General features: G+C 47.0%; 2 protein-coding genes across 2 annotated transcripts in view; one reads left to right on the top strand and one right to left on the bottom strand.

Annotated features, from left to right (window-relative positions):
* The window catches only part of LOC144480274 (catechol O-methyltransferase domain-containing protein 1-like), a 26302-nt gene extending 4866 nt beyond the window's left edge, over nt 1-21436 (top strand). The window contains exons 2-7 of the mRNA XM_078199609.1: nt 2500-2636; nt 4787-4892; nt 9685-9803; nt 13881-13935; nt 19792-19925; nt 20778-21436. Of these exons, the coding sequence (XP_078055735.1) occupies nt 2500-2636; nt 4787-4892; nt 9685-9803; nt 13881-13935; nt 19792-19925; nt 20778-20927 (701 nt within the window). The 3' untranslated portion in view covers nt 20928-21436. The remainder of the gene's footprint in view (nt 1-2499; nt 2637-4786; nt 4893-9684; nt 9804-13880; nt 13936-19791; nt 19926-20777) is intronic.
* A 22945-nt stretch (nt 21437-44381) lies between these two features.
* Nucleotides 44382-51417, bottom strand: LOC144480133 (uncharacterized). The gene is made up of 3 exons (XM_078199278.1): nt 50332-51417; nt 50136-50260; nt 44382-46083 (listed from the first exon to the last, which is right to left on the bottom strand). The coding sequence occupies exons 1-3, from the start codon at nt 51388-51390 to the stop codon at nt 44382-44384; spliced, it is 2886 nt and encodes a 961-aa protein (XP_078055404.1). The 5' UTR covers nt 51391-51417.
* Nucleotides 51418-72089: the final 20672 nt, after the last annotated feature.

Genomic DNA, 72089 nt, shown 5'->3' with positions numbered 1-72089 from the left:
CTTCCCCCGAACAATTCAAAAAGGTCATAAAATCTCAGAAAGTGCATTGGACCCCGAGTAAAAATTAGCAAACCCTTATTTATGCAGCAATTAAAGGATATCTGAGCGGTCAGGTCGGTAACAATGAAAAAAATAAAGCTGCTTACAAACTGCAGAGAACATGATCGAAAAATAAAAATTCTTAAAGGCATAGTGCTATCACAATGGCTAATAAATGTGGCCTAGTTAGCGATGCCCACGTCCCATGAAAGAACAATGATATCATTGCCCGCAATCCAGGGGGAACAGCAAGTAGAGCTCCATGAATATTCAAACTCTCTGAGGGAGGCTTGTTGAGTGCCTGGTTGTAGGGAGTGAAGCCTTTCTCACAGTTGGCTTTCTTTGTGTAACTTTGGAGTAGTCCACCATGTGATTTGAGGAGGAATCTTGGTGTCTTTCCATCTTCTACTCCCAGAACTTGGGATCTGTCAGATTCCAAAGAACATTATGAGCCAGAACACAAAGTTAATGTTCAGGAGAAGTCACTCACGTAAAAGAAAACTTGTCTTGTTTTATTCCCAGCTTTCTATTTTTCTCTTCTTTTATCATAGAATCCCACAGTGCAGAAGGAGGCCATTCAGCCCATCGAGTCTGCACCGTCCACAATCCCACCCAGCCCAATCCCCATAACCCCATGCATTTACCTTAGCTAGCCCCCCTCACACTGAGGGACAATTTAGCATGGCCAATCCACCTAACCTGCACACCTTTGGAGTGTGGGAGGAAACCGGAGCACCCGGAGGAAACCCACGCAGACACGGGGAGAACGTGCAGACTTCACACAGACAGTGACCCAAGCTGGGAATCGAACCCGGGTCCCTGGCGCTGTGAGGCAGCAGTGCTAACCACTGTGCCACCATGCCACCCTTATCAGTCAATTCCCATAGAGATTAAGGGATGGGTTCCAGTTTTAATTGCAAAGTTCAGGTAACTCATTTGGATACAGTTCATGGCCATTTCTGAACCAGAGTTTACATTCACTTCATAACATGAGTCAATTAAATCTGGTGAGGAGACAGTTGTTGAGGGACAGGCCTGTTTAGACAGCAGGATTCACAGTATAATTTCTGCAGAAGGACAGAGCTACAGTATATAGTGAGATAGCAAAAAACTGCTGATGCCAGAAATCTGAATATAAAAACAGAAAATGCTGGAAAATCCCAGCGGGTGTGACAGTGTCTGTGGAGAGAGAAACTGAGTTAATGTTTCAAGCCCAGAATGACACCTCTTAAACTCTGTAGAAGAGTTATATTGGACTCCCAAGGGCGGAATCTTGCAGCCATTCACGCCGACGGGATTCTCTGGTTCATTGGTTCATCAGTTCATGAGAAATAGGGGCAGAATTAGGCCATTCGGCCCATCGAGTCCGCTCCTCCATTCGATCATGGCTGATATGCTCCTCATCCCCATTTTCCTGCCTTCTCCCCATAACCCTTCAACCCATTAAAAATCCGTCTAACTCCTCCTTAAATTTACTCACTGTCCCAGCATCCACCGCGCTTTGGGGCAGCGAATTCCACAGATTCACAACCCTTTGGGAGAAGTAGTTTCTCCTCAACTCTGTTTTAAATTTGCTACCCCTTATCCTAAGACCTCTCGTCCTAGAATGCCCCACAAGAGGAAGCATCCGCTCCACGTCTACTTTATCCATGCTTTTTATCATCTTGTATTTGATCTCCCCTCATTCTTCTAAATTCCAGAGAGTATCGGCCCAAACTGTTCAATCTCTCTCCGTACGACAAACACCTCATCTCTGGAATCTATGTTTGGTCTCTCGGATATAGAGGAGACCACACTGGGAGCAGCGAATGCAAACAGATCTAGTGAATCTCCTCTGAACTGCCTCCAATGCCACTATATCTTTCCTCAAATAAGGGGACCAAAACTGTACACAATACACCAGGTGCAGCCTCACCAATGCCTTGTATAGTTGCAACAATACTTCCTTATCTTTATATTCTACTCCTTTAGCTATAAATGCCTGGTCCCGCAGCAGTGAACAGAGATTGGGCTGAGCGCATGAATGACCGGAAAACCCCAGCCCAAACATTAAATCGGTTTCCCTCTCCACGGACGCTGCCAGACCTGCTGGGATTTTCCAGCATTTTCTGTTTTGATTTCTTACCCAGCAGGCTGTGTGTGAAAGCTCGGGTGCGGGCAGATCAATAGTGAGGAATTTGAGATGTATTTTTGAGGCCAGAAGTATTGCAGAGTTGGAGTGGAACTAATTGGAATCTATAAATTAGATAGCTCTTTATGGGAATGGGTCTGTAACAGTGGTTGGAGTTTCCGTGGCAACATGTTCTCTCATTCTGTCCACTCTCAGGTTTATTTTTATCACCCGCATGTTGCTTGCATTAGTGTGCAAATACTCCAGGCGTACCAAGAGGTCGACCTGCTCGACATTCTAACTTTTAGATTTTTTAGGATGTAATATGCAATGTGACTTTTGTTTGCCAGGGAGAAAGTTGTTTTTGCGTCGTCGTTCACTGATCCAAACCTTTAAGAGCCACGGAGGTGCGAAAGGAGACCCTTTAATGGATTACGTCTTGAAGAATTCTCTCCGAGAACACCCAGTCCTGAGGAAATTGAGGATGGTCAGTGATTATTTGTGGGATTTAGTACAATGCACAAAATATAAAGGTTAGCCACCATTAATAATGACAGCTGGATGTAAAAATAAAATCATAGAATGATAGAACAGAATCGTACAGTGCAGGAGGAGGCCATTCAGCCCATCGAGCCTGAACCGACTCTCTGACAGAGTATTAAGTAATGGGAGCTGGATGTAAGACGTGCCCTTAGAGTGTTTTTGGTAAGATCACACCCTTTAGAATTTTTTGATAAGATTGTGCCCTCAGTACTGGTGACTGTGAAACTTTTTCTCTACCAAAGGAATAAACTCTATCTGCATAATTTATAGAAGTTCATTACAAAACCTTTCAGCTTGGAAGTTACAGTAAGTGCAATAGAATTCAACTCCTCTCCACACAGCAGGTTCCACTCTGTGCTGCCTCACTACCATTTCATAGAATCATGGAATCCCTCCAGTGCAGAAGGAGGACATTCGGCCCATCGAGCCTGCACCGACTCCCCCCAACCCCACATATTTACCCTGATAATCCCCCTAACGTACATATCTTTGACACTAAGGGGCAATTGAGCACAGCCAATCCACCAAACCTGCACATCTTTGGACTGTGGGAGGAAACCGGGGGAAACCCGGGGGAGAACGTGCAGACTCTGCACAGACAGTGACCCGAGACCGGGATTGAACCCAGGTCCCCGGCACTGTGAGGCAGCAGTGCTAGCCACTGTGCCACCGTGCCGCCCCATTTCAGTGCTCTTGATATTTTACACTTTGTATTTCTTGTCAGGAATACAGCTCTAAGGCGTTCTACACAGCTTCCAGCCACTATCAGACAATCTGTTCACTAAGGTTGTTTGGGGAGGAAGTCAGCCATGTTTACTCAGTCTGGCCTACATGTGACTCCAGAGCCACAGCAATGTGGTTGACTCTCAACTGCCTTCAGAAATTGCCTCGCAAGCCACTCAGTTGTATCAAACTGCCGCTTTGGATTATCACTTGGGGCGGCACGGTGGCACAGTGGTTAGCACTGCTGCCTCACAGCGCCAGGGACCTGGGTTCGATTCCCGGCTTGGGTCACTGTCGTGCAGAGTCTGCACGTTCTCCCCGTGTCTGCTTGGGTTTCCTCCGGGTGCTCCGGTTTCCTCCGAAAGACGTGCTGGTTAGGGTGCATTGGCCATGCTAAATTCTCCCTCAGTGTTCCCGAACAGGCGCCGGAGTGTGGCGACTAGGGGATTTTCACAGTAACTTCATTGCAGTGTTAATATAAGCATACTTGTGACTAATAAACATGCTTTACTTTACTTTACACTTGTCTGCTTTTATCAGTTGTGCACAGGATATTGGAACTTGTAATTTTGGTTATGTACGCAAAGAATCCTTGTACAATGGGTGAGGGGATTTCTTGTTTGTTGACCTGGCCTGAGGAAGTTTAATTTCCCTTGGGAGCACGCGAATTATTACAGATGCATAAATTGTGCACCTTTGTATCTCCTTTATGACTAAAAAGTTCAAGTCAGTTCCAAACCGTATCATTTAAAGAGGTTTGTAACAGATACAAAAATGATACAAATCTAATGGGTTATGGGGATAGGGCCTGGGGGGATTGTTGCTCGATGGGTCAAATGGCCTCCTTCTCCACTGTAGGGATTCTTTTAAAAAAAAGGGTGGCACAGTGGTTAGCACTGCTGCCTCACAGCGCCAGGGACCCGGGTTCAATTCCGGCTTCGGGTCACTGTCTGTGTGGAGTTTGCACGTTCTCCCCGTGTCTGCGTGGGTTTCCTCCGGGTGCCCCGGTTTCCTCCCACAGTCCAAAGATGTGCGGGTTAGGCTGATTGGCCATGATAAATTGCCGCTTAGTGTTGAGGGGATGTCAGGGGGATTAGTCGGGTGAATATAATCTGCTGTCAGACTCGTGCAGCCCAGTTCCTGAATGAACTGCCCAAACATTTATCAGCTGTAACTTTGAAGTCTCCGTTTTTAATTATTCACTTTTATCTTAAGGTGGGGAAATTATCAAATTTTAAGGAGTTTTATAAATGGTGGCAGTCGGCACCATGAACATCAGGAGCATGGTGTAGCAGCAATGCATCGGCCAAGAATGAGCAAATGTTCAGAAACCCCTCTCCCACTTTGATTCTTTTTCAAATTCCATTTCAGCGCACCCTCCAGGATCGGATGTGCAGGATGTTAGTAGCTTGTGAACAGGCCCAGCTGATGGCCAACTTGGCAAAGCTTATCAAGGCAAAGAATGTGATTGAGATTGGTGAGTAAATCTCCAGCAGAACCAATCCACAAACACGGTTAAAGAGCCACTCCCAATGGGCAGCTACCAAGTTACATGGCGGCGTGGCGGCAGCGTCTGTTTTGGACGGCACGGTGGCACAGTGGTTAGCGCTGCTGCCTCACAGCACCAGGGACCCGGGTTCGATTCCCGGCTTGGGTCACTGTCTGTGTGGAATTTGCACATTCTCCCCATGTCCGTGTGGGTTTCCTCCGGGTGCTCCAGTTTCTTCCCACAGTCCAAAGATGTGCGGGTTGGGTTGATTGGCCGTGCTAAATTGACGCTGGTGTTAGGGGATTAGTAGGGTAAATGTGTGCAGTAAGGGGATAGGACCTGGGTGGGATTGTGGTCGGTGCAGGCTTGATGGGCCAAATGGCCTCTTCCTGCACTGTAGGGATTCTATGATTCTATACATGCTACAATGTAACCAATGGTAACATGTTGTGAGTCAGCTGACCTGGTAGACAATTCAACCAATGGCAAAGTGATGTGGTGGTCAGCTGACCCGGTATAAATAGAGAGCAGATGGGGATTGTGGAGAAACATTTATGGCCCAGGTGGCGATGGAACGAGGTTTCTTTAGTAAACCTTTTCTTTGACTGACTTTGTGAAGTTAGTTCTTTTGTCGCTTGCTATTGGAGTATCCTTACTGCTGGATGAACCATACAGAACAATCAGTACAAGGGGGTTAGTGCAGGTGAGCCACACCTTGGACTGTGTCACCTCGGCCTTTCCAATAACCAACAGAAATACAGCTTTTATCCAAGCAGCGGGAGGGAGTTTTGCCGAGATCTGGGTAGGTGATTCACAGTTTTGTTCAGTGAAAAATTGCTCTTTGTATTTGAACCAGACTAGTGTTTGCAAGGATCATTCTAAACCGGTCCCTGTGATAATTAGATTCAGTACCATCTCTCAGAGCGTTGGTGCGTTTTAATAAAGAAACTTCGCTGACTGTATTGAGGTGGTTCCTACACTCGGGGCAGCTAGTGTTCAGTGCTTTGGAGAGAAGGAACCTCCCAGTGGTTCATGTGAGAGAGAGGGGCGGATGCTGAAGATTTACTGGGAGAATTTGGAGAACTGACTGAAAGCTGGATCATAGATGGATGTGCAAGTCCTTTAAAAGGGTCGGGCAGAGATGGGGAGAAAGAGAGTATTGCATTTATATAGTGCCTTTCACATTCTCAGGAATTTCCCAAAGTGCTTCATAGCTAATTACGTTTGAAGGGTCATCACTGCTGTCATTTAGGAAAATTGGTCAGCAATTTGCACACACAACAATCCACACGCAGGAAGGAGCTAATGCACGGATGAACTGTTGCAGTGATGATGGTTGAGGGATAAATACTGTCCAGGACACCAGGGAGAACTGTGCTGCTTTTCAAACTATCGTGGGAGCTGTGAAGCCAACCTGAGAGTGCTGATGGGGCCTTGGATTACAGTTTTGTCTTAGATTATATTACAGCATAACACTCGCTCAGTACTTCACTGGAGTGTCAGCCGGGGGGTTGTAGGAAGTGTCTGAACTCACAACATTCTGACTCCTGTGGCAAGAGTTCTGGCTCTGAGCCACAGCGAAGATCCCAGTCAGAGAGGCTGAAGTGAGTAGTGTTGGAAAGTGGGGAGTGGGAATGTACAGGATGGTGGAGACAGGGAAGTTTGGAAAGACCCTATAAAGATGAGGAAAGCTCCAGTGGTGGGATGCGTTTGGGCCATGGGGTGATCTGAAGGTGAGGAATATCATTCCCACCTCCTGGGGAATGGAGCCAGTCGAGGTTATTTCTACCACAAGGTCGAGGAGGATCAAAGACTGGTTTAACACGGTGCTGAGAGTATCTTTTCCCGTGGATGTATTAATCAGGGGCAGTTAGAGAAAACGAAACCCTTTTGAGGCCAGATAGAAACCTGTGGACAGACAGAAACATGCGACACAAATCCCATCGTATTTAGTACAAGAGACTCGATCATTGGACCAAACACAATGGTATCTCCCAGCACCTTGTGCAGCTTTCAGAGCCCAAACTCCCTGTTTGACGAAGCAACTGGCAATGATACAAAACTCAATTCAGCTCAATCCAGGTGACTACATTCAGCAATGCCAATTGGAGTCCGTTAGAAGCTCATTCATTAATGTAGTCAGGCTGTCAGCAAAGGTTCATCAGTCCAGAACAATGTCATCTTGTTAGCATTGCCAATGTAATATTCAGTCAAGCAGCACGAGTTCTGATTGGCTTGTTAACTATTATTTACATTTGTGAACTGGTTTAGTTTCAATTTGACCAAATAAGATGAATAAAGTAGCTGGACAGCATTTAATTAACTTTACAAAAAGAAAACTAATGTTAAGGATTTATTGGCGTTGCGATTGTGGTTTGGTTGGTCACATTCTTGTCTTTGAGTCTGAAGGTTGTCGATTCAAGAGCTACTCCAGAGATTTGAGGAAGAAAACTACAGGCCGATGCTCCAGTACAGTGCCGCACTGTCGGCGCAGTGCCGAGGGGGTGCCGCACTGTCGGTGCAGTGCCGAGGGGGTGCCGCACTGTCGGTGCAGTGCTGAGGGGGTGCCGCACTGTCGGTGCAGTGCTGAGGGGGTGCCGCACTGTCGGCGCAGTGCCGAGGGGGTGCCGCACTGTCGGCGCAGTGCCGAGGGGGTGCCGCACTGTCGGTGCAGTGCCGAGGGGGTGCCGCACTGTCGGTGCAGTGCCGAGGGGGTGCCGCACTGTCGGTGCAGTGCTGAGGGGGTGCCGCACTGTCGGTGCAGTGCTGAGGGGGTGCCGCACTGTCGGCGCAGTGCCGAGGGGGTGCCGCACTGTCGGTGCAGTGCCGAGGGGGTGCCGCACTGTCGGTGCAGTGCCGAGGGGGTGCCGCACTGTCGGCGCAGTGCCGTGGGGGTGCCGCACTGTCGGTGCAGTGCCGAGGGGGTGCCGCACTGTCGGCGCAGTGCCGAGGGGGTGCCGCACTGTCGGCGCAGTGCCGTGGGGGTGCCGCACTGTCGGTGCAGTGCCAAGGGGGTGCCGCACTGTCGGCGCAGTGCTGAGGGGGTGCCACACTGTCGGCGCAGTGCCGTGGGGGTGCCGCACTGTCGGTGCAGTGCCGAGGGGGTGCCGCAATGTCGGAGATGCTGTTTTTCAGATGAGATGTTAAACCACGACCATATCTGTTCTGTGAGGTGGAGATAAAAGATCACTACTTTGGTGAAGAGAAGGGAATTATTCCTGGTTTCCGGGCCAGTATTTGTCCCTCAAAGTGATCGATGTCACGTTGCTGTTTGTGGGAGCTTTTTGTGCGCAGATTAACTGTTGCCTTTCCTCCATTACAACAGTAACTCAGCTTTAAAAGTACTTCATTGGGTGTAAAATGCTTGGAAAGTTGTGAAAGGTGTTCCTGCCTCATTGCCCCATCACACCCGTATCTTTTGTTCTCCTGTGGCTCACCGAGTTTAATTTCCTTCCCGCCTCAAAGCCAAATCACTGCAAAGGACAAGCACGAAGCATCTACAACAATCTTCAACCAGAAGTGCCCAAGTGGATGATCCGTTTGCTGGGGACAGCGTCACCGACATCAGTCTCCAGCCAGTGTGATTCACTCCCATGTGATATCAAGAAATGGTTGGAAGCAGTGGACATTGTAAAGGCAATGGGCCCTGACAATATTCCAGCAATAGTACTGAAGTGCTCCAGAACTTGCCGCTTCCCGAGCCAAGATGTCCCAGTACAGTTACAACACTGGCATGCACCTGGCAATGTGGGAAATTGCCCGGGTGTGTCCTGTACACAAGAAACAGGACAAATCCAACCCGGCCAATTACTGCCCAATCAGTCTACTCTCGATCATCAGTGAAGTGATGGAAGGGGTTATTAACACCGCTATCAAGCAGCACCTGCTCAGCAACAACCTGCTCAGTGATGCCCAGTTTGAGTTATCTAGGGTCACTCAGATTTTGACCTCATTACAGCCTTGGTTCAAACATGGACAAAGGAGTTGAACTCCAGAGGTGAGGTGTGACTGCCCTTGATATCAAGGGAGCATTTGACCGCGTGTGGCACCAAGGAGCCCCAGCAAAACTGGAGCCAATGGGAATTGGGGGAGAACTCTCTGCTGGTTGGAGGCATACTGAGCAATAAGGAAGATGGTTGTGGAGGGTCAGTCATCTCGGCTCCAGAACATCTCTGCAGGAGTTCCTCAGGGTAGTGTCCTAGGCACAATCACCTTCAGCTGCTTCCTTCCATCACAAGCTCAGAAGTGGGGATGTTCAGCACTATTTTTAAGTTTTGGAAGTTTATTTATTCGTGTCACAAGTTGGCTTACATTAACACTGCAATGAAGTTACTGTGAAAATCCCCAAGTCGCCCACACTCTGGCGCCTGTTCAAGTACACTGAGGGAGAATTTAGCATGGCCAATGCACCTCACCAGCACGTCTTTCGGACTGTGGGAGGAAACCGGAGCACCCGGAGGAAACCCACGCAGACATGGGGAGAATGTGCAAACTCCACACAGACAATGACCCAAACTGGGAATCGAACCCGGGTCCCTGGCGCTATGAGGCAGCCGTGCTAACCACGGTGCCACCGCGCCACCAATTTGCAACAATTGTGTCCAAATTCAGCAAGACCTGGACAATATGCTAAACGGTTTGAGACTGGCTGGGCAATATACATTTGGCTTTTGGGTTTCTTTGTAAAGGAGGCAGGTCAGATTTGACTAAAATCTTCATGAACTGTTCTTAGATTAAATATTCCCTTCTCGTTAATATTTGGTTGGTTTTGATTCTGCAGGTGTCTACACTGGATACAACACCTTGAACATGGCTCTCGCGATACCAGACGATGGAAAAGTTGTAGCCTGTGATATCAGTCTGGACTTTGCCAAGATTGGAATGCCATTTTGGAAGGAGGTGAGAAAAGATTCCCGTAAAATCAGTAACATTTCTTTGGTTAGTTGTATTGCTAATGAATGGTATGTTGGCAGTTTTTAAGTGAACAAAAATCGAAACTAATCTTTTTGTTGCCCCAAAAATGAAACTATTCACTATATTTGGAGAGATATAAAGGAGCAGGCAATTCACCCCCTCGATTCGCTGCCTGGCATGAGTTTAGTTTTGTTTACTTTGATCTTTTCTCCCAGACCCTTACTTATAAACCCAGAACCTCCCAAAACTTATAAATAGGTGAGGAGGCAGTGAGTAGGGCGCACACCTCCCCCCGCGCTGCGCTAACGCACGCCTCCCCCCGCACTGCGCTAACGCACGCCTCCCCCCGCACTGCGCTAACGCACGCCTCCCCCCGCACTGCGCTAACACGCACCTCCCCCCCGCACAACACCAGGTTAAAGTCCAACAGGTTTATTTGGAATCACGAGCTTTCGGAGCGCTGCTCCTTCATCAGGTGAGTGGGCAGCACTCTGAAAGCTCGTGATGCCAAATAAACCAGTTGGACTTTAGCCTGGTGTTGTGAGACTTCTTAGAGTGCCCACCCCAGTCCAACGCCGGCATCTCCACATCATTCTAAATCAAGCAACCCACAACATTCTTTACAAAACAAATTTGGTTTGCCCCACCTCCCTATGTTAACAAATCATTTTTTAAACAAATTCCAGTATCCAGATCTGTATCCACATCTTCACCAATCACAAATCAGTCCTTCCCTGTACCAAACCCCACCTGCGGACTGGGCTTTGTTGAAAGCTGTCCATTGCTTCATGCGACATGTACAGAAAGACAAACTGGGACAAAAGCATTAACGCCACCTACCTTCCGCCGCTGAGGTAAAAACTTTCCCAATTTGCACTCTCACTTTTAAAGATCTGTGCATCTGAGTTCTACTAACTCTCTGCTCTTCTTATCATCCTATTTAAAGTATTGTCATGTCCCTAAATCTTAGCAAGACGTATGTATGTTGAGATGTAGTGTCCCTTTAAACTGTAGCCAAACCCACTCTTTCTTACCATGGACTTCGGAAGACCCTCGCAGAGGCATTATCTTTACTTGTGCTTTGAAAATAACATCCAAACAAGCAGCAGGAGTAGGCCATTCAGCCCCTCGAACCTGCTGTACCATTTAATAAGGTCATGACCGATCTGATAGCAACCTTAAATCTGCATCCTGCCTCCCCCCCGCTAACCTATCTACTCCTTGCTTAGTGACAATCTATCCACCTCTGCCTTCAAAATATTCAAAGTCTCGGCTTCTTTCAGCAAAAGAGTTCCAAAGACTCACGACCCTCTGAGTGAAAATATTTTGCCTCATCTCCATTTTAATTGGGTGACCCTTTATTTTTAAACAGTGACCCCCAGTTCTAGATTCCCCCACAAGAGGAAACATCCTCTCCATATCCACCTTGACAACACCCACCCCCCCGAGGATCTTGTATGTTTCAATCAAGTCACTCTTACTTTTCTAAACTCCAGTGGATACAAGTCAAACCTGTCCAACCTCTCCTCATAACACAACTCAACCATGCTAGGTATTCGTCTGGTACACCTTTGCTGAACTGCCTCCAACGAATTTCCATCCTTCCTTCAATACGGTGACCAAGAGAGTTTTTATTTTCCGCAATAACCTTTGATGTGGCACTTTATCAAATGCCTTCTGGAAATCTAAGTACAGTACATCTACTAGTTTCCCTTTATCCACAGCACAGGTTACTTCCTCAAAGAACTCCAATAATTTGGTTAAACATTATTTCCCTTTCACGAAACCATGTTGACTCTGCCTAATTACCTTGAACTTACCCAAGTGCCCTGCTGTAACTTCCTTAACGATATCGTCTAACATTTTCCCAATGACGGACATTTAACTAACCTGTAGCCTCCTGCTTTCTGTCTCCCTCCCTTTCTGAATAATGGAGTTACATTTGCTGGCTTTCAATCTAAAGGGGCCTAACAAATTTGATTGTATTTTCTGAGGAGATGACCAGGTGGGGAGATGAGGGTAGTTCAGTGGATGTAGTTTATATGGATTTCAGTACAGTGTTAACACATACCTCCCCAGCTCAGCCTGTGAATCTCTCTGCTTACCTCACTTCAGGGCATGTGATGTTGTACCCAGCAGAGAGGTGACCACTTTAGACACATAATAGCCAGGAAATTGGGAAACAACAGTCTAGGGACTGCTGCCTGGGATACCTTCAGCTTTCAGTGATGGCTGAATGGTTTGGGGAGCTGTAGAGAGACGTGTGGCAAGGATTGTGAGAGCAGGACGATGAACTGACCCCTGCAAGGTGCCACTTTCTGAAGGTTAATCAGCCATTAGCTGAGGCCTCCTCCGGGTAGTAACAAACTTCAACGGGAAACCTGTCTTTATTTTCAAATTACTGAGCTGGATTCCCAAGTCTGTTGGAGTTTATTTAATGTGGATAATGCCCTCCAGCAAGCTGAACTTTACAAGCTGCCAGCTTGTGTAGTGGGAGAGCAGACAGCTATAGAAAGTCAGCGATTTACCCCTGAGATTGGAGTGGGGTATGACACGGAAACACATGATTGGACATCCTGCTGGGCTTCACTGGAAACTGCTGTAACCCAGATCCATTATATCTCGTTACCCTTGTCTTAACTGGTGCTACCCTGCTGTGAGAGCAGGTCTAAACGTGGTTTTCTCACAGATTGTGTCATATCATCATTCATTCGTGGGACACAGGCGTCGCTGGCTGGCCAGCATTTATTGCCCATCCCTAGTTGTCCGAGGGCAGTTGAGAGTCAACCACATTGCTGTGGCTCTGGAGTCGCATGTAATCCAGACCGGGTCAGGATGGCAGATTTCCTTCCCGAAAGGACATTCGTGAACCAGATGGGTTTTTCCGACAATCGACAATGGTTTCATGGTCATCAGTAGATTCTTAATTCCAGATTTTTTTATTGAATTCAAATTCCACCATCTGCCGTGGTGGGATTCGAACCCGGGTCTCTCAGAACATTAGCTGAGTTTCTGGATTAATAATCTAGTGATAATACCACGAGGCCATCACCTCCCCATAAATGCCAGTTAAGTTGTGTGCAGTGCCAGGTCACTGGAGGGTAATCTGAGTCAGAGTAAATGCTGCACAGGCTCCAACTGCCACTTATGTGGGCCCAGGTTTCTGGTAGATATCTCCTGGCAACAGTAAGTTGGGTGGAAGGTTTTTGGTGGGTGGGGGGGGAGGAGGGGGGTTGGTGAAGTGGACGGAATTGCTTCATTGCATTTATCTTTTAAGTGATTTCTGTTCAAATTTCCAGGAAACCGTTCTAGTGGCAGGCGAAGATCGTAGAACCAAAGGGTGGGGTTGCCCTTGGAAACACCATTAAAATGGCGGTTTATGTGTAAAGATAGTGGCCGGAATTCTCCGGCCGTTCACGCCCCACTGCCAGCGGGAAAGGAGAAAATGGCGCTCAGCCATAACTCCGTTCACTGCAGCGGGACTGGAGAATTCTAACCGTGGGCGAGATCTACTGTCCTCTTATTGGGAGATTGCTGAGCTGTACGTTGTGACTCTTAGGACTATTTATTTAAAGATCCGGCCACAATTGCCTAGAGCAGCTAAGGTAATCCCGCTCACTGTCCCCGCATGAATATAAGTGTCAAGGTCCCAATGTACTTGGTGTCTAACAACCTCCTTCTCGTTTCCTTTCCCTCTCTGGAGCGAGGGGGATTTGAGAAGGTTAGTTGCTTCCGGTGAATGGTTGGTGATGTGGATAGCTGTGAGCTGGTGCTTGGCCGTTTGACGGCCCCCGTTCTGTCAGCGTGACGAATGAGCCTTGCTGCTGTGGGGCCTGTGATGAATTCAAGCCCAGACTCTTCGCTCTCGAGCTGGGATTGGCTTGCCCGGGTCCCAGTGGGAAAACCTCAACACGTTCTGCTCGGGCAGCTCATTCTCCTGCCCCGTCGGAAACATTTCCTAGATAACTCCACACTTCACCGATAACAAACAAAACATCACTAAATTCAGGTTGGGATTCTCTGTGTGTTTTTAATGTGAATTCTGGACTGATTTAACTGCAGGCTGGAGTGGAGCATAAAATCGACCTACAAATCAAGCCAGCAGCTGACACACTTGGTAAGTTCTGCAAAGCATGGGAAATGGGAGCCAAATAATGGTTAATTCTTTAACTCTGGCATTGCTTTTACACCAGGATTATAACCTAGTCCCATTTGCCCTCTCGCCTTGGTTTAATAAAGGAGAATAGTTCACTCTTCCAGATGTCCCTTTACTCTATCCAGCTGCACACACTCATTTATTCACACAACTGGGGGTCCACCTTTAGAACTCTTGAGGCCGGTCGCCAGCATTTTAAAGCAAATGGTGTTTCTCTGCCTCTCTTGTCAGCTGAGTCCTGTTCCCAGCCTCCTGAGTCCAAAGGTTGTGGGTTCAAGGCTCACCTTTGAGCCCGTAATCCAGGCTGATACTCCCAGGGAGTCCTGAGGGAATGCTGCATTGTTGGGGTTTCCGATGAGAAGCTGAAACCAGGTCCCATCCGCCCTCTCGGGTGGACATGCGAGATCCCGTCCATCGCAGTCTTTCGAAGAGGACTCTGGAGTCCTCACCACACTAACCCTTAACCAGCAGGTTATCTGGTTATACTGTTTGTGGGAGCTTGCTGTGCACATCTTCACTGTCACATTCCCTACATGACAACAGTGACTCCAGCTCAGGAGCGTTTCATTTGCTTTGGAATATTAAATTTGCGGTTAATGCAATTAAGAGTTAAAGGTCGAATCCCTGGAAATACTAAATATTCATGTTAAAGTAGAAATAAACATATGCAGTGGCACAATGCAACTTCCAGAGTTTGGATCATCCCTTTTCTCAATAGAATTCACTATTTGATGGCTTAAAAATTACTCCTACACTTCGGAAAGAGTAGCTGAGATGTCCCATCACCAGCATTGTGTGTGAAAGGCTGGATCTCACAATCATCCTTTTCCTTATCAAATCCAGCAGGGCTTGTTTAGAAAGGAGCAATCACACAGTCCATGGGCCTCAGCAGTCCCCATATGAGGAATCTGGGAAGAGTAGCTGTTCCCATTGACAGGTCGAGACCCACGGGACATCCAATGCCCTGGCAAGGGAGGTGTGCTTACCTGAGGTAGGTGGGGGCCTAGTGGTATTGTCACTGGACTCGTAATCCAGAGAACCAGGGTAATGCTGCGGGGCCCCGGGTTCGAATCCCACCACGGCAGATGGTGAAATGTGAGTTGAATAACAAAACTCTGTTGTGTTTTGTTCTGTTTAGGGACAGCACGGTGGCACAGTGGTTAGCACTGCTACCTCACAGTGCCAGGGACCCAGGTTCAATTCCGCCCTTGGGTCACTGTCTATGTGGAGATTACGTGTTCTCCCCATGTGGGTTTCCTCCGGGTGCTCTGGTTTCCTCCCATAGTCCAAAGGTGTGCAGGTTAGGTGGATTGGCCATGGGAAATGCACGGGGTTACGGGGATAGAGCAGGAAGATGGACGCTTGGTAAGATGCTCTTTCGGAGAGTTGGTGCAGATTCGATACTGAATGGCCTCTTTCTGTACTGTAGGGATTCTATGATGCAAACCGATTCAAGGTTCATGGCAAAAAACACCCTAAAGGCTTCCTGAGGACAAATCATTTATTTTGAATGCAGTAAGTGGAATGCGTTGCCCGAGAGTGCGTGTGGAGGAGGCTGATTCCAGCATGGCTTTCAGAAGGCAATTGAATCATTAACTGGAGGGAGGAACTGGGCTATGGGGCAGGGAGATGTGTTAGCGCTCAAATGCCCACCTCCTGCTGGGGAACCATTTCCTGATTCTGTACGTGGGATTCCATGGAAACAGTTAAAATATCACAGCTGCTGCTCCAAATTGGAGGCTATCTGACTCGGGTCAGACATCCCAGCTCTCACACACGCACGCACGCATGTACACGCACAGACACGCACACACACAGACACACCCGCGTACACACAGACATAGGCACACACATGCACATGTTGTCACAGTCCATGAGTAGTTGCAGAGTTGGTTTAAAAAATGTTCCAGTTAAAATCTGTTCCTGGCACATTGATTTGCACTAACAGTTGTGGCCGGGGCATTAGCTGTCCATGTCATAGGAAGAAGTCTCACAACACCAGGTTAAAGTCCAACAGGTTTATTTGGTAGCAAATACCATTGCGCGATCTTCTTGGAGATCCTCTTTAACCTGGTGTTGTGAGACTTCTTACTGTGTTCACCCCAGTCCAACGCCGGCATCTCCACATCATGACATGTCATAGGATCCAGTGTCAGTGCAACTGGACAATCAGAACACAGGAAATTAGGAAAAATCTTTCCTTTTTGAATTTTATTTGTGCAGACATTCAGTTCAATCTGGTAGATGTGGCTTTGCTTCCCCTCGGTGTCCCCTATCCCCTTTAGAAGTTGCTCTCAGTTTTGGCTGTGGTTTAAACTCTGACTGAACCATTTCCCTGAATTCTGCTTCAACGCTGCGATATCTTTTAATGTTCCCACTTCCTTTAACAGGAGATTGTTATTTTAATGCGTGCTGAGAGTGTAGATTGTCCAGCACCTATCGAAGATGAACCAGTCCACAGGGCTCAGTAATAGTTGTAGAATTACAGTGAACCTCCTTCCCTCTAATTCCTTAATTGGACACGATAATGAGGCTGCAATCTGAGTGAGAAAGCTGGCCCTTTGTAAATTATCTTGCAAATAATAGTGTTTGTGTTCTGCTCACATGGGAACCGAACCAATCGAAGCTGCTTCTTGGAAATTCGTATCGAGCTGTCGATCTTGAGGTTTAAGCCGGTGATTTGGTTATATTGATTTTTCAAATTGACTCACTAATGGAAACAGGATCTGTCTGGTTACGGACTAAGAATGGTGTTCATTTTGGGACATCCTGAATTGTGAATATTTAAATCATCAAATCCCTACAGTGCAGAAGGAGGCCATTTGACCCATCGAGTCTGCGCCGACCATAATTCCACCCAGGCCCTATCCCCATAGCCTCACATATCTACCCTGGAATCCCCTGACACTAAGGGACAATTTAGCATGGCCAATCCACCTAACCTGCACATCTTTGGACTGTGGGAGGAAACCGGAGCACCCGGAGGAAACTCACGCAGACACGGGGAGAACATGCAAACTCCACACAGACAGTGACCCAAGCTGGGAATCAAACCCAGGTCCCTGGCGCAGCGAGGCAGCAGTGCTAACCACTGCACCACCGTGCTGCCCATGACCAGACATATAGCTTTGATAATTTTAACAGCTAAGTTTCTGCTCAAAGTCTCAGCCATGACTCAGTAAGTAGGAAGCTCACCCTCCGAGTCCGAAGGTTCAAGTCCCACTCCAGGGATCCAGGCTGAAACTCCAGTGTGGTACTGAGGGAGTGTGGAACTGTCAGAGATGCCATCTTTCAAATGAGACACTAAACAGACATCTCGTCTTCCCTCCTTGGGACATGTCAAAGATCCTTGAGCACAATGTGGAAGAAAAACAAGGGAGTTATCCCTGAGACTTGGCCAATATTTATCCCTTAATCGATATCTAACAATAACAGGTAATCATAGAATCCCTACAGTGCAGAAGGAGGACATTCAGCCCATCGAGTCTGCAATGACCACAATCCCACCCAGGCCCTATCCCCACAACCCCATGCATTTACCCTAGTTAGTCCCCCGGACACCAAGGGGCAATTTAGCATGGCCAATCCACCTAACCTGCACATCTTTGGACTGTGGGAGGAAACCGGCGCACCCGGAGGAAACCCACACAGACACGGGGAGAACGTGCAAACTCCACACAGACAGTTACCGAAGCCGGGAATCGAACCCAGGTCCCTGGTGCTGTGAGGCAGCAGTGCTAACCACTGTGCACCATGCCACCCAGACATTATACAGACATTATCACAATTCTGCCTTTGGGATCTTGCTGTGCGCTAGTAGGCAGTCCCTCCACTCATTGTGAAGTGCATTGGAACATCCTACGGTTTTGAAAAAGAAACATAAACAGAAGCCTCTGGTGTTTAAGTGACGCTTCCATTAACGTTTTGTCAGATAAAATTGGTAAATAGTCTGCTGCTGCTCGATGTCTTTAACATTCCCCTGGTGAAAGGCTTCTATCAAATCTTTTGGCTTGCAATGATTGAGCCAGGAACATCACAGGCAGTGACCAAGGGGCTTTGAGATGCTGCAATGTGTTCCCAGCTCCAGCATCACCTGTACCTTGCTGGTTATGTGGCACAGAGCATGCGTGTGGGTGCACTGGTTTGGACGTCCCTGCATTGAAATGGTGCCCAGACTGCTTTGTGAAGGTTGGTTGTCTCAGAGCAGTTGCAACAGGTTAGCAATTAATTGGTTCCCGTTTCTCTGTGGAAAGCATTAAACATTCTCACTTGTCCTCAATGCGAGTCTGAGTGGCAGCGAATACCTTAGTTTTCAATCGGTCTTGATGGAGATGTTGTCATTGGACTGGCGATCCAGAGATCCAGGGCGATCCAGAGATCCAGAACGATCCAAAGGCCCAGGGTGATGTTCTGGGGACCCGGGTTCAAATCCCACCAGAGCAGATGGTGAAATTTGAATTCAGTAAAAATCTGGAACGAACGCTGACCGTTTCCGAGCAGAAATTGGCCGCAGCAACTTGATGTCCAGCTCTCTTCTGTTTATGGTTCGTACTTTCATTGGTTAAACTGAAATGATCGGAAGAAATAAAGCAGCAATTCCGATTAATTGTTTAAAATTAAGTTACCACTCGCTCATTAAAGACTCGTTTCGGTCAAGAGTGGGGCAGCACGGTGGCACAGTGTTCAGCACTGCTGCTTCACAGCGCCAAGGACCCAGGTTCGATTCCTGGCTTGGGTTACTGTCTGTGTGGAGTCTGCATGTTCTCCCCATGCCTGTGTGGGCTTCCTCCGGGTGCTCCGGTTTCTTACCACAGTCTGAAAGATGTGCTGGTTAGGTGCATTGACCCGAACAGGCGCCGGAGTGTGGCGACCAGGGGAATTTCACAGTGCAGTGTTAATGTAAGCCTTACTTGTGACTAATAATAAATAAACTTTTATCCACTTGTTACATGAAGCAAATGACTAATTTCCATTCTGGAGCCTGACTGTGTAGTCACCCAGAACTGGTGATACAGAGCACAGGGTAGCTCAGGGTTTAAATTCAATGACATGGAGTTCAAATCCATAACCGCTTAACTGAGTGACGAAGTGCAAGACTCAATGTGGAGCCTTCATGTGATCATTGTCACCTAAACACAAAGATTCAGTTCTGCAGACACACAGAATCATGGAATCCTATAGTGCCGAAGGAGGCCACTCGGCCCAATAAGTTTACAGTGATCACAATCCCACCCAGGCCCTATCCCCATAACCCCATGTATTCACCCTAGCTAGTCCCCCTGACACAAAGGGACAATTTAGCATGGTCAGTCCACCTAACCCGCACATCTTTGGACTATGGGAGGAAACCGGAGCACCCGGAGGAAACCCACGCAGACCCGGGGCAAACATGCAAACTCCACACAGACAGTGACCCAAGCCGGGAACCGAACCCGGGTCCCTGGCACTGCGAGGCAGCAGTGCTAACCACTGTGCCACCCAGGTACATTAACATTAAGCTGCATTAGTTTCAAATGTTAGTAGATGATAGGGAGGGCGGGGGGGGGGGTTGTATTTTACCTTCAGCAAGTTTATTCTACATTCAGCAAAGATACAAACTCCTTATGGTCTCCATCCCAGCTGTTCCGGCCATTCATAATCTTTTGGGGGTTGAGCCAATAACTATCACGTGTCTTTAATAAGGCAATTGGCTTAACGAGCATGTCTTTGCTGATACATTGATGCATTGGCATCTTCTATACACACATGCCAAGGTTTAAAAATGATTGGTCCCCTTTTCACTAACTGTGTTCTTTTGCTCCTGATTTTTTTCCACAGACGAGCTTCTAGAAGCTGGCAAAGCGGAATCCTTTGACTTTGCCTTCATTGACGCTGACAAGCTGAATTATGGGATATATTACGAGAAATGTCTGCAACTTATCCGGAGAGGAGGAATAATAGCAATTGACAACGTGAGTCCATGAGGCATCCCTAATTAGCTGAGGGGCTGCGTTAGCCGATGACTGCTAGGGATTGGGAATAAGATACTGATACATTCCCCAAACATGTTATTAAGTGGAGGTGGTTATCATGTGGGGTTCCGAAACGTCTTGTTAGGAGATTATTGTGGTTTGAGCTGTTTCTCTGGTCAGAACATTGAATACAGGAGTTGGGAGGTCTTGTTGAAGTTGTACAAGACATTGGTCAGGCCACACATGGAATACTGTGTACAGTTCTGGTCACCCTATTGTAGAAAGGATATTATTAAACTAGAAAGAGTGCAGAAAAGGATTACTAAGATGCTACTGGGACTTGATGGTTTGAATTATAAGGAGAGACTGGATAGACTGGAACTTTTTTCTCTGGAGTGTAGAAGGCTGAGGGGTGATCTTATAGAGGTCTATAAAATAATGAGGGCCACAGATCAGCTAGATAGTCAATATCTTTTCCCAAAGGTAGGGGAGTCTAAAACTAGAGGGCATAGGTTTAAGGTGAGAGGGGAGAGATACAAAAGGATCCAGAGGGGCAATTTTTTCACAGAGAGTGGTGAGTGTCTGGAACGAGCTGCCAGAGGTAGTAGTAGAGGCGGGTACAATTTTGTCTTTTAAAAAGCATTTAGATAGTTACATGGGTAAGATGGGTATAGAGGGATATGGGCCAAATACGGGAAATTGGGACAAGCTTAGAGGTGTAAAAAAAAAAGGGCGGCATGGACAAGTTGGGCCGAAGGGCCTGTTTCCATGCTGTAAACCTCTATGACTCCGCTGCACCGTAACCTGGTTGTGCTTTGTGAATGTTTTTACTCTCCTTTCCTCTCTCTACAGGTACTATGGGGCGGGCAAGTACTTAAACCCGGAAATGACTCTGACACACTGAGTATTGTCAGACTCAATGAGAAGATCTACAGAGATAGCAGAGTCAATATAAACATGCTCACCATTGGTGATGGAGTCACCTTGGCCTTCAAGCTGTAGTCCCAACTCCAGTGAACACGCATCGCAACTGTGCTCACAATATATCTTCAGCACCAGATAACGGAACGTCCTTGCATCGTTCACACTATCCATATGCTTTCGCTCTCACTCTGCATTTTAAATTCCGCAGGTTTCCAAAATGATTTACCGGAGGCCCACTTATCCCTCCGACATGTCTTCTCCCACTTTTGTCACTCGTTCATTGAGAGGATCCTTCCTCAAAGTGTCTCAAACACCAACAGAAACAAAACCAGCCCGGATATCTGTGTCGGAGTTTTCACGTCATGGTGAAGATATTTTGACATCGCTGCCGGGAGTCGCTGGGATGGAATCGGAATACTCTCAGCCTTGAATTCATGTAAAAGAAAAGACAGTAACTGACCCTTATCCGTGCGCACGCTGCAATCTGCTCATGGATACAGGAATCTTATGTAAAGATCAGGAGCACAATGAGATTATTCACCCTTCGTTTCTGCTTTGCCATTCTATCAAACCATAACTGATCTACCTCGATTCTATCCTGCTGTACACTCTACTAATCTCCGATTCTACCCTGCTGTACACTCTACTAATCCCCGATTCTACCCTGCTGTACACTCTACTAATCCCCGATTCTACCCTGCTGTACAATCTACTAATCCCCGATTCTACCCTGCTGTACAATTTACTAATCCCCGATTCTACCCTGCTGTACAATCTACTAATCTCCGATTCTACCCTGCGGTACACTCTACTAATCCCCGATTCTACCCTGCTGTACACTCTACTAATCTCCGATTCTACCCTGCTGTACAATCTACTAATCTCCAATTCTACCCTGCTGTACACTCTACTAATCCCCGATTCTACCCTGCTGTACAATCTACTAATCCCCGATTCTACCCTGCTGTACACTCTACTAATCTCCGATTCTACCCTGCTGTACAATCTACTAATCTCCGATTCTACCCTGCTGTACACTCTACTAATCCCCGATTCTACCCTGCTGTACAATCTACTAATCTCCGATTCTACCCTGCTGTACACTCTACTAATCCCCGATTCTACCCTGCTGTACAATCTACTAATCTCCGATTCTACCCTGCGGTACACTCTACTAATCCCCGATTCTACCCTGCTGTACACTCTACTGATCGCCGATTCTACCCTGCTGTACAATCTACTAATCCCCGATTCTACCCTGCTGTACACTCTACTAATCCCCGATTCTACCCTGCTGTACAATCTACTAATCTCCGATTCTACCCTGCGGTACACTCTACTAATCCCCGATTCTACCCTGCTGTACACTCTACTAATCTCCGATTCTACCCTGCGGTACACTATACTAATCTCCGATTCTACCCTGCTGTACACTCTACTAATCTCCGATTCTATCCTGCTGTACACTCTACTGATCCCTGATTCTACCCTGCTGTACACTCTACTAATCTCCGATTCTACCCTGCTGTACACTCTACTAATCTCCGATTCTACCCTGCTGTACACTCTACTAATCCCCGATTCTACCCTGCTGTACACTCTACTAATCCCCGATTCTACCCTGCTGTACAATCTACTAATCCCCGATTCTATCCTGCTGTATACTCCACTAATCTCCGATTCTACTCTGCTGTACAATCTACTGATCCCCGATTCTATCCTGCTGTACACTCTACTAATCTCCGATTCTACCCTGCTGTACACTCTACTAATCTCCGATTCTACCCTGCTGTACACTCTACTAATCCCCGATTCTACCCTGCTGTACACTCTACTAATCCCCGATTCTATCCTGCTGTATGCTCTGCTAATCTCCGATTCTACCCTGCTGTACAATCTACTGATCCCCGATTCTACCCTGCTGTACACTCTACTAATCCCCAATTCTACCCTGCTGTACACTCTACTAATCCCAGATTCTACTCTGCTGTACAATCTACTAATCCCCGATTCTACCCTGCTGTACACTCTACTAATCCCCGATTCTACCCTGCTGTACACTCTACTAATCCCCGATTCTACCCTGCTGTACAATCTACTAATCCCCGATTCTATCCTGCTGTACAATCTACTAATCCCCGATTCTACCCTGCTGTACAATCTACTAATCCCCGATTCTACCCTGCTGTACAATCTACTAATCCCCAATTCTATCCTGCTGTACAATCTACTAATCCCCGATTCTACCCTGCTGTACACTCTGCTAATCCCCGATTCTACCCTGCTGTACAATCTACTAATCCCCGATTCTATCCTGCTGTACACTCTACTAATCTCCGATTCTACCCTGCTGTACACTCTACTAATCTCCGATTCTACCCTGCTGTACACTCTACTAATCTCCGATTCTACCCTGCTGTACACTCTACTAATCCCCGATTCTACCCTGCTGTACACTCTACTAATCCCCGATTCTACCCTGCTGTACAACCTACTAATCCCCGATTCTACCCTGCTGTACCCTCTGCTAATCCCCGATTCTACCCTGCTGTACACTCTACTAATCCCCGATTCTACCCTGCTGTACACTCTACTAATCTCCGATTCTACCCTGCTGTACACTCTACTAATCCCTGATTCTACCCTGCTGTACACTCTACTAATCTCCGATTCTACCCTGCTGTACACTCTACTAATCTCCGATTCTACCCTGCTGTACACTCTACTAATCTCCGATTCTACCCTGCTGTACACTCTACTAATCCTCGATTCTACCCTGCTGTACACTCTACTAATCCCCGATTCTACCCTGCTGTACAACCTACTAATCCCCGATTCTACCCTGCTGTACAATCTACTAATCCCCGATTCTACCCTGCTGTACACTCTACTAATCTCCGATTCTACCCTGCTGTACACTCTACTAATCTCCGATTCTACCCTGCTGTACACTCTACTAATCTCCGATTCTACCCTGCTGTACACTCTACTAATCCCCGATTCTACCCTGCTGTACACTCTACTAATCCCCGATTCTACCCTGCTGTACACTCTACTGATCCCCGATTCTACCCTGCTGTACACTCTACTAATCCCCGATTCTACCCTGCTGTACCCTCTGCTAATCCCCGATTCTATCCTGCTGTACAATCTACTAATCCCCGATTCTACCCTGCTGTATACTCTACTAATCCCCGATTCTATCCTGCTGTACAATCTACTAATCCCATTAGTATCCAAAATCCACACATCTCAGTCTTGAGTGCCCTCAGTAACTGAGCATCCACAGCGTCTGGGATGGAGAATTCCAAAGATTTTGTAATCCTTTGACTGAAGAAATTTCTCTCATCTCAGTCCTCAATATCTGGCCCCTTATCCTGAGACTGTGACCCTGTGTGCCTGATGCCCCTAGCCAGGGGCACGTCCTCCCAGCACCTACCCTATTCAGCACCTTAAGAATTTTATATGTTGTAATGAGATCACTCACTATAGGTTTCAACAGTGGCATTGTGGTATTGTCACTCAACCAATAATCCAGTGACCCAGGGTAAAGCTCTGGGAGCCTACGTTCGAATCCCATCAGGACAGATGGTGAAATTTGAATTCAATGAAAATAATTTGGAATTAAAAGGCCGCGGCCATAAATGGCCATGAAACCATTGTTGATTGTCATATACTCTGTCAGAGTCAGTGTACGCTCGATGGGCCGAATGGCCTCCTCCTGCACTGGAGGGATTCTATGCTTGTAGGGATTCTGTAGAAAACCATTGCCTGAATATTAGCTCGAGTGTCGTGTCGAGTCTGTCTCTCTTCCTCGTATTTTCTCTTCAGTCGGTGGAGATCTTCCTCCAGGTGATCGTGGTCCAGCTGAAATTGCATCTTCTGCTTCTCGGTTTCCTGGATGAGGTTTCGTATCTCCACCATTTCGGGTTCGTAGATACTCGCGAGGCTGGACTGAGGGATTTGCCTTTCTCTGAGCTCGGTGATCTCGCTCTCCAGCCCCTTGTTGTGTTGCTCCAGTTGTCGGACCTTGTCAATGAAGCCGGCAAAGCGGTCATTGAGACCCTGCATCAACTCTTTCTCGTTGACCCCCGCCACTTGGTGATCTCCGTGAGGGAGAGCGGCTGGGCAGGCTGAACGCGACATTACCTGAAGGTTTGTGCCCCAGGGTCGCAGGGCTGAGGGATGATCTGCACCAGCCCTGGAAGTTGAATTCTGGGCCTGGGAAACCTGGCTTGGGATTCAAGGTCCTGGGGAAGACTGGGTGCACTTTCCCTAAAGGAGAGGTGTTGAGATACTGCCATCATGGTGGCACAGTGGTTAGCACTGCTGCTCCACAGCGCAAGGGACTCGGGTTTGATTCCCGGCTTGGGCCACTGCGTGGCGTTTGCACATTCTCCCCGTGTCTGCGTGGGTTTCCTCCGGGTGCTCCAGTTTCCTCCCACCGTCCAAAAGATGTGTCAGTTAGGCGCATTGGCTGTGATAAATTCTCCCTCAGTGTACCCGAACAGGCGCTGGAGTGTGGCAACTAGGGGATTTTCACAGTAACTTCATTGCAGTGTTAATGGAAGCCTACTTCTGACACTAATAAATAAATAACTCTCACTCATCTAGTAGCTGTTGGATTGTTCCGGAATACATCCTTCTGTCTTACGTAGCGAGTGCTAGTGGTGACTCTGCAAAAACTGATTCTTTGCTTAATAATAATGAATTAACTCCAATATTAGATTTCTGTCCTGCATCTGGAATGGCAATGTTGCTCTTCTCGACAATTTGATTTGTTTGTTTTGGGAAGATTGAGACTCGATTATGAAAAATCAATTCGTTTAGTTTCAAAATAAATTTGTGGACATTTTCCTCCAAGCTATAGTTGCTGACTATTGTCCCTTTCCCGGATAACTGCCGAGTCATATCCTTCTGTCTTAACCTGCCGGATCTCTGGATATCCCTGACGGCAGTATTTGTTGAAAGGCACGGCGGGTTCAAAGTAGGCTTAAGCCGCGATCATTCACAAACAAATCCATTCCAAAGCACCGGCTTTTAACCAGAGCTCAGTCTCCAAGGTGTTCGGGAAGTAATTGATCCCAGTGAAGTACAGCTTGGGTCACTTTACTGATAATCTGGAATATGTTCACCATGTGGACATTACCCAGTAATCCCCTCTTCGCTGTAAGGCTTTATCTTGAAGCTTGTCAGGAATTGTTAGGGTTGGATGAACTTCTAACACACCTTTGTCCTTGAGACAGCTTTTCTTTTGTAAACTTGCTGCGTAAAAGCGTGTCGCTGCTTCACCGTGCGGATTTCTTTGGGCTGGAAGTGTTGGGTTGCATTTGGCCTCTTTTCCCATTACTTCCAGGCATTAAAAATACTAATTCTGTATTTTAATCTTATTTTTGCCCTAACTTGGGTTGGCGCGAGGGTTGCCAGAAGCATTGTGGAATGTGTTTGAGGTTACATTCTCCTGGGCAACTTATTATGAAATCCAGTTTTTAAATCCAGGGTGGCATAGTGATGAGCACTGCTGTCTCACAGTGCCAGGGACCCTATTGAATCATAGAATCCCTACTGTACAGAAAGAGGCCATCCGGCCCATCGACGCTGCAAAAGAGCATCCCATTCAGGCCCCCCTATCCCTGTAACCCTGGCATTTCCCATGGCCAATCCACCTAACATACTCATTTTGGGACACTAAGAGGCCATTTAGCACGGCCAACCCAACTAGCCTGCATATAGAAACCCTACAGTACAGAAGGAGGCCATTTGGCCCATTGAGTCTGCACCTACCACAATCCCACCCAGGCCCTATTCCCATAACCCCACACATTTACCCTGCTAATCCCCCTGCCACCAGGGTCAATTTAGCATGGCCCAATCCACCTAACCCGCACATCTTTGCACTGTGGGAGGAAACCGGAGCACCCGGAGGAAACCCACGCAGACACAGGAAGAAAGTGCAAACTCCACACAGACAGTGACCCGAGGCTGGAATTGAACCTGGGTCCTTTGCGCAGTAAGGCAGCAGTGCTAACCACTGTGCCACCCATCTCCAAAGATATGCGGGTTAGGTTGATTGGCCATGGTAAATTGCCCCAACTGTCAAGGGTATTGGCAGGGTAAATATGAGGCGTTACGGGGATAGGGTCTGGGTGGGATTGTGGTCAGTGCAGACTCTATGGGCCAAATGGCCTCCTTCTGCACTGTAGGGATTCTATGATCTTTGGGCTGTGGGTGGAAACCGGAGCACCCAGAGGAAACCCACGCAGACACGGGGAAAATGTGCAAACTCCACACAGACAGTGACCCAAGCCGGGAATCAAACCCAGGTCCCTGGTGCTGTGAGGCAGCAAGGCTAACCCACTGTGCCACTATGCCATTCACAATATGGAGAATGATAACTATTTTGTGTAACATGGCTTTTTAGCACTTCTCATTGTGATTAACTATGTACATAGAAAATAGGAGCAAGGGGAGGCCATTAGGCCCATCTAGCCTGTTCCACCATTCATTGTGATCATGGCTGATCATACAAATCAATAGCCTGATCCCGCCTTTCCCCCATACCCTTTGATCCGCTTTGTCCCAACCCACTATATCTAACTCCTTCTTGAAAACATACGGTGTTTTGGCCCCAGCTGCGCACTGTGGTGGTGAATTCCAGAGGCTGGCCACTCTCTGGGTGAAGAAACTTCTCATCTCAGTCCAGAAGGCCCACTCGGTCAGTCATGGAGCGAAGCATCGGCTGCTCGATGCGGTTCTGATGCCTGGGCCACTCTGCTGGGGCCCTGCACAATGACCCCGTCATAGTGCCCGCATAGTGGTGGTGGGCTGCGCCCTACACAACCTGGCACAGCAGCGCAGAGAGGAGGAGGGTAACCAGCCCAGTGTCGCTGGGGAGAAGACGGCCCAGAAGGATGTGGTGGAGGAGGACGCCGATGATCCAGGCCATGGAGGACGGGCGGTGGCAAGGGTACAGCATGCCAGGGCAGGGACAGAGGCCCTAATTGCATCCAGATATGCAAACTAGTGCCGTGTGTTTTAGTGGGTGGAAACCAGTCCCCCCATTGCCCCCTCCCACCATAATCCTAGGAAATCCCCGGCGCCATGGTGACGCCAGGATGATGGGCCTGGGTAGGCCGTGTTAGCGAGGTATTATTGCAGGCAGGAGGGTGATGACCTGTGTGGCACGCTATGATCGTGCCCTGCTGCATACAAGTCGGTGACTCCTACCTTAGCTCTGCATGCACACTGCCACCTGGGCCCTCATCTGGGTGGGGGTGGGGAGGGGGGGGGGCGGTGGTGAAGGAACATGGGCCACCGCTGCTGGGCCTCGGGGTGGGTGGAGGGAAATATAGAAGATAGGAGCAGGCCATTCATCACGATCATGGCTGATTGTCCAACTCAATAGCCTAATCCTGCTTTCTCTCCATAACCTTTGATCCCATTCGCCCCAAGCGCTATATCCAGCCGCCTCTTGAATACATTCAATGTTTTGGCATCAACTACTTCCTGTGGTAATGAATTCCACAGGCTCAGAATTCTTTGGGTGAAGAAATGTCTCCTCACCTCCGTCCTAAATGGTCTACCCCTGAATCCTCTGTGACCCCTGGTTCTGGACTCCCCCACCATCGGGAACATCCTCCCTGCACCCACCCTGTCCAGTCCTGTTCAGGGAGTAGGGTATCCAGTGGCTGCTTGGTTCTGGGGATGCCATGGTGGCATCAGTGACTGGGTGGCACTGCATGGCACCCGGAACTGGCAGGGATGGTTTTAAGCGCTTCGATTGTAAGTGCGATGACGGGTAAGCAACATGTGCCAGGATTTAGGGATCTCAGTAGCGGGGCGCCGAGGGCCCTCCCCCACGCATGATGATGTTTATATCCCCTCTGGCTAAGGTCGGGGTACCGTCATCCCTGCTGGAGGTAAATCAGAAACACATTAGTCACAGCTGTGGGGTGTAAGTACATTTATTCATCAAATTAAGTGTTGTTTAAAAATTATCTGTTTATTGGTTACAAGTAGGCTTACATTAACACGGCAATGAAGTTACTGTGAAAATCCCCGAGTCACCACACTCCGGTGCCTGTTCGGGTACACTGAGGGAGAATTTAGCACGGCCAATGCACCCTAACCAGCACGTCTTTTGGACTGTGGGAGGAAACCGGAGCACCCGGAGGAAACCCATCGGACACAGGGAGAACATGCAAACTCTGCACTGTTATAAGTCAGGTTGGATACTTCATGGTGTTCTATGAAGCTTGCCTGATCTGCAACATTTTTCGTTGAATTTGGCTCGGATGAGCATGAGAGTTTCACTCCAGATGTGATTCAACTGACCCATGAGGAGATTTTATCAAAAACAAAGTTTAATTAAGAATATTGTTGACATATATAGTAAGACAATGAGCAAGAACTTTTAACAATTGCAAACAAGAAACACAACAACCACAATAATGTATAACTGTTAAGGAAATATCTCTAATGTGTTCCAATCAAAGCCAACATCCAATACACACAACCCTCCAAATGAACACAATACAGCACAATACAGCCCACTTGCTACAGGAATCCCGCCTCCTGGGTTGAAGAAACTCAGAAGAGGTTGTAAATGAATCTGTTTCCCAAACACAGCTTCTTTAAAGCAGGATGGCAATAAGCCTCTCCCTCAGCTCACTGATAATAGTTTCAGAACCAAACACAGAGAAGAACAGGGAGAGAGAGACACTGCTTCTTAGTTTGCTGCTAAGCTGCTTCCAACACACCCCCCAAAACAAAACTGAAAGCCCAAAGGAAAAAACCCTGATCACCTGACTGCCACAGCTTAGCTCCACCCCCCACAATGACATCGCTGAAGCTGTAAGCTGCATGATTTTTTTTAAAAACCCTTTCTTAAAGGTACACTCACACGACAGCACAGACAGTGACCCAAGCAGGGAATTGAACCCAGGTCCCTGGCGCTGTGAGGCAGCAGTGCTAACCACTGTGCCACTGTGCAAGTACTCATTCTTAACATGTGCTTGTGAAAATTAACTGCTTTATTCCCTCAACCTGGGTGGTACACATTCACCTGCACCATCTTGGTGACCTACAACTTTCTAACTTTATGTGGCCTACCACTACATCTCGGTGTGTCCCCAGAATGTACATCAGAGGTGGAGGTGATCAGCTATTTTGTCCGTTCCGTGCCCTGTGATGCCCTTGCCAGCTGTTCCTGGTGGGCCGGGACAAGGAGGGCCTTGGGCAGCTTTCTGGTGTCACGGACATATCCATGCCATCCTGATCATCCCGCTGCCCTTGAGATGCACCGGGATCAGGAAGGGAGGAGTCAGAAGGTGCAGTGACGGCCGCAGTCACCCAGCTGGAAGGTCCCAGCACGGGTAGTAGCCCTTCTTCCTCTGTTGTTGTGGTGCCAATGGGCCCCTGAGTCACTCCATGGGATGGCAAAGCTTCTGCACTGAGCTCCAGAAGCTCCGGCGTCACCTGGCTCTGCCAGTCCTGGACGCGCGCCTGCGTTCGTGCCATGGTGTGTGAGCCCTCAGCGATGACCACCTGAGTCGGGGGCCACCTGTCAATGGCAGCAGTAAGTGCCCTCTGAGACTGGGCCACACTCTGCAGCCCCCAGCCATGTCCCGCACTGAAGGGCTGTTGCTGTAGCCCGCTGTGTCTCAGCGCTGTCCCGCTGGGTCTCCTGCAAGCTCTGCAACCCCTCAGCCATGTCCTGCTCTGAAGGGCTGTTGCTGTAGCCCGCTGGGTCTCAGCGCTGTCCCGCTGTGTCTCAGCGCTGTCCCGCTGTGTCTCAGCGCTGTCCCGCTGTGTCTCAGCGCTGTCCCGCTGTGTCTCAGCGCTGTCCCGCTGGGTCTCAGCGCTGTCCCGCTGGGTCTCAGCGCTGTCCCGCTGGGTCTCAGCGCTGTCCCGCTGGGTCTCAGCGCTGTCCCGCTGGGTCTCAGCGCTGTCCCGCTGGGTCTCAGCGCTGTCCCGCTGTGTCTCAGCGCTGTCCCGCTGGGTCTCAGCGCTGTCCCGCTGTGTCTCAGCACTGTCCCGCTGGGTCTCAGCGCTGTCCCGCTGTGTCTCAGCGCTGTCCCGCTGTGTCTCAGCGCTGTCCCGCTGGGTCTCAGCGCTGTCCCGCTGTGTCTCAGCACTGTCCCGCTGGGTCTCAGCGCTGTCCCGCTGTGTCTCAGCGCTGTCCCGCTGGGTCTCAGCGCTGTCCCGCTGGGTCTCAGCGCTGTCCCGCTGTGTCTCAGCGCTGTCCCGCTGTGTCTCAGCGCTGTCCCGCTGGGTCTCAGCACTGTCCCGCTGTGTCTCAGCGCTGTCCCGCTGGGTCTCAGCGCTGTCCCGCTGTGTCTCAGCGCTGTCCCGCTGTGTCTCAGCGCTGTCCCGCTGGGTCTCAGCGCTGTCCCGCTGGGTCTCAGCGCTGTCCCGCTGGGTCTCAGCGCTGTCCCGCTGTGTCTCAGCACTGTCCCGCTGTGTCTCAGCGCTGTCCCGCTGGGTCTCAGCGCTGTCCCGCTGTGTCTCAGCACTGTCCCGCTGGGTCTCAGCGCTGTCCCGCTGGGTCTCAGCGCTGTCCCGCTGTGTCTCAGCGCTGTCCCGCTGTGTCTCAGCGCTGTCCCGCTGTGTCTCAGCACTGTCCCGCTGGGTCTCAGCGCTGTCCCGCTGGGTCTCAGCGCTGTCCCGCTGTGTCTCAGCGCTGTCCCGCTGGGTCTCAGCGCTGTCCCGCTGTGTCTCAGCGCTGTCCCGCTGGGTCTCAGCGCTGTCCCGCTGGGTCTCAGCGCTGTCCCGCTGTGTCTCAGCGCTGTCCCGCTGGGTCTCAGCGCTGTCCCGCTGTGTCTCAGCGCTGTCCCGCTGGGTCTCAGCGCTGTCCCGCTGGGTCTCAGCGCTGTCCCGCTGTGTCTCAGCACTGTCCCGCTGGGTCTCAGCGCTGTCCCGCTGGGTCTCAGCGCTGTCCCGCTGTGTCTCAGCGCTGTCCCGCTGGGTCTCAGCGCTGTCCCGCTGTGTCTCAGCGCTGTCCCGCTGTGTCTCAGCGCTGTCCCGCTGGGTCTCAGCGCTGTCCCGCTGTGTCTCAGCGCTGTCCCGCTGTGTCTCAGCGCTGTCCCGCTGGGTCTCAGCGCTGTCCCGCTGTGTCTCAGCGCTGTCCCGCTGGGTCTCAGCGCTGTCCCGCTGGGTCTCAGCGCTGTCCCGCTGGGTCTCAGCGCTGTCCCGCTGTGTCTCAGCGCTGTCCCGCTGTGTCTCAGCGCTGTCCCGCTGTGTCTCAGCACTGTCCCGCTGTGTCTCAGCGCTGTCCCGCTGTGTCTCAGCGCTGTCCCGCTGGGTCTCAGCGCTGTCCCGCTGTGTCTCAGCGCTGTCCCGCTGGGTCTCAGCGCTGTCCCGCTGGGTCTCAGCGCTGTCCCGCTGGGTCTCAGCGCTGTCCCGCTGGGTCTCAGCGCTGTCCCGCTGTGTCTCAGCGCTGTCCCGCTGGGTCTCAGCGCTGTCCCGCTGGGTCTCAGCGCTGTCCCGCTGGGTCTCAGCGCTGTCCCGCTGGGTCTCAGCGCTGTCCCGCTGTGTCTCAGCGCTGTCCCGCTGGGTCTCAGCGCTGTCCCGCTGTGTCTCAGCGCTGTCCCGCTGTGTCTCAGCGCTGTCCCGCTGTGTCTCAGCGCTGTCCCGCTGTGTCTCAGCGCTGTCCCGCTGGGTCTCAGCGCTGTCCCGCTGGGTCTCAGCGCTGTCCCGCTGTGTCTCAGCGCTGTCCCGCTGGGTCTCAGCGCTGTCCCGCTGGGTCTCAGCGCTGTCCCGCTGGGTCTCAGCGCTGTCCCGCTGGGTCTCAGCGCTGTCCCGCTGGGTCTCAGCGCTGTCCCGCTGGGTCTCAGCGCTGTCCCGCTGGGTCTCAGCGCTGTCCCGCTGGGTCTGCTCCAAACTCTGCAACCCCTCAGCCATGGGCTGCAGAATCTGCATTCGGCTGCTGAGTGCCTCGGCTGTAGCCCTCTGGGACTCCGCCGTGACTCAGCCATTGCTTGGAGCCTGCCACTCATGGCAATGATTTCCTGCCCCAGGTTTTCCACCGCGGACGCCACCCTTGCAGTGTTGGCCTGGGAACCACGCAATACCAGCAATAGCTGCTCCGTCTGAAAGCTTTGGGACTCCTCCCCACAGCCTCACAGTTGGTCCAGTGTGGCCGTCAGCCCCTCCCTGCATTCCCTGCCTCTGTTGCTGCATCTCCAGCAGCTGAGGGAGAAGTGATCTCAGAGGCCCAGCATGTAGCCTGGGGCCAGCTGAGTCCTCGCCTCCGGCAGGCCCCTGGGTGCCAGAGGCCTCGGACGTTCCCACCTCCACCTGATGTACATCAGCAGATGTGCCGTGCTCACCACAGAGTGACCCAGAAACCTCAACACTAACTGGACCCACCGACGTGTCGGTATCTGGGATGGTGAACTGCGACGGGGAAGCTGATATGAGATTGGTGCCGGTCTCAGAGGTTTCCTCCTCCCCTTCCTCCGAGGAGTCCTGTAGAGTTTCAGCGGGAGAAGTGGGGGTGTGGGGGGATGGGGGACCGGGGGGGGGGGGGGGGGGGGGGGGGTGGAACGGAGGGGGTGGAGGGGAACGGGGGAAGGGGGAGTGGGGGGGAGGGGGCAGCGATGCCAGATGGACACAGTGCATCTGGGTCGTTTCCTGCAACACAGAACCGAAGGTTGAGTGCGAGTGGGGGATCAGGATTCTGTGCTGCATGCAACTCACTTGAGATATCCCCAGTGAGTGGAGGATTTGCAGGCGGTCACGTCTGTGCTGCAGCCTGACCTGGCTGTCACTGATGGTGCGGCCACCATCCTCCCCCAGCGTCCAGTGCCCGCTCCTCGAACCCGCACAGAACTCTTAGATCGAGCACACCGCCCCCTGCCTTCTGCTGCTCCCGAATATGAGGGGCATTCATCTCCTGCGGGGGGGATAGAAGGAGGCATGTGAAGGCTGGAAGCCTGCAGGGTCTCGGGGGTGGCTCTCAGAGGACAGAGGTTGTGTGGTAACTCTTGGGGGCGCAGGGAGGTGCTAGTGGGTCGGGGGTTGGAAGCAGGCAGAGTGTCGGGGGGGATTACAGGGGGTCACATCAGGAAACGATGCCAGAACAGGATGCGCACTTCTCCTTGCTGCCCTTATCAGGTCATTGAATTGGTTCTGTTCCCCATGCCAGTGACCACGCACTGACTGCCAGCGCTACTGCCTCCCAGGCCACTCTGTCTTGCAGCCACCCCCCCTCCCCCACCCCCCCACCCGGCTTGACGCCCGTCCGAGGGGGTTAAAGGTATCCCTCCTCTATCGCATCCAGCAGCCTTGCCAGCTCTCCCTCTGGGCCATTTTCCTGTCAGCCACCCTCTTACCCTGCCCTGTCTGCCTGTCCATCCTTGGGGCTTATTATTATACAGCTCTCCCTCGTTAAAACAGTTCAGTTGCAGGCAGTTTGGGCGAGTCATGCGCCCGCTAGGGCATTCCAGCAAGATGCAGTTTGATCTGTCGTACTGAGGGGGAAGCCAAGGCGACATTCACAGGGATGTTGATGAGGTTGCAGGGTGGGGGAAGGACTGTGCTACTGCAGTGCTGGGGGTGGCGACAGGGAGACTCTGCAAAGGGGGGGGTAGAGGGCGGAGTTGCACACTGCGATCGGGGCATGTGGGGGCAGGGGGTGAGGGACAGTCTACAATCATGGAGGGGGCATGAGAGGGGATGAGGGACATTCTGCGATCGGGGGCATGTGGGGGACAGGGGATAAGGGACAGTCTACAATCGTGGAAGGGGGGGTTGAGAGGGGGTGAGGGACACTCTGCAATCAGGGGAAGGGGGGTTGAGAGGGTGAAAGTGATTATTTTAGGTTTCTCTTATTTGAACAAAGAACAGCACAGGAAACAGGCCCTTCGACCCTCCAAGCCTGTGCCGCTCCTTGGTCCAATTAGACCAATCGTTTGTATCCCTCCATTCCCAGGCTGCTCATGTGACTATCCAGGTAAGTCTTAAATGATGCCAGCGTGTTCGCCTCCACCATCCTACTTGGCTGCGCATTCCAGGCCCCCACCACTCTCTGTGTAAAAAACATCCCTCTGATATCTGAGTTATACTTCGCCCCTCTCACCTTGAGCCCGTGACCCCTCGTGATCGTCACCTCCGATCTGGGAAAAAGCTTCCCACTGTTCACCCTATCTATACCCTTCATAATCTTGTACACCTCTATTAGATCTCCCCTCATTCTCCGTCTTTCCAGGGAGAACAAGCCCAGTTTACCCAATCTCTCCTCATAGCCAAGACCCTCCATACCAGGCAACATCCTGGTAAACCTTCTCTGCACTCTCTCTAATGCCTCCACGTCCTTCTGGTAGTGCGGCGACCAGAACTGGACGCAGTATTCCAAATGTGGCCTAACCAGCATTCTATACAGCTGCATCATCGGACTCCAGCTTAGACAGAATACAGACACTGACAGAGCTAACAGCAGGAAGAGGAATGATAACTTACCCACGCGTAACTGCAGTTAGAGAATTAAAACAAGCAACTATGAGTTTAAGACATATTTTGATATTTTAAATGTATTTCGAAGTATTTTACTGTGATTATACTTTTAGTCAATGCAAGGTACTGAAAGGCATGATGGGAAAGTTGAATAGTTTAGAGCCAAAGGCCTGGGAACCCATTAGTTAGCAAACTCATATCTGGGAGATCATTATGAGGGAACATATTTTCAACTTTATGAATAGTTGATTCACAGCCCAGACATAGATTAGGCATGACCCTGTATGCAGGAACACATGTCTATTCAGCTTAGCAGTGAGCTGGTGGGAACCTCCACTTTGACCTTCACGGTAGCATCTACAATATCCAGGCAACAAGGGAAGTTGCTTTAGCCAAGAAGGGAGTAATGTCCAGTTTGTAATGGACAAATGAGAAAGCATTATGCTGGAAAGTACTAAGCAATTGGCCGAAGTATCTGACAAACATTTATATTGATGTATGGACATTAAATGAAATTATATTTAAAATAATGTAAGGTAGAGAATCAGATTAAGAAAATGTATAACTGTCCTGTTTTTTACTGATAAAATTAAAACTTGATTTGATTTGATTTATTATTGTCACATGTATTAGTATACAGTGAAAAGTATTGTTTCTTGTGTGCGATACAGATAAAGCATACCGTTCATAGAGAAGGAAAGGAGAGAGTACAGAATGTACTGTTACAGTCATGGCTAGGGTGTAGAGAAAGATCAACTTAACTTATTCGAGCAGTCCAGGTGTTCTGTATCTGAAACCATCAATATAATTTCTCCCAGGTTTTTAATAAAGTTTTATCTTTATACTGTGACATTGGTTTCCTGAGCATAATTGACATCTCGTTGGAAAACCCTACTAACAGCTTTTTTGATGACCCAGGATGGGATGACAGCTGACAGCTGGATGCCTCGCCTTGGTTGGGTCAGCATCGTTACATTGCCACCCACAGATAGGATGGAGTAAGCGTCTAGTTGCCAGGTCCATAAGTTGACCAATCTGAACAGCGAAAGGGGTTGTGAAGGCATTGTCACAGCAGGAAAAGCCCACACTTAATGCGGGGATGTGATAACGTCATTTCCACGCTTGGCTGTTAACAGAACCACCTGCTTAGGAGTCGCAGGTAGAGATAAATAAAAATTGAGAGTATTGGCGCGCTAATCCGGGAAACCAGGGACAGAATCCTAGGATTGTCCGATTCAGCAGAGCATATTAGAAGCCACGCGCTTTGGACTTAAGGCTAGGAAACCGGAGGTGCGGGAGAATTTCAGTCTCGGCGTCCGTGGTAGAGTTTTAAGTTTTATTTTTTAAGGGGACGGAAGTATCACTGGGAAATCTTAGAGTCAGAGAGGTTTACAGCATGGAAACAGGCCCTTCAGCCCAACTTGTCCATGCCGCCCTTTTATTTAGCGCGGGAGTTAAGGGGTTAACCTTTGTCAGTATTTTCAGCAGGGGCTGAGAATTCTAATGTAGGAAATTCCAGGAAAAATCTTTAAAAGAACGTTGAAATTGGGTTGATATTCATAATTGGAGCTAAACAGTTCATTCCAATTGGACAGTGAAGAACTTGACCAAGGGAGAAATTGTATAGATTATACCGCCATCTGGTGGGAAGCAATTAGTATGGCAGCAGAAGCAAATACATTGGAGATAGGAGGTAGGGAGGAATGGGTCCAAAGTTGGATATGCTACACAGAAGATAAAAGTATTCTGAGGATAGATCTGTTAGAACAACTGGGAGTTATACTTGACACCAGAGCAGGTAAAATCAATTGGCAAGGCTCTTGCAAACAAAATCGATGGGTGTTACAGAATCGGATGGCATTAGACTTCATCTTCACAGCTCGAGGTGGAACAATCGCTTCAGTTGGATCAAGGTGTTGCACATACATACCAGACACTTGGGAGAACGTAACTAATTTGGTTACACACATTCGGAAGGAGGTCGAGAAGATTAAACAACCGACTTCTTGTTCAGTGTGGGATTGGATGACTGGATGGATGGGTTCGCCGGGGAAGAATATAATGCGAGGGGTAGTGATTTGTGTGATGGTCATTTTGACTTTATTTTTGATGGTGCAAGCAATCAAGTGTTGCTGTTCCTTAGCAACCAAGCACGTGGGAGGTGTGGCAGTAGTTTGCGTCACTTCGAGGGGGAGCAGAGTTAACAACAATCCCAAGTGCCCCTCCAGCATATGAGAATTTGTTCTGGCAATCATCCACTGAAGAGGCAGCACAGGCTGATATTATGTTTCCAATTATGATTTTCTAATTTTATAGGGATTCTTGATTCAATGTAGTTGTTTGCAGTTAATCAAGTACAGCGCGAATACAGTATTATTCATGACAATCAGAGTGAGGTCAAATCAATTATAGAGTTAAGAATAGTTCTTTAGATGCACTTAAAGCTGGCATAGTTTTGGTCTAGCCATATCAACCAGAAGGGGGGATATAAAAGCGATTATCTTAGAGTTCTTATTTTAGACAGAATACAGACAGGAAGAGGAATGATAACTTACCCACATGTGACTGCAGTTAGAGAATTAAAACAAGCAACTATGATTTTAAGACATATAAGTTGATATTTCAAATGCATTTCAAAGTATTTTACTGTGATTATACTTTTAGTCAATGCAAGGTACCAAAAGGCATGATGGGAAAGTTGAATAGTTTGGAGCCAAAGGCCTGGGAACCCATTAGTTGGCAAATTCATATCTGGGAGACCATTATGAGGAAACATATTTTGAAACTTTATGAATAGTTGATTCACAGCCCATAGATTAGGCATGACCCTGTATGCAGGAACACATGTTTATTTAGCTTAGCAGTGAACCAGTGGGAACCTCCACTGGTAGCGTCTACAGTATCCAGGCAACCAGGGAAGTAGCTTTAGCCAAGAAGGGAGTAACATCTGGATTGTAATGGACAAATGAGAAACCATTATGCTGGAAAGTACTAAGCGATTGGCTGAATTATCTGACAAAGATTTACATTGATGTATGGACATTAAATGAAATTATATTCAAACTAATGTAAGGTGGAGAATCAGATTAAGAAAATGTATAACTGTCCTGTTTTTTACTGATAACATTCAAACTTATCCGAGCAATCCAGATATTCTGTATCTGAGACCATCAATATAATTTTTCCATTGATCATCGGTTTTTAATGAAGTTTTACCTTTACACTGTGACATTGGTTTCCTGAGATAAATGCCACCTTGGCAGAAAACCCTGCCAACAGAAGGGATGAGGGTCACTCTGTGATTGGGGGTGAGGGGGGATTAGAGAGAGAGCATGTGAAGGTGAGGTACCAGGTGGTGGGGTCCATGGGGGAGGGGGTCAAGACCATGGGGGAGGGTCTCCAATGTCCGTGGAGGGGTAGGGGGAGGCTGTGTCCGCGGCAGGGGAGTTGCTGGCAGGAGAGTTGCTGTTTTTGAACTTTCTGCACGCGTGCGCATTAGGGGATTCCGATCCAAGCCACCGGCTTTCGGGCAATTTAAGCCCCGCCCTCTCCCCCTACAGGTGAGCATCAGTTTCTGCTTTTTGGTCTAAATGGATAAGATCGCAGTTTTAAACTCGCCCAAAAAAGGGGTGAGAAACTCTCCCGTTTTTCCAACCGTCCTGGACTTTGAATTCTTTTGGTAAGATCGCCCCCATAGTCTCAAAATGTCCAGCATGCATTTGGATTCTGATAAAGACAAATATTACTATAGACACTAAGGTTACTGTGGTGAACCATCGTTGGTTCCCACTGGATAGTACTGAGCCAGGGGCTGGCCAGTACTACAAGGGTGTACATATGTTACTGTTGGGTTGTGCTATTGTTGCTGTTGGGGTTAGGGTGGGGTTGTTACACCTTTGTACTGTAGTGTTGTGGCACATCCCAGTCGGGCTCCGTCTCCTGGGAGAGGTATAAGAGTCCCTGCTCTGGCCGGGACCCCTTCAGTCTGGGATAGTGTATATAAGTTCTGGCAGCTTCGTTACAGTAAATAAAAGCCTTTCATTTACTGAGCTTCAGGCCTCGTGTTTGAGTAGCGCATCAGTTACCTCAGTCTTATGTGCTCCAGTTTAGTTGCATTCAGATCATGTTGTATGATTCTCCCTCTGGCATCTATTAGTTTGTGTCAGCGCTCAATCATAATTTCTTCACTTTGACTCGATGTTGTACCATTTTGTTACTGATATTACATAACTGTATTCCTGGGGAATTTGAAGAAAGCGGCAATTTGATATTATAACTGTTGTACATACTCAGTGATTAAAATAAGTCTTGTCAGTAGATGGTGCTGTGGGATACAGTTGGGTTGAAGCATCTTAAATCGCCGAGTCATGGTGCTGGGAGCCATAATGGAAAGCAAAACCTCAGCGAATATCATTTCAGGAATAAAGCAAAGACCATTTAAAAGCACACACATGTTTTCGTCACTGTTTGAATTACAAGGATAGGCTGGGACTTTTTCCCCTGGAGCATAGGAGGATGAAGGGGTGGCCTTATAAAGGTTCATAAAATCACGAGGGGCACAGATAAGATGAATAGCCCAAGATCTTTTCCCCAGGGTAAGGGAGTCCAAAACTAGAGGACGTAGGTTTAAGGTGAGAAGGGAAAGATTTAAAAGGGACCTGAGGGCAACTTTTTCACACAGAGGGCGGTGCGTGTATGGAATAAGCTGCCAGAGGAGGTGGTAGAGGCGGGTACAATTACCATATTTAAAAGATATTTGGACAGGTACGTGGATGGGAAGGGTTTAGAGGGATATGGGCCCAAACGCAGGCAAATGGGACTAGTTCAGTTGAGGGAAGCTGGTCGGCAGGGACGGGTTGGGCCGAAGGGCCTGTTCCCTTGCTGTATCTCTCTCTGACTCTGATGCTGTGTGTGATACATGATGATTAGGTAGTATCCCCCACTTGTACACGTCAGGCAATTGCTCGCTAGAGCTGTGCCTCTATTGAGCAGAGTGGGTCCAGTGCCTCCTGGTGGCCAGGTGAGGTGCGACCAGTGTGGTACAATCCCCGACACGTGACAAAGGCAGTAAGGCTGATTGCTGGGGAGAGCCGCGTTTCATTGCGCCTTCTTGGTGGCAGGTTTTGGGGAACTGTGGTGAACCATCGTTGGTTCCCACCAGGTAGTACTGAGCCAGGGTCTGGCCAGTACTATGAGTCTGTATATATGTTACTGTTGGGGTTAGGGTTGGGCTGTTCTACATGTCACTGTTGGGGTTAGGGTTGGGCTGTTCTACCTGTAATATAGTTATTATGGTACATCCCAGTCGGGCTCCTCCTCCTGGGAGAGGTATAAAGGTCACTGCTCTGTCTGGGACCCTTCAGTCTGGGATCGTGTATTATATATGGTAGCTCTATTGTAGTAGTCAATAAAAGCCTTTATTTCCTCGAGCATCTCTAGCCTCGTGAGTTATATCGCGCATCAGGAACCCACTGTGTTTATTCCACGGTTGATGCCAGTCGCCGTCACAGCCCCCAACCCAATAATATTTTTTTATTTATTAGTGTCACAAGTAGGCTTACATTAACACTGCTTCGAAGTTACTGTGAAAATCCCCGAGTCGCAACACTCCGCCACCTGTTCGGGGACACCGAGGGAGAATTTAGCATGGCCAATGCACCTAACCAGCACATCTTTTGGACTGTGGGAGGAAACCGGAGCACCCGGAGGAAACCCACGCGGACACGGGGAGAATGTGCAAACTCCACACAGACAGTGGCCCGAGCCGGGAATTGAACCCGGGTCCCTGGCGCTGGGAGGCAGCAGTGCTAACCACTGTGCCACCGTGCCGCCTAATTCATGCGGCTGCTTGGTTCCGTTAGCTCTACAACAACAAGTTACATTTATGTAATGCCTTTAACACAGTAAAATGTCTCTGGGCACTTTACAAATGTTATTAAATAAAATCGGACTCCCCGCCACACAATGAGATGTTAGGATTGGCGGCTAAAATTCTGGTCACTTAGGTTTGAAGGGGTGGCTGAAAGGAGAACGGAAAGCTGGAGGGGTCAAGGGTGAAAATTCCAGAATTTAGAGCCTCGGCGATAGAAATGCCGCCCTCTACTGGTGAGGCAATGGAAATGTGGATATGCAAGAGGTCAGAGTGAGAGGGGCACAGATTGTTCCGAGGTTTGTAGAGAAGGAGTAGGTCACTGAGAGAGGGAGGAGCGAGGACATGGAGGGATTCGAAGAGCAGGATGAGAATTTTAAGATCAATTTGTTGCGGACCCGGGAGCTAGTTGCAGTGAACACATGATGATGGATGGACAGGGCTTGGTGTGAGTTAGGATAGTAATTTGATTTGCAACTAACAAAAATGTTTATTCTACCTGCTTTTTACCCGCAGTTTGCACATTTAAAAAAAAAGTCTACTCTTTCGCAGAATGTGGGCATCGCTGGCATAGCCAGCATTTATTGCCCATTTCTAATTGCCCTTGGAAAGGTGGTGGTGAATGAACTGCTACAGTCGATCTACCCTGCTTTACTCCTTTTTTTACTCATTCGTGGGACATGGGCATCACTGGCTGGCCAGCATTTATTGCCCATCCTTAGTTGCCCAAGGGCAGTTGAAAGTCAACCACATTGCTGTGGCTCTGGAGTCACATGTAGGCCAGACCAAGTAAGCATGGCAGATTTCCTTCCCTAAAGGACATTACTGAATCAGATGGGTTTTTCCGACAATGGTTTCATGGTCATCAGTAGATTCTTAATTCCAGGTATTTTTTATTGAATTCAAATTCCACCATCCCACCGTAGCAGGATTCGAATCCAGGTCCCCAGAACATTAGCTGAGTTTCTGGATTAATAGTCTAGCGATAAAACCACTAGGCCATTGCCTCCCCATAGTAAACTCATACAGTGTCCAGGGCCACTGCTGAAGCAAGATGAACTCCAGGTTTGGGCTGATGCCTTTGTCCTGAGTGTTGCATTCACAGCCAGATAACCTCCTCCCCATTATTCTGTCTCACTACGCAAGATAAAAGCCTATCTTGTGGATGGGATTGCTGCCAGTCTTCTCTTAGAAGCATGCGCACCCAAGCCAACAGTGCCAGCATGACCGTCTGGTGCCAACTTTCTCCAGGCGATTAACCCACCGAGGGGAGTCATTTTTTATATATAAATATCAGATGTTGTTATTTGAGATCCAGCAATGGTTTAGATGTCCCATTAGTCTCACTAAAAGGTCCGAGGTTTCACTTTATGTTGAGTGTCCCTTTAATTTGCATCATGCTCAGATGGGTAAGAGATGGGGCATGAGCCTTCAATCTAATTTCTTCTGCATTCTGCTCCCGAACCTGATGCAAAAGGCCTGAGGAAAGTTGACTTTCCCATATTGTCCAATCCGTCAGGGGATTCCCAGACCGTTCTGCTCCACTGTCAAGTCAGAATGTGATTCTGGAGTTCCTCTGCCAATTTAGGCTTAAAGCTTATTTATTTATTACTGTCACAAGTAGGCTTACATTAACACTGCAATGAAGTTACTGTGAAAATCCCCTAGTCGCCACACTCCGGCGCCTGTTCAGGTACACTGGGGGAGAATTTAGCATGGCCAATCAACCTAACCAGCACGCCTTTCAGATTGTGGGAGGAAACCAGAGCACCCGGAGGAAACCCATGCAGACACAGGGAGAATGTGCAAACTCCACACAGATAGTCACCCAAGCCGGAAATCGAACACGGGCCCCAGGCGCTGTGACGCAGCAGTGCTAACCACTGTGCCGCCGTGCCGCCCAAATTTTCAGTCAGTCAGGCAGGAATTAGACTATGGCTCCTCAAAAGTGACATTATAACCGAACTCTTAACAATTCAGTTTCATGTCGAATAGGAGTAAAGCCTTTGAGACGAGATTTGATTCACTTTTCTCTCAACAATTGCCTCAAGGAGCAGTGCCTGCCATCTCATGCGAAAATATAGAGCATCAGCAAAATAAATGTAATAATGGACAAATTATTCTTCGTCTTCCTAGCTCTTGAGGTGTGGAGGTAGGATTTAGATTAGCTGCCAGTGACCATTGGAGCCAATTCCATTAATAAAACACAACGAGGTTTAAAGGGACAATTTTGTTTCTCGATACTTCTCCCTAATGGACTCAATAACTGAATAAACCCGGGTTGGGAGAGGTTATATACGGACTATGAAAGAATTGGTCATGACAGCTTCTCGTTCCATACCTTGTCATCTTTTAAGCCTCTTTGTCTGGCTGATTATAGATGATTCAAGGTTCTTAAGTTCAAACCAACTATTTTGAAAGCAGGAATGCATTTGGCCATCATTTGATGTACAATTATTAAGTATTTACAGAGTGCTGGAGCCTAGGAGGGAGGAACCATTCACATTGAGCTGTGGGAGCTTGCTGTGTACAAACTGCGGCTGTATTTGCCTCTGTACAAACATTGACTGCACTTCAAAAGCAATTAATTAGTTGCGCCATACTTTGGAAAATCTTGGGGACATGCAGGCCGGAATTTTTCTGCCCCGCCCGCCACGGAATCGGAACGGGCGAGGGGCGTCCATTGACCTCGGGTGGGATTTTACGGTTTTGGGATGAGCGAGGTTCCGCCCACTCAATTCTTGATAAAAGCATCCCAAAATAAATAAATCACATTGAAACAGGTCCATTTTCTTTGACAAAGTGCATTTATTTGTGAATGGCATGTCGATTGCTACTTATTCATTGGTTATGCTTGTAGCAACTATTAGTATAATTGAGGACTCAAAAATGTCTGAATTCCAATACGCAATGCGCATGTATTTAAATATATTAAAATCAACAGGAAAATTAAGGCTTTTTCTGTTGGATTGACATCAAAACTATTTCTCGAAGTTACCTGTAAGCACCCCATGGCAATGGCAATGTTTAATTGTGCAGTTATTCATGCAACAATAAATTAAAATTGAAATCATTCCCCTGAGAAAATCCCATAAATCCTACTGCGGAAACATACATTTCATTTCTATGGTCTGAAATTGCTGGAAGAGCCTGACCTTTACTGTGTAACATGCATTTCTCACTCTCTGATCTATTAAGTTTTCTTGTGTTCATCTACTCTCCTTGGCCTCGCTTTTAGTATCTGCCGAGGCTGTCACAGCCTTCTCTTCCTTTTTCGTCTCCTCAATCACCTCTTTTTTCACAGTGCTGGTGATCGAGACTTTCACCACCTCCTCCTTGATCCTGCTGCTTTCCTCTGCAATTTTCTGAATGGATTCTGTTGAGGTTTTTGTCGTTTTCTTGTCGCTCTCCACTTCTTTCTCTTCCTTCTCCGATTTGCTGTCCAAGCCATTTGTGACCACCTCTGGTGTTTTCTCCACCGATTGTGTGCTCTTGTTTTCGGGATTGCTGCTTGACTCTTTATCTGGCACTTTCTCTGCTTCTGAGGCCTTCACTGATTTTTCTTCACTCTCTTTGCTGTCCTCTTTTTTGTCGCTCCCTTTGCCAGTTTTCATTTCTTCTGATGCTATTTCCTTGTCCTTGCTGGCTTCTTTCCCCTCCTTCTTCGGGACATCAGATTCTTTGTCTACCACTTTTTCTTCTTTAGACTTTTCTGGTTGCCCGGATGGCTCTGCCGCCTTTGAGGCTTCACTCGCTTGTACTTTCTCGATTTTGATTGCCTGCTTTTCACTCTCTTTTTCTAATTCTTGAGGGGCAGCTTCTTTATCGTCTGCTTTTGTCTTTTCTTTCGCTTTATGTGACTCTTGTTCTGATTTATCCTGTTGCTTCCTATCTTTGCTTTCCTCTGCAATGTCTTCCGCCGCGGATTCAGGTTCATCTTTTTGACTTGTGATTGTTGCTTTTGAATCCTCTTTTTGTTGAGTCGTCTGGTCTTCATCCTGTTCCTTGGCATTCCCTTTGTCTGCAGCATCGCCTGGCTCTGTCTGATCTTCCTCAGTAGCTGCTTGCTTCTCACTTTCATCTTCATCTTTTGCGCTTGCACTTCCTTTCTCTTTAGCCTCGGTTTTTGTATCCACTGTTTCTCGTTCTTCAGACTCTTTTTTCTCTGTCCTTTCCTCTTTGCCCTGTTTTCCTTCAGTGTTCTTTTCCTCCTCTGCATCTTTTCTTTCTGTAGTTTTTTGCTGCTCAGCCTTGGCTTTGGTTTCTGTGGTTTCTTGTTCTCCGCTTGTCTCTGTAGCCTCTTCTTCTTCCTCTTTAGATTCTGTCATTTTTTCTCCCTCCTTTGTTTCAGCAACATCGAGATCTTCAGTTTCTTTTGTTTTTGTCAATTCCTCTTCACTCTTTGTCTCTTTCGTCTCTTCTTCTTCACTCTCTTCTCTCCCTTCCGCACTTTCTTTCTCCTCAGATTCTTCTGCTGTTTCCTCCTCTTCGGCTTCTTTGCCCTCTACAGCTTCTTCCTCTGCGCTCCCTTCTTTCAGTTCGCTCGTTCTCTCAGCCTCCTCTTCGTCTGAAGCTTCAGCTGTCGTTGCCTCGTCCTTATCTTCACCATTATCTTCATCATCCTCCTGCTTAGTTTGGTCGTCTTCGTCGAATCTTTCCCCAGACCCGTCATCGGAGATAGCTCCTCGGACGGTATCCTCCAGCTCGGCCATATCAACTTCCTTCGTTGTTTCACTTATAATTTCTTCAACAAATTTGTACTGAGGGGCAGCTTTCGTGGGGGTACTCTTGGTCTTCGCTGTGACGTACACTGAATGAGATATGGGTTGTGCCTGTCTGTATGTATATGTTGGAGGAGTGAAGCTACCTGCGATTGTGCCAAATCTGGTCTCTTCGCCTTCAAGAAGTTTCCTTCAGAAAGAAAAGCAAACATAGTTATGTGCTTATGAGATGGACTCAACCTGTGCATGGACAAATGAAACAATCTTCAATGATTTAGATCTGTTGTATATAGAATCATAGAATCCCTACAGTGCAGAAGGAGGCCATTCAGTCCATCGCGTCTGCACCGACCACAATCCCACCCAGGTCCTATTCCCGTAACCCCACATTACCCTGCTAATCCCCCTGACACTAGGGTCAGTTTAACACGGCCAATCCACCTAATCCGCACATCTTTGGACTATGGGAGGAAACCGGAGCACCCGGAGGAAACCCACGCAGACACGGGGAGAATGTGCAAACTCCACACAGACAGTGACCCAAGGCTGGAGTTGAACCCGGGTCCCTTGCGCTGTGAGGCAGCAGTGCTAACCACTGTACCAGCATGCCACAATAATAATTCTTTTGTCCCATGTTCACCTAGGTTTTACTTCTCCCCCTCTGTAAGCCCTTCACACTGAGCACCGTGACACCGAACAAAGGGCCAGCTCCACACACCCCTGTCTCTGCCGCAATTGGGCCAGTGTACATGGCTGAAAGTAACATGAACTGAGCTCACACTCTTCTTATTCTATTGTAAAACCACATGGCCTTTGCATGATACATGTGGCTTTCCCATGAGAGCATTGCTTGTGGCCAGTTGTGTGTTATATGATGAATCATCAACCCAAACTAAGGAATAATTCTACCCCTTCTCTCCCCTGTTGGTAGCACTCTTTATTTCGAGGCAGAAGAATGTATAAACCCACATTGCCCCCTAAAAAGATGGCAGCCAAGCATGCACTCTTCATCACATTGCCAGCACATTGGCTATCAAGTCCCACTTATATGAACCCACATTGCCCCCTACAAAGATGGCAGCCAAGCACGTGCTCTTCAGCACATTGCCAGCACATTGGCTATCAAGTCCCACTCCTGGACTTGAGCACAAAAATCAAAGCTGATACTTCAGTGCAGTGCGCTGCACTGTTGGAGATCCCATTTTTCACATCAAGTCATTGAAGTGAGGCCATGTTTGCTCTCTCAAGTGAACATAAAGGATCCCATTGAGCTACTTGGAAGAAAAATAGAGGAATTGTTCCTGGTGTCCATCATTTATCCCTCAATCACCACCCCAAAAAACATTGCTTTCCATCTTTGGAATGTGAGCATCATTAACAAGGCCAGAGCGGAGGTTGCTGAAGGAGATGGTTAGACACAATGTAAACTATTTTATCATATAGGGGCACCATAGACAAATATAGGGGCATGATAGACAAATATGGGGATACCATAGACAAATATAGGGGTATCATAGACAAATATAGGGGTATCATAGACTGATATAGGGGTATCAGACTAATATAGGGATATCATAGACTAATATAGGGGAATCATAGACTAATATAAGGATATCATAGACGAATATAGGGGTATCATAGACTGATATAGGGGTATCCTAGACTAATATAGGGATATCATAGACTAATATAGGGGTATCATAGACTAATATAGGGATATCATAGACTAATATAGACTAATATAGGGGAACCATAGACTGATATAGGGGTATCATAGACTGATATAGGGGAATCATAGACTCATATTGGGGTATCATAGACTAATATAGGGATATCATAGAGTTATATAGGGGAATCATAGACTAATATAGGGATATCATAGACTGATATAGGGGTATCATAGACTAATATAGGGGAATCATAGACTGATATAGGGGTATCATCGATTAATATAGGGGTATCATAGACTAATATAGGGATATAATAGACTAATATAGGGATATCGTAGAGGAATATAGAGGTACCATGTATAGGGCATCATGGACAAATCCAGTCCTGCCCTCATCCAGTGCCCCCCTATATATTGGCCAATTAGAATCACCTCCAGTTTAAGATATTTTTAACGACATGACATTAACTCGTTTATTCCATGAAGGCCTGTAGCAGTAACATTGAAATTTGTTCCATATAATCTAACATGGAAATGTCACTGATACCTCTCCGCATTGATGCCGAATGTAGCATATAGATGTACAAAACAATAATGTATGGCCTGTCCCCAGGTGATAGGGTCCACATCAGATGGACAATTCCTCGGATAAATCAGTCAGATCCCAGTGGGAATGGACGCAACACACGCCCAGCATCAGAAAGGTATTGTTACCTTTAATGCGGTGTTGGAATGGGACAAACGGGCTCTAACTCTCTGCTAAACCCCAAGAATGGAGAAAAGTGGCTCAAAAGGCTTCAATAAAATTGAATCTGATTTTTAATTTACTGCAAAACGGTAAAGAGAAAAACTTCCCGAATTCGAGTGATTTTTGTCCTTTGTACAATAAATGTGACTTTCAAAAATTCCTCAAAAAGATTCTACCCCAAACAGTTCGCTGACTGTTCCCGTCAAAATGTCGTCCCTGGAATGTAATTAAGTGTGTGTGAGATCTGGCGTGTCCCCACCGTGTTTCTGATGCAGTCTCTCTCCTTCAGAAGGGTGCAGCAGGAGTCTGGGCTGCGGAACACTGCATAACTGCCGCATGTGGCCAGTCAGAGGTGCTGTTTTCACCCACCAACTTTACTGCTGTTTACACCCAGCCCACATCACCCACCCAACCTCCAAACTGCAGCACCCCCTCACCGCAGAGTAGTTCCGAGCTGCAGCTGCACTGAATACTGGTTCCCAGTGCACCACAACTTCCAATGAAGCACATTTATATTGTGCGTGTGTGTGTGTTGGTTCAACGCACTGAGTGCTTGAAACCAAACTAAAGGATTGATTGAGTTGATCGATTGGCAAGTCATTTGGCACCCCCTCCCCCCCCCTCCACCCTCACCTCTCGATTCTCTCAGCCAGTCACTGCAATTTGTGTAATCCAGCACAATGTTGAAACTACACACACACAGTCTCTGATTTTATTGAAACCCAATCCTCGCGTCTCCGTTCATGTTAACCCTTTCAGCACCGACTTTGGAAATGCCTCTTTTGCAAAGAGGAATTAGCAGGTGTTCCGGAATTATATACCCTGTGAATGTGCAGGATGTTTAATGTACCAGGGTCCTGGGAATGAAATGAAAGGTGTTCTGATTTGGTGCAGCGTTGCAACTTGGGTTCCCTGATGAAAATGATTTCGCCTTCACTTTTTATAACAGAAGAAAGGATTGGTAGAGGAAATACTTCGCTTTGAACGATGTATACCTCTAATATTTCTTGTGGTCTTTGCAGTTTCAACCCCCCCCCCCCCCCCCCCCCGCCAACTTTTCGCATCATTATTTTAATGGTTGGGCGAGAAATATGATATAAAAACTGTTCTTCAGATTCCAACATCCGCAGTATTTTTGCCTTTATTTTAGGAATATGACCGAGCTGGTTTGGAGTTGACTTGTTCAGTTTTGCTTTGCGATTGCTGTTTAGCCAGAGGGAGGATGCAGGACGGTTGATTTGTTTGTTTAATGCATCAATCCCGCTGTCAGGGGCGCTAATATCTCTCGGAGCTGCAGAAAGGATTGAAACTCATATTCAGGGATACTGCAGAGCAGTAACAAGTTATGACGCAAATCACTTAACCCATGCTAGCTGTTGCAGCTTCTCACAGGGGAGCATATTGTTTAGCCTCCTATTCTCTCTATGGGCTGCCATTTCACCTTATTTTTGTGGCTTTGACTCATCTTTCATTCCCTCACTTTACACGATTAATATCTCCCACTTTCTATGCCTTTTAGCTTTGACAAAGGGCCACCTGGAAACTTGAGATTTTCCAGCACTTTCTCTTTTGGTTCCATCTGGAAACGTCAGCTCTTTTCTCTCCTTACAGATGCTGCCAGACCTGCTGAGATTTTCCAGCATTTTCTCATTTGGTTTCAGATTCCAGTACTCGCAGCTTTAATATATTGCTTGGATGATGTAGAGTGTAATATTCGACCTGTGTGTGTGTGTGCGCTCCTGTGATTATTTCTTCACATAGTGAGTGCCATTCTTAGAATCCCTCTCTGGCTGGGTGCTGCTGCAAAGGTTTAAAGGAATCTTACCTGTAAGAGGCGATCTCCACATCTAGTGCCATTTTGACATTCAGCAGATCCTGATATTCCCTCAGGTGATGGCTCATTTCCCACTTTGTATTTTTCAGCTCGTTTTCTAGTTGTTGAATGGTGTCCTGCAAAAGGCAAAGGTTTGTTATAAAATTAGAAAGATCAGGGAAGGGGGAAGCAGTGGAAGGATTCTCACCTGGTAGTGGACCAGTTCTGCATCGTGCCTTTCTTCAATGTCATTGAGCTGTTTCTCCAGAGATTCTTTGGTCCCCCTCGCCGTCTCCAGCTCGATACTCTTTGACTGCAGCTGTTTGCGGTATTCGGTGATCTCCTGCCGAGTGCTCTGGATGGCTTCATTGTTGATCTCTGCCGCTTCGTTGAGTTTGGCCACTTTCCATCGGAACCATTCCTCTGCTTGCTGCATGCTAACGTTGGTGTAGCCTTCCATCTGAGCCCGGATCTCCCTCAGAGCCCCCGTCAGGTCGGGTTTGAGATAATCCTTCATCTCCACACTGACCTGGGAATCTTGGATCTGGGAGAAGAGGTCAGCCACCTCTTCCTCATGATGGTTCTTCAGGAAGACTATCTCCTCGGCCAGGGATTGGGCTTTCTTCTCCAATTCCAACTTCAGCAGCTGAGCCTCATCGGTGTCTTTCTTGCACACTCGGATGTTGCTTTCCAATTCGTCCCGAAGCCTGGCTTCTTCCTCCAGCTTGCCCTTGAGTTGTTGCAGATCTTCCCCCAGGTGTTCCCTGTCCAACAGGACCTGGGTCTTCTGGTTCTCTGCTTCCTGGATCAGCTCTCTGAGTTCTCGGATCTCTGGGCAATAGATGCTGGACAGGCGACTAGAGGAGTTCTGCTTTTTTCTTAGCTCTCCAATCTCAGTCTCCAACCCTTTGTTGTGTTGCTCCAGATGCCGGACCTTGTCAATGTAGCCGGCGAAGCGGTCATTCAGACCCTGCATCAACTCTTTCTCGTTCACCCCCATCACCTTGCAGTCCTCGCTGTAGAGAGCGGGGTGGGTGAGTTCCACACTCTCCGAGGACCTGGGGGCTCCTCCTGCGCCGTAGCCCCGGGCACTGGACAGGCTGCTCCGCTTGGCAGAGGAGCTGAAACTGCTGCCCGTCGCCCTGGACCAGTTCTGGGCTCGGTAACCGGGGGCTGAGTAGCCCAGGCTCCGGGCCAGGCTCCTGGAAGGATCGAGGTGCACCTTGCGATAGGGGGAAGTGCCCAGAGAATCCCAGCCGTAGCTCATGCTTGCTACTGGCCGCTCTGCCTGCGAGAATGCGGAGTCACTGTTCTACCCCCGCTTCTTATATAGGGCATGGGAAGACCGCAAGATCCAGCCTGTGTACTCCCTTTGCTATTCTGAAGGGGAATTGGCCGCTCGGTGACGCACACTGAGTTTCTGACTTCTGCATTTAAAGTGGCGATGTGAAAAAGTAGAACTAAAAATAACTCCAGTTATACCTTACATCAAATAAGCAGCGTCTCAGTTAAAGTGTTATTTTGCTAAACAAGTGAAGGGTTTGGATTTCACTCAAAGTACAGAAGATTCGTTTTTAGACAATTTCAGTAATAGTTCAGGAACTTTACTCCTCCATAATCTATCAATTATAATTGACATCGATCAATCTATCTATCAATCTATCAATTATAATTGATAGATGTATAATAATATAATTAATATATTAATTATATAATTAATTATCACTATTATATGTTGATAATATAATTGATTACCAATATAATTGATAGATGTATAATAATTGAATATATAATAATTAAATAATAATTTAATGTATTATAATTGACTATTTTGACAAAGGGTCATCTGGACTCGAAACGCCTGCTCTTTTCTCTCCTGACCTGCTGAGATTTTCCAGCATTTTCTCTTTTGGTGTCAATTATAATTCTTGACTGGGGCACTTAATAGAATTCTTGTTTTTTTTTAATAAAATGCATTCAGATTCTGAACGCGTTTTACCCCCATCCAGAACACGTCAACAACTGCAATGTTCTTTCCTGCAGGGGGCTAACACTGATTCCTCCCACATTCTTACATGTTTTCTGCTGTTGAAATCACTAGATAGCTTCTTCTCCGATATCACAGAATCATGACATTTCTAAACATTGCTGGTCTAATTTTCAATCCAGAACCTTTCTATTTTTTTTTCTGCTGGGAATGGGACACTTGTCAGTGAGACTCTTAATACTGCAATTGTCAGCACTCACAGCAAATGTGGGTCTTTTTTGAGATTTTTAAAAATGTGTATGTTCGCAGGACAGGGGTGGAGGAGGGGATGTTGGAAATCCTGTATTTTTGCCCCTGGGCTGATAGTGACGGGCCTTCCTGAACGACTACAGTCCATTTGGAATTGACATTGGGCTCTCCAAGTTGGTCAGTTAGTAACCATTTTTTTTAATGAGAATGATTCCTGTCAAATAATGTCTCAGTTTTCAGATTAAGATTCATCTCAGCGCTGGGACAAACTCCATCATAGGAACCTATTTCCTCTCTATCTGTTATTTAAAGTTTTGTATATGATTTTTTCAAAATAGGAGTCGAGGAGGGAAGGTGTTAATGTTACTAACACTCCAGGGCACAGTTCCATTTCAAGGCAGACTTTCTGCGTTGAAATGCAGCAGTCATTGGTTTTATCTTATAAGAAGAGGCTGACTCCGGTGAATGAATGTATAACCTGATTCCCCGAACATAAATGGTCAGAAACATGTCTTATGGGGATGAGCTAGCTTTCACAGCGAGAATATCATGATGAGTTGTTTGATTTCTGAGGCCCCGGCAGGTGAATTCTGGCAGTGATTCCGGCGACTTCCTGCTCACATCCGCAGAAGCAGTTCTGTTTTTCGCCGCCTCTGCCCACCAGCTTGGAGTAGAATTTGTCGTGATGATATTAAAGTGTGTGCCACGTACTGTAAAGTTGAAACAGGCAAGTAAATCTTAATGCTTGGAAATGTGGCGCAGGAAACCTGTTCATGTAGTTGATGCTGGATATAACTGAGAGGGAGATGCCGCTAGTGCCAAGTGTACATATGTTCCAGTCAGTGCTGCATCTTGATGCTGCGCTCTGTTCTCAAGCATTCCACTGAGAAGGTGGCCATCGATTTATTTTTGTCCTGAGGAGCTATTTTAGGAGATCTATCACTTTGGGGCGGCACAGTGGCACAGTGGTTAGCACTGCTGCCTTCACAGTGCCAGGGACCTGGGTTGCAGAGTCTGCATGTTCTCCCCGTGTCTGCGTGGGTTTCTTCCAGATGCTCCGGTTTCCTCTCACAGTCCGAAAGACGTGCTGGTTAGGTGCATTGGCCATGCTAAATTCCCCTTCAGTGTACCCGAACAGGCATCAGAGTGTGGCGACTAGGGGATTTTCACAGTAACTTCATTGCAGTGTGAATGTAAGCCTACTTGTGACTAATAAATTAACTTTAACTTTTGAAGTGATCTGCTCTGATAGAATTATATTTGTTCTTTATGGAGATGCAGCTCTTACCTGGGGTTTACCACCAAATTGAATCGGTACATGAGATTTACACCAGCAAATACTGTTCCCAGTATAATAAAAGTTTTATCTTTTCATGCAAGTGAAATACTTCGACCATAAACCATCCAAAGTACTAATGGGTCTCATTTGAGAATTCAGCCCATTCTTGTGCAGTGTAGAAGCTTTTGCAAAGTAAATATTTAATGCAAAGAGTGAGGAGGTTGCAACAGTTGTCATTCGTTCTGAGGTTAAGTTGTGCCAAGCCGTTTTTCAGCCTGTGTGTGCTTTCCCAAAGGGATAAATCCCAGGACTGATGCCTTTCATTGAGCTTTGTACGTGAAACATTGATGTTTGTTTGTGACAAAAGTAACATGGATGAGATGCATCCTGTTTTAAAAGGCGAAGGAGGTATTGACTTGTACAGTTTCAACTGCTCCTTTATGTTTTTTTCTTCCATTCCCTTCACTGCCTCCTTATAGAGTGCAGAAAAAAGGCCCTTCGGCCCAACACACCTGCGCCGATCAAAGAGAAACCACCTAACCATTCTGGTAGGGTACTGATCAAAAACCCCAAGGTACATTATGAAGCCATAATAGACCCCAACAATTCTTCTATTTCAGCATTTAAAGTTTACTTATTATTCGTCACAAGTAGATTTACATTAACACTGCAATGAAGTTACTGTGAAAATCCCCTAGTCACCACAATCTGGCGCCTGTTCGGGTCAATGCATCTAACCAGCACCCTTTTCAGAATGTGGGAGGAAACCGGAGCACCCGGAGGAAACCCACGCAGACACGGGGAGAATGTGCAGACTCCGCACAGACAGTGACCCAAGCCGGGAATCGAACCCGGGTCCCTGGCGCTGTGAAGCAGCAGTGCTAACCTCTGTGCTACCGTGCCACCCTCATTTTGTGTGAGGACATTTCACTCCAATTGCGATTCTATTGACAAACAAGGGAGTTTTTGTCAAATCAAACTTTATTTAACAATATAGCTTAACTATAACAAATGAATCAGCACAACATTTAACATTTGAACACTTAAACATGACAAGATGCAATTCTTAACTGCTAACCTCTCCCGATGAGTGCCAGTTCAATGAATATTCCTCTTACAGACTTAAAGCCCCTCTTCAGAATCAGTTAGCCATCACACAGGCTTAAAGTTTTAAAATTTATTTATTGGGGTCACAAGTAGACTTACATTAACACTTCAATGATATTACTGTGATGACCATAATTGCCACACCCCGGCGCCTGTTCGGGTACACTGAGGGAGAATTTAGCATGGCCAATGTACCTAGCGAGCACGTCTTTTGGACTGTGGGAGGAAACCGGAGCACCCGGAGGAAACTTTGGAGAGAGTGCAAAGAAGGTTCACCAGGGTGTTACCTGGCCTCGAGGGTTTTGGCTATGAGGAGAAGTTGAATAAACTAGGATTGTTTTAATCCAAAAGACGGAGGCTGAGGGAATACCTGATGGAGGTCTACAAAACTATGAAAAGCATAGACAGGGTGGATAGTCAGAGGCTTTTCCCCAGGGTGGAAGTGTCAATTACAAGGGGGTCACTGGTTCAAGGTGAGAGGGGGAAAGTTTAAGGGAGATGCGCGGGGGAAGTTTTTCACGCAGAGAATGGTGGGTACCTGGAACCCACTGCCAGAGGAGGTGGAGGAAGCAGGCACATTAGCAACATTTAAGAGGCATCTGGATGGGTACATGAATAGGGAGAGAATAGAGGGATATGGACCGAGAAAGGGCAGAAGGTTTTTTTTAGTTTAGTTAGGACATCATGATCGGCACGGGCTTGGTGGGCCGAAGGGCCTGTTCCTGTGCTGTACTGTTCTTCGTTCTTTGTACCATGCTTTGTGTAAAAGGTTGCTGCAGAAGATTAGGGTACACGGAGTTGGGGGTAAGGTGTTGGCGTGGATTGGGGATTGGCTATCCGACAGGAAGCAGAGAGTTGGAATAAATGGGTGCTTTTCTGGTTGGCAGTTGGTGACCAGCGGCATGCCGCAGGGATCGGTGCTGGGGCCTCAACTGTTTACCATTTACATAGATGATCTGGAGGAGGGGACTGAGTGTAGGGTATCAAAGTTTGCTGATGACACGAAGATGAGTGGGAAAGCGAATTGTGTGGAGGACGCGGAAAGTCTGCAGAGAGATTTAGATAGGCTGAGCGAGCGGGCGAGGATCTGGCAGATGGAATATAACTTTGGCAAATGTGAGGTTATCCACCTTGGGAGAAATAATAGTAAATTGGAATATTATTTAAATGGAGAAAAATTACATCATGCTACTGTGCAGAGGGACCTGGGGGTCCTTGTGCACGAATCGCAAAAACTCAGTCTGCAGGTGCAGCAGGTGATCAAGAAGGCGAATGGAATGTTGGCCTTTATCGCGAGGGGGATAGAATATAAAAGCAGGGAGGTCTTGCTGCAACTATACAAGGCACTGGTGAGGCCGCAACTGGAGTACTGTGTACAGTTTTGGTCCCCTTATTTGCGAAAGGATATATTGGCCTTGGAGGGAGTGCAGAGAAGGTTCACCAGGTTGATACCGGAGATGAGGGGTGTAGCTTATGAGGAGAGATTGAACAGATTGGGTCTGTACTCATTGGAGTTTAGAAGGCTGAGGGATGATCTTATAGAGACATATAAGATAATGAAGGGGCTGGATAGGGTAGAGGTGGAGAGATTCTTTCCACTTAGAAGGGAAACCAGAACTAGAGGGCACAGCCTCAAAATAAGTGGGGGCCGGTTCAGAACAGAGTTGAGGGGGAACTTCTTCTCTCAGAGGGTGGTGAATCTCTGGAATTCTCTGCCCATTGAAGTGGTGGAGGCTACCTCGTTGAATATGTTTAAATCACGGGTAGATAGATTTCTGATCGATAAGGGAATTAAGGGATATGGGGAGCAGGCGGGTAAGTGGAACTGATTCGCCTCAGATCAGCCATGATCTTGTTGAATGGCGGGGCAGGCTCGAGGGGCTAGATGGCCTACTCCTGCTCCTATTTCTTATGTTCTTATGTATGCATTTCACGTTGGATGTTGGTTAACTACATCTGCAGCTTGTGCTGAGATTTCAGTCGCACACTAGACAGCGCTTGCTATACCTCTGAATGTTTCAATTCCTTGCTAGCCTTGAGTCAAAATGCATTTCCTCAGGCTGGCCCAGCCAAAAGCTGAGTGATGTTTGATTTGGCAGCAGGGGAAATGCTGATTACTGCCTTGTTAAGTACTTGGCAGACATTTAGTGAGGGACTTTGCAAGGGAGTGTGGAGGAGACAATGTGGGTGTGAAGTGGTTTCTTTGGTGAGCCAGCGTGTTATTTATTAAAAGTTCTGGACTCTCATTTGTGTTGGCCTTGCTCTTGCAGCCATCTGCTCATCCTCCGGTTCCACTGCTTCTCCTTGTGAAACCTCCTGTGCTGATGGGGTGCTCAATGCAGAGCTTCCTTATCTCTAGCCCCTGGTGAGCACTTGCCTAGAAGTGGGGAAGAGCTAACTTTAATAATGCCTGACTCTGAAAGATTCCCTTCCATGTATTCATCCTCCTTCATTTCGGCCTCAACAATAAAGATATTTCCATTGAGAATTCGTGTTTACAGCACAAAGCTGGCACAGCGGTTAACACTGCTGCCTCACAGTGCCAGGGACCCCGGCTTGGGCCACTGTCTGTGTGGCGTTTGCACATTCTCCCTGTGTCTGGGTGGGTTTCCTCCGGGTGCTCCGGTTTCCTCCCACACTCCGAAAGACGTTCTGGTTAGGTGCATTGGCCATGCTAAATTCTCCCTCAGTGTATCCAAACAGGTGTCAGAGTGTGACGTCTAGGGGATTTTCACAGTAACTTCATTGCAGTGTTAATGAAGCCAATTTGTGACACTAATAAATAAACTTAAAACTTTAAAACTCAGCAGAGCTGAGGAAAAATAGCATCAAAATTCTGGTGCCGTTGTGATAGATTTGAGGTGGGAAGCTTTGAGATATACTTTCCTCTGTTGACTACCTTCACCCAAACCAACATATGGACACATTTAATCTTTGCCATGCATCCTGTCTATAAGTAGCTAGTTTGGTTCAATCCATTGGCTACGTAGCATCTCTTGTATTCCATTGTTAACGACACTTCTCGCAACATCATCAGATAATTACAGATCAGAATGGCCATTGGACTCATCTCATCTGTCCCGAGCGATCGTAACATCATGCACCCAATGTGCGTGTTTCAGTAGTTTCCAGCTTTTATGCCTCCACTACTCTATCTGAAAGTTAAAACCATTGATTAATCAGACAGTAATTTCTTCATATCTGTCCAAAAATCTGGTTGTATCATAGCTTGGTATGGGCTCCTGCTCTGCCCAAGGCCGGAAGAATCTACAAAAGGTCATGAATGTAGCCCAATCCATCACTCAAACCAGCCTCCCATCCATTGACTCTGTCTACGCTTCCCGTTGCCTCGGAAAAGCAGCCAGCATAATTAAGGACCCCACGCACCCCGTACCAACGTACTATCACATACCAACCAACCCAAACTTCTTTCCTGCTGCCATCAGACTTTTGAATGGATCTACCTTGCATTAATTTGATCTTTCTTTACACCCTAGCTATGACTGTAACACTACATCCTGCACTCCCTCCTTTCCTTCTCTATGAACAATATGTTTGGTCTGTATAGTGCGCAAGAAACAATACTTTTCACTGTATACTAATACATGTGACAATAATAATTCAAATCAAATCAATTGTCTTTTACCAGTTTGAACCTGTGTCTCTTTGTTCCAATCCTGTAATTTATTTTATCTAGTATTTTGGGATCATATTTTTTCAGCTTTAACTAAACCTTTGCAAAATCACCTCTCTGACTTCTTTCTTCCAAGTTGAAAAACTCAAATCTCAACTCGTCTTTCCCCACAATTCAGACTATTCATATTGGAAATCTACTTTGATGCTCTGCATTTGCACCCTCTCCAGTGTCTGAATGTCTAGTTTGTTGGTATCTTAGTGCATTATTCCAACTGCTACCTGACCAGAGAGATCTAAAGTTAAAGCTTATTTATTAGTGTCACAAGTAGGCTTACATTAACACTGCAATGAAGTTGCTGTAAAAATCCCCCTAGTCACCACACTCCAGCGCTTGTTCGGGTACACTGAGGGAGAATTTAGCACGGCCAATGCAGCTAACTAGCACGTCTATCGGACTATGGGAGGAAACCGGAGCACCCGGAGAAAACCCATGCAGATATGGGGAGAACATGCAGACTCCACACAGACAGTGACCCAAGCGGGGAATCGAACCTGGGTCCCTGGCGCTGTGAGGCAGCAGTACTAACCACTGTGTCACCATACTGCCTAAAGATTGAATATTAATATTCTGTTGTTTTAGCTATGTACCTGAAACTCCTATTAGCGTTGTTGATTGTTGTTCTAGCTTAGACATCCTTTTTGTGGGAGTTACGACCTGCATTTATATAGTGCCTCTCATGTAAAATATGTCCTAGGGCACTTCACAGCATTCTAATCAACAAAAGCATTGGGCACCAAGTCAAAGTAAGAAATTCTCAGACAAACAGCCAAGATTATAAGTCAGAGGTGGGTTTTAAGGCTGAGAGAGGTTTAGTGATTTGAATGTGGGTCTTAGGTGGCACAGAGGGGCAATGCACAAGAGGCCAGAGTTGGAGGAACAAAGAATTAGAAGCAGCGGTTTGTAGGGCTGACGACAGAGATAGAGAGAGGCAAGGCTGTGAAAGGATTTAAACACAACATGCTACAACTCCCTATCGCTCTAACTTGTGGCTGGGATAGATACAGAATTTTATACCCATGTGAAAGCAAACTAATGCGGAAGCTGGAAATCTGAAATAAAAACAGAAAAGGCCAGAAACACTCAGGCAACATCTATGGAGAAAGAAACAGAGTTAAAGTTACCGGTCTGCAAACTTTCAAATAGACCCGGAACGCTAACTCCATCTCCCTCTCCACAGATGCTGCCTGACCTGCTAAGTATTTTCAGAATTCAGTATTTTTATTTGAAATTTTCTCCCTAACTTTCTGTAAACTTACCGTTACATAACACAGCACACAGCTCCCCTGTGGTCAGTTTAAAATGAACATTTTCTCCTTTCATCTTGCGACTGATTGCCCATTTGGTCTGTGCAAGTAGATAGTAAGTTCATTGTATGATGTGATAACTCTGTCCCACTCACAGATCCTACAGCACTGCCAGGGGACTTTCACAGTAACTTCATTGCAGGGTTAATGTAAGCCTAATGTGACACTAATAAATAAACTTAAAACTTAGGAATGCACCAAATCTCACCAAATACAGATTTGCTTCTTTAATCATTTGGTTCAGACTCAGTCCTTTATTAGAATCATAGAATCCCTACAGTGCAGATGGAGGCCATTCAGCCCATCAAGTCTGCACCTAGCACAATCCCACCCAAGCCCTATTCCTGTAACTCCCACATTTTACCCTGCCAATCCCCCTGACACTAGGGTCGATCAACCTAGCCCGCACATCTTTGGGCTGTGGGAGGAAACTGGAGCACCCAGAGGAAACCCACGCAGACAGAGGGAGAACGTGCAAACTCCACACAGGCAGTGCCCCGAGGCCGGAATTGAACCTGGTGAATGCCTGGAACGCGCTGCTGGAGGAGGTGGTGGAAGCAGATTTTATAACAGTGTTCAAGAGGCATCTGGAAAGATACATGAATAGGCAGCGAATAGAGGGATATGGACCACGTAGAGGCAAGAAAATATTAGATTAGAGAGGCATCGGTGTCAGCACAGACTTGGTGGGCCGAAGGGCCTGTTCCTGTGTTGTGCTGTTCTTTGTTCTTTTGTTCTAATAGCTCCAAGTCCATCTAAAGGTCGGTGGCTTATTTGAGCGCCAACTATCAGTAGGCTCTCTGGAACACGTCTCAATCTTTATTCAAAATGTCTGTCTTTTTCACTGCGTATGTCTTCTCTCCAGCCACTAGATGGCTTAATACAGTTTTAATGCAGCATTGCCAGTGCAATGAATCTGGAACACGGCATAGGGAAGCATGAGGAGAAGGAAGTATGTAGAAATTGGCAATCTAGGAGCTCAGGGAGAAGGAAGGAGAGGGTACGTTTGTGAGTCAGAATTTGATACCTATGTAAGAGAAGGATCATTGCTTAGTGGTTGTCCCAAATGAGGGTACGAGGAGTAATCCCAGGCATCACCTCAAAGTTCTACAAACTAATAAATGGATCAGTTTCATGAAATTGCTACACTTGCTCAGCATTGAACTCTAGAAAGTTAGGGCTGGCATTTAGGAGCTTAAGGACACGTCTATTGATGAAATTTATTTGGAGTCTCATTCCTACAGGTTGTAAATTATTCTTAGAAGTTTTTTTTTAAATGTTACAGTAAAATGTTAAGGACAGAAAGAAACACAGTTAACCTTTTCCATAATTACCTTGGGAAACTACGGAAAGATTGCGAAGGACTTTGGGTTGACAGATGGAAAAGTCAAACTATAACGGTTCCAGGTAAAATCTATCAGCTTTATAATGTGAATTAAATCATCTCGTAAGCTCAACTCACTTGCATTATGGGATTTAGTGTTCAGGTCCCTTTGGAGAGGTCATATCATAATTGCTTTTGCCTGAGCTCAGTTGTTTTCACAATAGCTCCATTGTAGTTATTTCTGGAGTAACACTCATTCCACAATCAATAGAAATGCCTTGCGTACTGCAGAAAAAAATGACGTTCTTCGAGAAATTGACACTTGCCGCAGATTTTACTGTCGGATTCCAGTGCTAGATCAAAAAAGACAGTATTTGCACCTTTCATTCTGTTCCGTTGGGACGACAACTTTGTTTGAGGCCCACTTATCTCAAACCGACGATTCCCCCTGATGTGAAAATTATAACAGCTTGACTGTCAGCCATGATAATCTGGATTTTTTTAATATTCATTCGTGGGACATGGGCATCGCTGGCTGGGCCAGCATTTATTGCCCATCCCTGGTTGCCCTTGAGAAGGTGGCAGTGAGCTGCCTTCTTGAATGGCTGAAATTCTGACTCACAAACGCAATTGGGGAGAATTTCAGATGGACCGCCAGGTGGGAGTCAGATATTCTACTGGGGGTGAGGTAGAAGTTTTAGTTTATTTATTATTGTCACAAATAGGCTTACCATTAACATGGCAATAAAGTTACTGTGAAAACCCCTAGTCGCCACACCCTAGCACCTGTTCGGGTACACTGAGGGAGAATTTAGCATGGCCAATGCACCTAACTATGACATCTTTCGGACTGTGAGAGGAAACTGGAGAACCCGGAGGAAACCCACACAGAGAATGTGCAGATTTTGCACAGACAGTGACCTAAGTCGGAAATTGAACCTGGGTCCCTGGCAGTTTCATGAAATTGCTACACTTGCTCAGCATTGAACTCAGAAAGTTAGGGCTGGCATTTAGGAGCTTAAGGACACGTCTATTGATGAAATACGCAAGGCATTTCTATTGATTGTGGAATGAGTGTCACTCCAGAAATAACTACAATGGAGCTATTGTGAAAACAACTGAGCTCAGGCAAAAGCAATTATGATATGACCTCTCCAAAGGGACCTGAACACTAAATCCCATAATGCAAGTGAGTTGAGCTTACGAGATGATTTAATTCACATTATAAAGCTGATAGATTTTACCTGGAACCGTTATAGTTTGACTTTTCCATCTGTCAACCCAAAGTCCTTCGCAATCTTTCCGTAGTTTCCCAAGGTAATTATGGAAAAGGTTAACTGTGTTTCTTTCTGTCCTTAACATTTTACTGTAACATTTAAAAAAAAACTTCTAAGAATAATTTACAACCTGTAGGAATGAGACTCCAAATAAATTTCATCAATAGACGTGTCCTTAAGTTCCTAAATGCCAGTGCTAACCACTGTGCCATCTTGCCACCCGAGTGGTTGGTGTAGCGGTAATATAACCAGCCTAATAACCCCGAGGCCCAGGATGATGGGTTCAAATCCCATCATGGTAGCTGGTGGAATTTAAATTCAGTTAATTAAATTGTGAATGATAAAGCTAGCCTTAGTAATGTTGACTGTGAAACTATCATCGATTGTTGGAAAATCTCAGCTGGTTCACTAAAGGCTTTTAGGGAGGGAAATCTGCCATCCTTACCCGGTCTGGCCTACATGTGACTCCAGACCCACAGCAAAGTGGTTAACTCTTAACTGCCCTTCGCAGTGGCCTACCAAGCCTCTCAGTTCAAGGGCAATTAGGGATGGGCAACTAATTCTGGCCTCGTTAGTGATGCACGCATCTCATGAGAGAATAAAAAACCCTTCCAGTTACAGCTATAATAGAGAAGATTTAGAAATTACAATAGAAAGGCATTCCTTCCCCGGGGGCTGGTGTTCAGTGATCATAACACTGCACTAAAATTGACACCAATTGGAACTAATTTCGCAGCCTGATTAATCTTAACCCACAGGACAGAACCGATTAAAAATAAAATAGAAGAAGGAAAGAATCAGGACAGTTGCTTTTTATTAAAAAATGCCAGGATTATTACCGTAAGGTATCTTGGTAGGATTTAAGAATAATCAAGAATGATTCTCATGTAAGAAGCAAAGACTTGGGGCTGAATTTTGTGGCACCTTATGGGTGACTTGACAAATAGGGCATCATGCCTGGACACTCTTCCCTGTGCCTACCCAACCATCATCACACTCCTTGCAGTTTTATTGTCTCGTTGCCAGGCAAGTGAAGGGTGTTTCCTTTCTGCTTCCTCTGTGCCAATCGGAGACCCCAACCCCAATGTGTTCCCCGCGCCGTGTTTCCCGTTACCCCTGCCCTATCAACCCTAACCCTGTCACCCCCACGCCAGGGCCTGCCAGCCTGTCTTGAGCAAGGTTCCACCTTTCCCTTGGCATCTGGCTTCCACCCCCCCACCCCACTCCACACCCCGGGACTGCTGCAGTTCTAGCACTGGCCACTGCTTCCAATGGCACTGTTGGGAGCAGGGACCTGCCAGCCATTTGATTGGCCTCTCGGAGATGGGGCTTCCTTCCTGACCGGGACAGAGTTTTCACTTCAAGCCAATTAAAAACTCTATATTGCATGGCTACAGGGTGAACTGGCCAAACAGAGGCTGCCCCCTGGCCCCTGCATAGAATTCAGCCCTTTCACATATGTAGGGCCTTACACAACCCAGGACACTTTACAGCCAATTAAATCCTTTTCTGAAGTGTAACCGTTATTGTAATCTAGGAAAATGCACAGAAGCAGCTCCCCCAAACAACAGTGAAATAAAGAATGTTCTTTATTTGATGGACACTGGGAGATCACTCTTACCATTCTTCAAATAGTACGTCCAACTGAGAGAGTAGATGGGTCCTCGGTTCACCGAGAAAACAGCACCTTCAACAGTGCAGCACTCCCTCAGTAATGTGAAGAAAGGAGGTATCTCCCAAGCCCTCTCATTGTAAGCTGGCATTGGTTAAAGTGGTTCTTGTGACCAGTGCATATTGAACCATGCATGGGCTTCTCCCCCATCGCATCCACACTGTGTCAAAAACCTCTCAAAACATTTATTCCTTTTTCTTTCACTTCTTTACTTACCTCAGCTTATCATGAGTTAATAATCAGAGAGGTGATGGCTTTGTGCTATTATCACCAAACTATTAATCCAGGAAACTCAGCTAACGTTCTGGGTTCAAATCCCACCACGGCCAACAGTGGAAGTTGAATTCAATAAAAAATATCTGGAATTAAGAATCTACTGATGACCATGAAGCCATTGTCGGAAAAACCCATCTGGTTCACTAATGTTCTTTAGGGAAGGAAATCTGCTGTCCTTACCTAGTCTGGCCTACATGTGACTCCAGAGCCACAGCAATGTGGTTGACTCTCAACTGCTCTCGGGCAACTAGGGATGGGCAATAAATGCTGGCCAGCCAGCGACGCCCAGGTCCCACGAATGAATTTTAAAAATGAGTGTGTTTCTCTGTAGAAAAGCTAAAATCACCAACAATTAAATGAAAAAAAACAGATTGTTGATTTAAACGAATCTTTGTCTGTCACACTTGTGGGACTAAAAGATATGAAAGACTTTCCTGATTGTTAGCCAATGCTATATCTGTGTATATAGGTCTATGTATTTTCAGTCAGGGGTTTATGGGTTCAAGCCCTATCGAGGCCATTACCAGTCCTGATTTTAACAGTGGGCTAATTTTCAGGCAGTATCCAGAGAGGGAGAACAGAGTTTATGTTTCAAATGTGAACCCCTTGCGTCATGTGTTCATGTATGTTTAATATGTGGATGAATGTTCTCCTTTCTGACTTTCACCAACTGCATCATGTTTTGATCATGTTTTGTTTGTATGAACATTTCAATATGTTTCAGCTTTTACTGTGTTCAACATGACTGTGGCACAGTGGTTAGCACTGCTGCCTCACGATGCCAGGGACCCGGGTTCGATTCCCGACTTGGGTCACTGTCTGTGTGGAGTTTGCACGTTCTCCCCATGTCTGCGTGGGTTTCCTCTGCGTGCTCCGGTTTCCTCCCACAGTCTGAAAGATGTACTGGTTAGGTGCATTGGCCGTGCTAAATTCTCCCTCAGTGTACCCGAACAGGTGCCGGAGTGTGGCGACTCGGGGATTTTCACAGTAACTTCATTGCAGTGTTAATGTATGACTAATAAATAAACTTTTATTCAGATCTCATGTATGGCTTCAATGGTAGAACTCTGGCTGACATGTTATGAAATGTTCTGATTCCCTGAGATTGAATACTGACGCCTCAGAGATGTGCTAAACTGGAGCTGGTGTGACGATTCACACCTCATATTAATGAAACAGAATAAGGTGCACAGTAAGGTCGGAGAATCGCAGTGAAGTGCAGTTTTGACCTGTGATTTGTAGGCTGCTTAATATCTCTAACTGTGCCCTCTTCAGCATGCCCAAGGGGTGCCTATTCTTCGTGTTAACTTGATTAATGGTGTCCGCCTTCTCATGAATCAGCCTTCTCTTTTAGTTAGCTCATCTATAATGATCCCAGTGCATTTAAAAGATGCAGTCCACCTCATTGTGCTTTGTGTAACAATGCAATCCTACAATGAAAGACCTTCATTTGTATTCAGTTTCATTGTTTTAAGGATTGTGAGATATTTCTGTTTGGACGATGATGTCTGTTAGTTTGAGAAAAAACAAATCTAACTTTACAACCTCCTGCTCATTACAAGCAGGAAATGAAAGAGTGCATTTATATAGCACCTCTTAGGATGTCCCAAAGCACTTCATCGCAAATTATAAAGTGTATTATGGAAGATGAGGAATTGTCACTGCCCCCACCCTATCATGCTCCTTTGCTCTGCCTTGCTGCTCCCGTTTCAGCACATGTTTAAAAATTATCGAAGTCTAACATTACATCGAATATACAACACATAAACAGGCCATTCGGCCCAACAGGTCTATGCTGGTGTCGACATCCAAACGTGAGTTTCCTTCCATTCTACCTCATCTAACCCTATCAACATATCTTCCTTTCTCCAGAGTGAATTTATTTAAATTCTTCTTAAAAGCATCTTTGCCATTCAACTCAATTACACCGTGAGGTAAGCTGATCTTTCTCTACACCCTAGCTATGCCTGTAACACTATATTCTGCACTCTCTCCTTTCCTTCTCTATGAACGGTATGCTTTGTTTGTATAGCGCGCGAGAAACAATACTTTTCACTGTATGCGGAGATGTGGCAATAATAAATCAAATCAAATCAAAAATGAAGTTATTCTTGGATTCCGTATTGGATTTATTAGTGACTATCCTTTATTCAGGACCCCTGGTTTCGGATATCCCACAAGTGAGACAATATTCTCTATTTTCCATATCAAGCTGTGGAATAGTTTTAGAGCATAGAACATAGAACAGCACAGAACAGAACAGGCCCTTCAGCCCACGATGTTGTGCCGAGCTTTATCTGAAACCAAGATCAAGCTATCCCACTCCCTATCATCCTGGTGTGCTCCATGTGCCTATCCAATAACCACTTAAATGTTCCTAAAGTGTCTGACTCCACTATCACTACAGGCAGTCCATTCCACACCCCAACCACTCTCTGCGTAAAGAACCTACCTCTGATATCCTTCCTGTATCTCCCACCACGAACCCTATAGTTATGCCCCCTTGTAATAGCTCCATCCACCCGAGGAAAAGACCTCTACTCGGGCACCTCTCAGCCTCCTCTCTCCTCGAGAAAAGTAGCTGCAAAACTTTCTGAGAGTTATAACCTCTTGCTTCTGGTACCAACCCGTGTCAATCCTTTTTACACCCCCGTCAGTGCCTCTGTATTCTTTTTGTAAATTCGGAGCACAGGCCTGTGCACCTTAAGCACATCTTAGAATACATCTTCCAGTTCTGATTGCAAAAGTAACGTTTGATTACAAAAGTAATTGTGCAGAAACAGTGGCTGGTCAGAAACCAGAACAAAAAGCAAATTTGAGAAAAGTTTTTAAACAGTTTTAATAATGGATGTTTTAATGAGATGCAACTAGTCAAGTGCCATTTTAACCGATTCACAGAGAGTGAAGACTGCAGAGTATGAAGAAAGCCCATCCTGAGAGCAATTTTTGACATTGTATTCAGGGCTGTATTGTGGTCTGTGCGCACTCAACACAACCTCAACAAATGCCAAACTCTCATGACTGTCAGATGTGAACATAGCAACGCTGGGGCTCAGGCTAGTACTAACAATGGGGAATCGGTTATTTATTTGTTAGTGTCACAAGTAGGCTTACATTAACACTGCAATGAAGTTACTGTGAAAATCCCCTAGTCGCCACACTCCGGCGCCTGTTCGGGTTCACTGAGGGAGAATTTAGCACCTAACCAGCACGTCTTGTGGGAGGAAACCGGAGCACCCGGAGGAAACCCACGCAGACATGAGGAGAATGTGCAAACTCCACACAGACAGTGACCCAAGCCGGGAATCGAACCCGGGTCCCTGGCACTGTGAGGCAGCAGCACTAACTAATCAGTTACTCTGTGCGAAGAGCTCACGGAAGAATATATACATTTTATTTTTTCTTAACCAATTTGAACGTGTAGCATCTTCTCTTCTAGTGATTTGATATGAAAGAATTCCCTGGATCTCAATACGGGTCACTGTTTTATATGATAGCTTTATATAAGCATACAGACTCAAGAGTAAAAATAAAATAATTATCTCACTGCAGTTGCTAGAACATTGCTATGCATAAATTGGTTGCCACGTTACCACAGTGACTACGTTGCAGAAGCATCTCATTGACTGTAAAGTGCTTTGGACCATCCTGTGGTCACTATATAAATGCAAGGTCCTTCTTGCTATGAGCATCTCCTTTCAAGTCTAGATGTCTAGATAAATGGATACTGTATTCAACTTTTGTGAGGCCGCAGCTAGAGTATTGTATGCAGTTCTGGTAACTACGTATTGGAAGGATGTGATTGCACTGGAGGGGGTGCAGAGGAGATTCACCAGGATGCTGCCTGGGATGGAGCATTCAGGTTATGAAGAGAGGTTGGATAGGCTTGGGTTGTTTTCATTGGAGCCGAGAAGACTGGGAGGCGACCTGCTCGAGGTGTACAAGATTATGAGGGACATGGACAGAGTGGATAAGTAGCAGCTGTTCCCCTTAGTTAAAGGGTCAGTCACGAGGGGACATAGGTTCAAAATGAGGAGCAGGAGGTTTAGCGAGGGCATGAGGAAAAACCTTTTTACCCAGAGGGTGGTGACGGTCTGGAATGCGCTGCCTGGAGGCGGGATGCCTCACATCCTTTAAAAAGTACCTGGATGAGCGCTTGGCACATCATAACATTCAGGGCTATGGGCCAAGTGCTGGCAGATGGGATTAGGTGAGAGTTCAGGTGTTTTTAATGTGTTGGTGTGGACTCGATGGGCCGTATGATTCTTCTGCGCTGTATGATTCGATGATATAGATCAGAGATATTTGAAACCTATTACTGCTAAGGAAAGTTATATAATGTGAAAATCGAACTGTGATTCAAGAAATTAAGACACTTTATTACATTTATATTAAATGTCAATACCTTTTCTAAACTGCCAGAAAAAGATGTGCTTATCAGCAAATTCTGCAGAGTGCTGCTGTCATAGTGGGTGACATTTCACTGTCTTTTTCTATTGAGAAGCAAATCAACGCACTTCAGGCAAACAGATTTGAACGATTTGGGAGTTAGATATGGCCCATAATGTGAATTCTAGTGCAGCAAGAATGCATTGTTGAGTCCTTATAAAAGCAGTTTGTTTTATCTCTCTCCTGCGAGCTGTTACCTGGAAAGATTCATTTCAGCATTAATCTTTTGAGGCTTGCTGATGTACTTTCTTGAATTGAATGAAAAGTGTTGATTGAACCCTGTGGTTTGATACGTTTTTTTAGGTGACACAGTGGTTACAGCGCCTCACAGCGCCAGGGACCTGGGTTCAATTCCTGGCTTGGGTCACTGTCTGTGTGGAGTCTGCACGTTCTCCCCGTGTCTGCGTGGGTTTCCTCCGGGCGCTCCAGTTTCCGCCCACGGTCCAAAAGATGTGCTGATTAGGTGCATTGGCCGTGCTAAATTCTCCCTCAGTGTACCTGAACGGGTACCGGTGTGTAGCAGTGTTAATGTAAGCCTAGCATAACAAAAACAGAAAATGCTGGAAAATCTCTGCAGGTCTGACAGCATCTGTGGAGAGAGAATAGAGCCAACATTTAGTGTAAGCATACTTCAACACTTCCTAACAGCATTTTGGACATGTATTCTTTATAATGACATTAACATAGATTGACCCATCATTCTGATATTCAGCAGGGTGCTGCTGGAAGATGGAAATGATTCTACTCTTTTGGATCAGGTTCCATTATTCTGAAGCAGTGAGTGGGCTGTTGCTGATTTAAGCTGCATTCATGAAGGGGAGAGGTTGAAACAGCTTTGTCCCAATGCTAAAGTTGACTCTTTCTGCTCCTTTCGCCTCGCGTCTGTCCTTATCTCCCTGTCTTTCACTCCGATCTCTCTCGTCTTTCTCTTCTCTACTTTTGTCCCTCTCTCTTTCGCTCCCTTTTTCCTTCACTTCTGTCACTTTCTTCTCATCTTCATGCCTGCCTCTCCCTCCACTTGTAGCTCCATCTCCATCATTTCTCTCTTTCTCCACCTTCATTTCTGTCCAGCTCTCTTTATCTTCATTCCTCTGTCTCTCTTGTACGCTGTGGTCTTCATTTAATCTGTTTCTTCTCTTATTTCATTTCCCTCTCTGTTCTCCCTGCAGCTGTATTCCTATCTTCCCCTCTTTTCATTTCTGCCTCTGTCTCCTTCACTTCTCTCTTCCTCTCCACTTTCACACTCTCTCCCTCTCTCTCTCTCTCTGTAAAAGACTGGGACTGCTTTGATCTTGGACTCTGGATCATTCCATTGGAGGTTAACGGATGATAAACCCAACCCCCACGCAGAAACATCATCAATAAAAGAGACATTGTCCACGAACCATTTAGGGGGTGAAGGAGGGGTGAGAGAGATCGGAGGATGGAGAGGGAGAGATGACTGGGGGTGAAGGAGGGACGGATGATAAGGAAACGTGAGAGGGTGAGGAAGGGAGCGGAACTGAGGGAGGGTAACGGAGGTTGAGAGGGGTAAGGGAGGATGAGAACATAAGAACTAGGAGCAGGAGTAGGCTATCTGGCCCCTCGAGCCTGCTCCGCCATTCAATAAGATCATGGCTGATCTTTTTGTGGACTCAGCTCCACTTACCCGCCCGTTCACCATAACCCTTAATTCCTTTACTGTTCAAAAATTTATCTATCCTTGCCTTAAAAACATTCAATGAGGTAGCCTCAACTGCTTCACTGGACAGGGAATTCCACAGATTCACAACCCTTTGGGTGAAGAAGTTCCTCCTCAACTCAGTCCTAAATCTGCGTCCCCTTATTTTGAGGCTATGCCCCCTAGTTCTAGTTTCACCCGCCAGTGGAAACAACTTCCCTGCTTCTATCTTATCTATTCCCTTCATAATCTTATATGTTTCTATAAGTTCTCCCCTCATTCTTCTGAATTCCAATGAGTATAGCCCCAGTCCACTCAGTCTCTCCTCATAAGCCAACCTTCTCAACTCCGGAATCAACCTAGTGAATCTCCTCTGCACCCCCTCCAGTGCCAGTATATCCTTTCTCAAGTAAGGAGACCAAAACTGTACACAGTACTCCAGGTGTGGCCTCACCAGCACCTTATACAGCTGCAACAAAACCTCCTTGTTTTTTAACTCCATCCCTCTAGCAATGAAGGAGAAAATTCCATTTGCCTTCTTAATTACCTGCTGCACCTGCAAACCAACTCCTTGAGATTCCTTGAGGTGAGGATGAGTGAGAGAGGGTGATGAAAACGAGGGGGTGAGGAAATGAGAGAGGTTAAAAGAGGTTAGGGAATGAGGGAGGTAGGAGAGGATAGGGAGTGATTGAGGGTGAGGGGATGATGGCTAAGTGGGGTAGGTAGTGATGGAGGGTAAGGGAGAGTGATGGGGGTAAGGGTTGGTGAAGGAGGGTGAGGGGTGAGGGAGGGTGAAGAAGGGCAAGAGATGAGGGAGGATAAGTGAGGGTGAGGAGGTTTGAGGGGGTAAGGGAGGGTGAGGGTGAGGGAGTGCAAATGAGGGTTGAGGGAGGGTGAGGGGTGAGGGAGTGTGAGGGGTGAGGGAGATGAACCACATGGTTTTTATCAGTTGTATGTGTCTGGTAGGTCACATGTGATACAACGATTGTGAATTTGAAAATTTACAATTTCTTAAAGAAACGTCGATGCCCCAACAAAGAACTGATTCTGAAATTTGCAGTGGAAAATTCATGAGTTTGAAACTATGTTAAAAAATATATTTTATATTTTTCTGAAGTATTCTAATCAAGAGAGGAGAAGCAAGTGTTCAATCTTATCTCCCTGTCCTGGGCCACCTGACCAAATGACCGTGGGGCACCCAGAATCAGGGGAGAGGGGCAGTGGGGAGAGGGGCATCAGGAAGAGGATCATTACAGCACTTTGGCACATCAGGAAACTGAAGGTCCAGGAGAGACAGACGGTGAGAGATACAGAGAGAGATACAGAGAGAGATACAGAGATACAGAGATCGAGAGATACAGAGATACAGAAAGAGATACAGAGATACAGAGATACAGAGAGAGATACAGAGATACAGAGAAAGATACAGAGAGAGATATAGAGAGAGATACAGAAAGAGATAAAGAGATATACAGATAGAGAGATACAGAGAGAGAGATACAGAGAGAGATACAGAGATGCAGAGAGAGATACAGAGACACAGAGAGAGATACAGAGAGATACAGTGAGAAATTCAGAGAGAGATACAGAGAGAGATACAGAGAGCTAAGTGGAGAAAGATACAGAGGTAGAGGATGAGAGAGAGATAGTGAGAAAGAGAGAGAGAGAGACTAAGACAGAGAGAG

The sequence above is a fragment of the Mustelus asterias genome, chromosome 28, assembly GCF_964213995.1.
Source record: "Mustelus asterias chromosome 28, sMusAst1.hap1.1, whole genome shotgun sequence".
Lineage (NCBI taxonomy): Eukaryota > Metazoa > Chordata > Chondrichthyes > Carcharhiniformes > Triakidae > Mustelus > Mustelus asterias.
The sequence above is the reverse complement of the archived record's forward strand: the minus strand, read 5'-3'. Positions and strand labels throughout refer to the sequence as shown.

What these genes read in the sequence shown, in the direction of transcription:
- LOC144480133 (XM_078199278.1), bottom strand. Translation starts at nt 51,390, where the DNA reads ATGAGCTACGGCTGGGATTCTCTGGGCACTTCCCCCTATCGCAAGGTG. An exon ending in CAGAACTGGTCCACTACCAG is followed by an intron (nt 50,261 to 50,331) that starts GTGAGAATCCTT and finishes TGCCTTTTGCAG; the next exon opens with GACACCATTCAACAACTAGA. An exon ending in GTGGAGATCGCCTCTTACAG is followed by an intron (nt 46,084 to 50,135) that starts GTAAGATTCCTT and finishes TTCTTTCTGAAG; the next exon opens with GAAACTTCTTGAAGGCGAAG.